This window comes from Arvicanthis niloticus, chromosome 2, assembly GCF_011762505.2.
Source record: "Arvicanthis niloticus isolate mArvNil1 chromosome 2, mArvNil1.pat.X, whole genome shotgun sequence".
Lineage (NCBI taxonomy): Eukaryota > Metazoa > Chordata > Mammalia > Rodentia > Muridae > Arvicanthis > Arvicanthis niloticus.
In genome coordinates this window covers 142,037,734-142,089,042 of record NC_047659.1, presented here as the reverse complement: position 1 = coordinate 142,089,042, position 51,309 = coordinate 142,037,734, and the positions used below count along the sequence as shown (strand labels likewise).

General features: G+C 49.4%; 1 protein-coding gene, 1 long non-coding RNA gene and 1 pseudogene across 5 annotated transcripts; 2 read left to right on the top strand and 1 right to left on the bottom strand.

Moving 5' to 3' along the window:
* Positions 1 to 10,929: 10,929 nt before the first annotated feature.
* On the top strand, positions 10,930 to 11,732 carry LOC117703270 (ubiquitin-ribosomal protein eL40 fusion protein pseudogene; annotated as a pseudogene).
* A 2,540-nt stretch (positions 11,733 to 14,272) lies between these two features.
* On the top strand, positions 14,273 to 33,018 carry Ctcfl (CCCTC-binding factor like). Of its 2 annotated transcripts, XM_076930327.1 has the most exons (10): positions 14,273 to 14,994; positions 15,697 to 15,927; positions 19,212 to 19,371; positions 20,352 to 20,485; positions 24,259 to 24,379; positions 24,693 to 24,842; positions 26,603 to 26,763; positions 27,622 to 27,804; positions 32,191 to 32,311; positions 32,848 to 33,018. In XM_076930327.1, exons 1-10 carry the CDS (start codon positions 14,443 to 14,445, stop codon positions 32,994 to 32,996), a joined length of 1,962 nt encoding a protein of 653 aa, XP_076786442.1. In that variant the 5' UTR covers positions 14,273 to 14,442; the 3' UTR covers positions 32,997 to 33,018. The 2 variants fall into 2 exon arrangements, with proteins under 2 accessions (XP_076786442.1, XP_076786441.1); XM_076930326.1 differs by lacking the exons at positions 24,693 to 24,842; positions 32,191 to 32,311; positions 32,848 to 33,018 and having other exon boundaries at positions 27,622 to 28,301.
* On the bottom strand, positions 19,355 to 40,072 carry LOC143441533 (uncharacterized). Of its 3 annotated transcripts, none has more exons than XR_013109054.1 (6): positions 39,973 to 40,072; positions 35,839 to 35,903; positions 32,963 to 33,019; positions 32,042 to 32,196; positions 21,718 to 21,915; positions 19,355 to 19,537 (listed from the first exon to the last, which is right to left on the bottom strand). It is a non-coding gene; the product is annotated as an uncharacterized LOC143441533 (long non-coding RNA). The 3 variants fall into 3 exon arrangements; XR_013109055.1 differs by having other exon boundaries at positions 21,718 to 21,885; XR_013109056.1 differs by lacking the exon at positions 19,355 to 19,537 and adding an exon at positions 20,501 to 21,187.
* Between the last annotated feature and the right edge of the window lie 11,237 nt (positions 40,073 to 51,309).

The following is a 51,309-nucleotide window of genomic DNA, read 5'->3' as shown; positions in this document are numbered from 1 at the left end:
GCCTTCAGCCATCATCACCTAGAACAGGCATTGGTAGCTATTACATCTTTAAGCCAGGCACCAACAACGCAAACGCAGAAGTGTTCCATCACACGGCGCGATGGCAGTGTGCGCTCGGGGAGTCCTTGGAGCGTGTCCCTGCATCAGTTCTGCTAGCTCAAACGCCACAGCTCGCCCCGTCTGAGCTCCACCCCCCAGCAGGACCACGCTGCTCTGTGCTGTACCCCATTAGCAACAGAAGCCACAAGCTAATTGCTTTCTAAGCCACCAGTCCCTTGCATTTATCCTCAAGAGGCTCCAGCCTGCCACGCTGTGGGCTTGTCTAGGCCCAGACGAAGACTTTGTCCCCCTTTATTTGACAACCACTGTTAATTAGAAAATTACATCTCAATTCATCTTTCAAAAACAACTAAAGTCCAGACTAATTGCTAACGGGGAGTTTAGTCCATAAGCAGCAGGACAGATTGCTGGCAAAAGGCCAGAGAATATTTCTCGGGAGGAAGCAGATCTGATAACAGGTTCCAGAGAAGATCAAAGGTGTGTGAAAATACATGAGCAATGGAGTCCAGAGTCCTCTACCTTCTTCTCTGCCCCACAAAAGTTCTGGGACAGATAGTGTCATAAAGTGGCCCAGCCAATGGCAGGGTTACTTGCACTAGGAAGCTAGACGTCAAGTGTGTTGCTCCGAGGTTGCCAGATGCTGCCTGGAGCCCTTGACATTTGAACTTTTGAGTTTATTCCATGGATAAAAGTCAGTCAGACACCTTTTAAAGCTGGGGGCTTGGGGAGGGGTGAGACAATGACCAGGCCTTGTCCTCTTGACCCCAGGGAAGCTAAGAAGTCAGGACAAGGAAGCTCACAGCCCAGGTGTAGCAGAAATCCTGGGCTGGAAGGCATGGCGATCAGGTGTCCTTGGCCAGACCCTGAGGAAAGGTCGGTTCCAGAAGTGAACCTACGAGTGACATCTTTGAGCAAGGAAAAGAGCCAGAGGACTGTAATGACAAGAAAGAGAACAAGACCCATAAGCTGCAGGACAGGACTGGGTTACACGTGGGAACCAGTGTAAAAGGACACCATGGGAAAGCAGGGCTTGACCTCTGGCCTCCTCACAAGTCAGGGTTTCAAATACAACGTGCAAAGAATGGTTTCCTTCACATCAGCCTTGGCTGTGTCAAACGATGAAGGGCAGCTAGCTTCGAGCTCACTGCACCACCCAGGCTGGCTGCAGTTTCCCTCAACGGTTTTTTAAGAGTATGGGAGTGCACACGTGAGTGCAGGTGTTTGTAGAGTCCAGAAGAGGGTGTTGGGTCTCCTGGTGCAGGAGTTACAGATGGTAACAAGGATCCAACACCCACCCTAGTGTTGGGAATGAGCAAAAGAAACTCATTCTAAGTAACATTCTAAGTATTAAGACTCCATTTAACCACAAGGAGAAACTAAATCTAAGGTCCCAGGCCCGAGGGGAGCTGGGGACTTCCTAGAGCAGAAAAGCTTCTGCTGTAAACAGTTGTCTGAGTTCAAGGACAACTTCTCTGTCTTGCCAACAGAATCAAACACTTTCATGTTTCCAGGCCTAGCTAGCAGCAAACGCCCACCTCACTTCTCCAAACGTTTTCTTACTTGTGTGTTAACTGGTTAAGGATATAGAAATGGCTGATATCTAAACCAAGGGGCATAAGTTGTAAAAATATACCATCAATTGCCTGTTATGCTCCAGTTAGCTACATGCGGCTGAGCTGCTCCTTTGTCCCCTTGTCACCTTGTCACTCTGGAACTAATGTCTAGGAGACTGAATTAAGGACCTTGAAGCCAGGTGCCCAGGATACGGCCCAGTCTCTGACAGGTTCTCCCTGGCTTAATCCATGATGTCAAAATACAACCAGATCACACTGAAGCTCTTCCCAGCTCGCTCTGCGTTCTCATTCCTTAAAAATGTTCTACAATCTCTCACTGCACATCCCGAGCTGGCCTTCTTGCTGAACAGTCAGAAAATAGAGCTTTTGTTTTTAAGTTTCCATATCTGAAGTGAGTTTTCTCAGCCTCCACCCAAACCAAACACAGGATCTTTGCGAGAAAAGTAAATACCCTAACCACTGAGCCATCTCTTCTGCCCAAAGCAGGTTCTAAATACTGCCCTGGCTTTCATTCCTCCAGTGTTCTCCTGCCAAACCCAAGGCCTTTCCTAAGGTCCGTGTCCAGCTTGCAGGAGCTAAGCCTTGTGTCTTCTCCAACCTCCCGCAGGCTCTGAGGATGGGAGAGAGGCAGGGCAGGTCTGCAGCACCCTCGGGTGGCCAGGTGGACATGGGAGGGAGGTTTACAGAGGTTCTTAAAAGGAGTTTTAGAGGCTGATTCATAAAAGGAGAGAGGTGGTTATCCAACAAGTAAAGTTCTCTTCTCCTCACCTGTATGAGTGTGATTGTGTGTGTATATGTGTGTATGAATGTGTGTATGAATGTGTGTGTATGTGTGCATATGTGTGTATATATGTGTGGGTGTGAATATGTGTGGAATGTGTGTGTGTATATATGTGTGTGTATGTGTGTGCGTATGTGTGTATGAATGTGTGTCTATGTGTGCATATGTGTGTATATATATGTGTGGGTGTAAATACGTGTGTGTGTATATGTGTGTGTATGAATGTATGAATATGTGTATATGTGTGTGGGTGTGAACGTGTATGTATGTGTGTGTGAGTGTGTGTGGGTGTGAATGTGTGTGTGTATGTGTGTGTTGTGTGTATATGTGTGCGTGAATGTGTGTATATGTGTGTGGGTGTGAATGTGTGTGTGTGTGTGTGTGCATGTATGTGTTTATGTACTCACATACATACCAATATCTGTCTTTGAGGACTGAGGAAGAACGACTACAATCAGATATGTTAGTGAATTAGAATAGAATATTTCTTATGGGAGGCTGGAAGCTGTCACAGTCAAACCAATGTCTGCCATGCAAGCAGGAAAAACCGAGTTCAAACCCACAGCCACATCTGAAAAGCCAAGCACTGTGGCATCATTGTTGCCTCAGCTCAGGGTAGACAGACAAGTAGATCCCTGGGCTCTGTGATTCCCCTAGCCTACCCCCCCTCCCAAGCCAGTGAGAGTCATATGTGGTGAGTGCTCCTGAGGACATCAGGGTCATGATCTGTCCTATACACACACACACACACACACACACACACACACACACACACACAGACACACCTAAGAACAATACAACCCACCACCTAATACATGGAACTAAAATTGCCAGAGACTGTGTTGCTGTTTCTGTCCCCAAAAGTGTGATTTGTTGGGAGTGGGCAGTTAGTGGAACACAGACCTAGATTCTCCACATCGGGTTGATCAAGGTGAGTAGAAATCACAAGGGCAAACAAACCCTTCCAGAGGACTGGCCTGGAGAGAGCTGGGTGACACCACACACAGCACTGGACCAGCACTAAACTCTGAAGTTACTCTGGGCTGAGTCCAGATAATGCCCTATGCTACCCAGACTCCAGACCTTGACCACAGTATACCCATCCCGTATCCCCAGGGAGACACCAAGGAAGTAGAGCCCAGCATCCCACTGTTGGGCTGCAGAGCACTGGACAATGTTAATCATTAAGGTTTCCAGAACTCGCAGTTGAGGAAAGCAACAATTTAATGAATGACTAAAGGGCTCCCAAGTGTCGCCACCCAGCTTCCTCCAGCTCTTCTTGTTCTGGGACCTACAAAGAAAAAAAAATGAGGGTCAGTGGACAGGTATCCTGAACACAGGTCACCTGCCAGCCGGCTCACACCAGACCTGCTCCACATGTCTCTTTTACTTGGTTGGCAAGAAAACTTGATGATCTTTGAACTTGTTGCCAGTTTTAAACTGGGGTGACTTGACTCGTGCACCCATAAACACTTGAAGAACCCCTCTCCTGCTGCAGTCTATTGGACCCAAGAACAAGTTACCATGAGCAAAACCCTGGCCCTCTCCATCCAAAGGCAGTGACTTGCCTCATCCTTGCAGGGAAGCTACTTTGAGCCTGTATCTTAAATTTAGAAATACATCATTTATCCACCGCACGGGCTTCTTGTGGGGGTCACTCTAACCAAGCAACTGAACACCTAGAGCCCCTCTGCTACTATGAGAGAGATCAGACCAGAGGGGCCCAGGGCTTCTCTATCATGTGAATGGGCTTTTCTATAGACATCCTAGTCTCAAGCCTCAAAATGACACTGCAGACAATGTCTGTCCCCCCCTGCAGAATCTGGGGCCCCAGTGACGTGGAGCAAGAGGACTTTGGAGCAAATATATCCTCAGGATTAAAATCAGCACTGTCTCAGGCAGCTCCAGCATGTGCCAGGGTTATAGTACTGGCTCCCCAGGCCCTCAGATCCTGATAAGACAGGTGCAGGCCTCCCTCATGAGTCTATGGAAACAGCCAGTGTTCCTCCCCAGACCCAGCCAGGTCCCCAGGGGATAAGATCCTGTGTCCTTCACTGGGGTTGAGGAGAAGAAGGAGGTGCAGGGCAGCATGAGGTATGGTTTGGGAGACCCTTCTGCATATGACTGAGAGAACCTTGCACACAAAGGCATGTGTACACGCTCATGCCTCACAGAACTCCCTCAAGTCAGTGTATCAGCAGAGGGCCACTACATCGAAAACCAACCAATACAATGGGTCAGATGTCGTGCAGAGCTGCCTGCCACTCCTTGCCCTGGCCTCGCCCCCCTCATCTGTGTCTGTCTACACACACACACACACACACACACAGAGAGAGAGAGAGAGAGAGAGAGAGAGAGAGAGAGAGAGAGAGAGAGAGAGAGAGAGAGGGAGAGAGAGAGGGAGAGGGAGAGGGAGAGGGAGAGGGAGAGGGAGAGGGAGAGGGAGAGGGAGAGGGAGAGGGAGAGGGAGAGGGAGAGGGAGAGGGAGAGGGAGAGGGAGAGGGAGAGGGAGAGGGAGAGGGAGAGAGAGAGAAGAGACAGACAGACAGACAGACAGACAGAAAGACAGACAGACACAGAGACACAGACAGAGGCAGAGAGAGACAGGGAGGGAGACAGAGAGAGAGTCAGAAAGACTGAGAGACAGACACACACAGACACAGACTAAGACACACAGAAAAATAACCTGATATGTTCCTCTTTCTCCTTTTCTTTTTGAGACAGTGCCTCAAGTAGCCCAGGCTGGCCTGGAACTCACTATGTACCAGAGGATGACCTTGAACTTCAGACCCTCCTGTCTCCACCTCTTTAGTGCTGGGATTAAAACTGTGTCCTACCTACCACATCTTGCTTACACAATGCTAGCGATGGGAGCCAGGGGCTTGTGGAAGCTAAGCAAGCGAAGTAAAGTTTCCTTCCTAACGGAGACCCATCCCCAAGGCCATCTCCTCTCTGATGCACAGTGGCTCAGCTATCCCGAGCCGATCGATCAGGGTCTCCTTCCACCTGCCAGGAGCTCCTCGGGGTACTTTCCTAATCCAGGGCAATCACTTTGCCAAGGAAAGGATTGAGGCAAGCTGAAGTGAGCCACCTCTCTCCTTGAGAGTGTGGCCAAGCTCAGCAGCAGAGCCAGGCTCCATGGCCTCTTCACCTCCCTCCTGCTCTTCCTGTTTCCCCGGCTGCTGTCTGCTTGCTCTTTTTTTTTTTTTCTCCCAACTTCCTGGCAAGCTCTCATAAGAACAAGCCACGTTGTCCCTCAACCCTTTATCCCTAAATGTGCCCTGTGCAAGAGGTGAATTCTCTTCCCCACCTTTTCAGGCATGGCCTTGGGATTCTCCTCTGCTTTGGAACTCATGTCCATAAAAAGCCAAGAGTGTTTTCAGGGACTGTGGAGATAGCCCAGTGGTTAAGAACACTGTCTGTAGCTCCTCTTCCATGAATCCCATGAGCAGGCACACACATGGTTCACAGATATACATGCAGGCAAAACACCAGGGAACAGTTAAAAAAAGTTTTGGTTTTTGGGTTGTTTTGTTTTGTTTTGTTTTAAGCAAAGTGTGCTTTCAGCAAGAGAAGTTGGCCAGCAATTTTCTGGCAGCTTTCCCTGGGAACTGGATTTCACACTGTTTGATTACAGTATGAAGTCTTAGAACTTTTACAAGTCTGGCAGTTAACATTTTAAGATGCATATTACACTCAACTAATACAATACACAGGACTACGAGTGCAGATAAGCCAGACCGCCACACAATTCTCATAAATGCAAAGCCTCGGAACCAGGAAAAGCCAGTGGAGTAGTTCATGGGTAGAGCACTTATCCAGCCACGTTAAAAGTCCTAGGCTTAATCCTTCAGACTGAGCGGGTGGGGGGAAGCCACTCAGAACTAAGCTGAACGATTGCAGATGGCTGCCTCACTGAGCTGGGTACAACCTGTGATCCCAGCCTGGACTACAGAGCAAGCTCCTGTCTCGAGAAATCAAAACGAAACAACAACAACAACAAAAAAGTTAATGTGCGACTCTATCCCTGGTCTTGCTCTGTCAGTAAACATCTGAGGACTGTCTCTGTACTCAGACAGTGACCTAGCACAGGAATGGCACACATGTCACCTGGATGTCACTGCCAGCAGAGTTGGAAAATTCCTCCTTCTTGAGAAATGCCACTTTCCATCTCTGAAGCACTGAGGTCTCCCACAATGGAATGGGAGTTTCAACTTTACTTCAAGGGACTTTGAGAAAGAAGGCCCTGAAGAGGAGACAGGTGGTCAAAGATTTGTAGAAGATAGAAAAGCTCGTCTTGATACTCTGAGGACCAGATTCTTCAATGGTGGAAGGAAAATCAAAAGCAGAGGCCTCCAGGGAACAGCAGATCTGAGGACTTTGGGAGAAACGTGGAGCCATGTGGAAGAGCAGGGCAGACCATGTGTCAATCATGGAGTCTGACTGAAGAAGAGAGGGCGGGCATCAGCTCTCATGAGTCCTGAAGGCTGCTGGGGGCTCTGCCTGGGGCATGACAGAATGTGGAGGTATAGCATGGTACTGGTGAGATCTGGGTTGGGGCTACAGAGACGGGGTTAGGGGCCCAGACTCAGGAGAGATTTGTGAGGTAAGTCCACTTGCTGAAGGAATAGATGCTGTTGTAAAAAGGGAAGATTCTTTACAATGTTTTCCAGAAGCATCTAGAAACACCTATAAGGCTCTTCGTTGAGTACAATAGAAGCCTGAGGAAGGCAAAATTTGGGGTGGGGAATGAAGGATTCTGCTTTGGGCAGGGGGTGAGAAGCCCCCAACAGAAGCCATCCACGTGGTTCACTGAAAGCACCAAGACACTGAGATCCCCAAGGGAGAGGCTGAGGAGACCAATCCAAGGAGCAAACCATGGGCCCTGCCTGGTCCTGGGGGGCTGGCAAGAAAAGCAGGAAGCTGATGGGAGACTGAGATAGCCCCAAAGAGAGAATGTGGGTAGGGGGGCATCAGACATTAAGATGCAAGTTGCACTTGTGTCTTCCTGCTCAGACTGGGTGGCTCTGGGGACACACACATGTCTTCTGGACCTCGGCATTATAGAGTTGGTGAGGAGGGTCCTCTCTCTAGGCTCTGGGGACAGTCCCTTCCTTCACCTTTTGTAAAAAGTTTCTGGAGTCCTCCTCTTTCCTTTCTTCCAGTCCATCTCTCCACTTCCAAAGCCTGGAGCACATTCTGTTGAATCTCTCTCAACATGTCCCTGACTACACCTCCTGACCATAACACCCCTGCCCCACCCCCACAAGGTCCTCCTGAAGACAGCTGGCTAATTCAGGAGACTCCCATCTCAAAACCCTTACAGCAAACCCATTTGCACCAGTCAATGCAAAGGAAAATGGGGACTCCTTCAGCACCCATCATGAGCTACCTTCAGCACCCCAATACTGGAACCCCTTTCTAGGCTGCTTGTCATCAGGGTCTATAGACTGAATGTAACGAAGGCCTCCTTCGCTGACTATCGAACTCTCCAGCTGTCAAACAGGAGAACATGGAGGTTTTCCCAATAAAGTTCTGGAGAGTTCTGGAAACCAAGGACACTTTTATGTAACAGTCTCTCTAATGTACCGCCTCTTTGACTCATGAACTTTCTGGTTTTGAGAATCTTTTGCCTGGTTTGTCCCCAAAGTCTCCATGAACGTTCAAGTCCAAGGCAGTTGTTCATGAAGTCAGAACATTCTCTCCATGTTCAGGTCAAAGTTCAAAGTATAACGTTGGGTATAACAACAGTGCTTGCCCAACAGGCCACTGACACGTGCCAACGCAGCCAGTCCTGGGCCACCTAGGGCTAAAGTCAGAGTGACCTCAGGAACATTTTGGACAAAAGCTATTTGCTTCTTTTGGTACAAATTATCTTCAACACTTAGAAGGACCAAACTTTCCATGCAAGTGTGAATTAATTAATAATCCACACAACCATTGCTCATCCAGTTTCAGGGCAACAAGAAATAAAAATAGAAGCGACTAACCATGCAGAAGAAGATCAGGCTGTTAGATCCCAGTCTCCGTGTGTGACAAAGCAGCAGCCAGTGTGGCAATGCTTCCCGTAGACACCACCGGTGATAGAGGCTGCACACACAGCCTAGGCAGCACAAACCAACCCCAGCCCTGACAGCTGCCTTCTCAATGGTAAAATGGGTACATATTCCAAGTTCATCTTGGGAAATGGCACACACGCATCCAAGCTGGAGGAGCTGCACACCAGAGCTCACCTCATAAAAACCTCTTGGGTACCCACTTTCCAATGATAAAGGTCCTTTAAGCACACCACAGGGTCACTACAACCTTCTAGAGCACGAGCAGACAGCTAGCTGTTGGGCAAAGTCAAAAGCACTGGAAGGTTTCACTGCTCTATGGTAATCAAAGCATACCCACCGTGACATCCTGTAAACTTGTAGGCTATGCAGATTATATGTAAATCGTATGTTCTCTTCATACTTGTTAGCAAGGTGGCAAGAAAGAATCTCAAAGGGCTAGAGGACGGAGTCTAGCGTGAAGCTTCTCCACCAACAGGTGTCAGGACATGTCCAGTAAAAGTAAAAAGATCCCTGCCCACCTAGAGCTTTCCGCCCATCCTACATGGCACAGACGGGGGCCATGCATGCACGCATACACAGGGCTATCACATGCAAATATGTATGTTTGCATATCATATGCAAACACACACTTGAATTGTCACATGCAGAGATACATTCGCATACTCTGTGCAGCTATGTTTGCGTATCATGTGTATATTTTTTTCATGTCTTAATTACAATGTATATTAAAATGAGCATGTTAAATTAAATATAATGTTTGGACATTAAGATATTTGTATATAATATTCCTCACAACAAGAAATGAGTAAATATCAGTCAGTGTTTAAGACAAGGGTGCTGTGGGGGTCTAAGGGAAGTGGTAAGAGGGGACTGGGAGCCGGGCGGTGGTGGCGCATGCCTTCAATCCCAGCACTCAGGAGGCAGAGGCAGGTGGATTTCTGTGAGTTTGAGGCTAGCCTGGTCTACAGAGCAGTTCCTGGACCGTCAGGACTATCCATGGGTGTGAGTGTAAACCAGCGTCAGACCTCACTAAGCTAAACGGCTTGCGTTCTTAGGCCCACCAGCAGGAAAGCCCCACAGCTTTGAGAGGCGTCTCCCTCTGGGTATCATCTCCAGGAACACAGGCAAAGGCAGAGCAGTGAGGGCTTCCCACATCTCCCTCTCTCCAGCTCCTCCTTCCCAGTCCACTGTCTCCTTTTATAGAACTCCCACTCTGCTCCTCCAAGTCTACCTCAGTTTCCTCTCCATGTCCCTCATTTCACTGGCCTGTGTCTCATTCATAAATCTACATCACCTTAGTGTATCTCTATAACACCTTTGTCTATGTCTGTGTCATCTATTCTATGTCTATATCTATGTCTATCTTTATATCTGTAATCTATATCATCTACATCATCTGTCTGTTTATCTCTGTATCATCTATAACCTATATCATCCAAATCTATGTCTGTATATCTATGTTAAGTCTACATACCTATGTCTATCCCTGTCCCTGTCCCTGTCCCTATACTTATACCTACATCTGCACTTGAGCTGGGAATACTGGCACAAGCTGGTAATTTCAGCACTCAAGAAATGGGTACATGGGCCATCCTGGGCTACATGAAAATTTATCTACGAAAAGAGGATGAGATGCAGAACTAGGTCTTCAGATGGAAACATTTGCTGTTGGGGAGGATCTAGGTTCTGTCTTCAGCACCCTCAGGGCAGCTTGCAAGCATCCCTAACTCCAGGACAGGGATTCTGAAGGCTTCTCTGACCTCCTCAGGGACTGGGCACACGCAGGTGTACATATGTACAAGCAGACAAAAGGCACACACAAAATAAAATGAACACAACTTCCTTTTAAGGAAGAAAAAAAAAGCAAGAACTAAAAAAGAACTCTTATGTTTCCACTCTGTAGGTTCTGGGGATCAGACTTCCACAGGCAGGCTTGGCGGCAAGCACCTTTTCCTGCTGGGCCATTTTGCGGCCCCCTGGAGCCATTTAGAAAAATGGACGTCAAGCTAGACCAGGTGGTAAATGCCTGTAATCGTAACACCAGAGAACTGATGCAGAAAGAAAGAGAATTCCAGGCTAGCCTGAACTACATAGCAATCCCAGGACCAGGGAGAGTGAAGTAGGATTTAGCACTTTAGGCCATCCTGGGCTGCATGACACTCTGTCTCAAAACAACAAGCAGACAAAGAGAAAACCCTGAGTGAGCTACAGAAAAAAAGGGTGAGGCCACTGCAGGCCCTTCCCTTTACTAGGAGACCCTGACTCAAAATAAATAAATAAACAAATAAACAAAAAATTTAAACCTTGAGTCTATAGTTTAAAAAAAAAATAGAAAGAATGCAAAGAAAAAAAATAGTGAGTTCCAGGGCTACAATGAGGGGTGGGGGAGGGTGCTGTGGAGTTTTTAATTGTTTTTTGAAATTTTCCAGCACCAGTTGCAAAATTACCCACGAAGACACTGGACAGGTGGTTATTGTTCAAGCAGAAAAAGTCATTTAAGTGATTTTTTTTTTAGTTGTATCTCTTTCTCTTCCTCGACGCGGCTGGTCGGACGCCAACATGCAGAACTTTGCGAAGACCCTGAAGGGCAAGACCATCATTCTTGAGGTAGAACTCAAGTAACTCCATCGAAAATGTCAGGCCCAGAATCCAAGAAGGAAGGCATCCCATCTGACCAGCAGAGGCTGACAGTCACCAGCAAACAGCTGGAGGATGCCGCGCCCTGTCGGACTACAGCATCTAGAAAGAGACCACCTGGCACCTGGTGCTGCGCCTGCGCGGTGGCATCATCAAGCCGTCCCTTCATCACCGTGCCCAGAAGTACAACTGTGACAAGATGATCTGCCGCAAGTGCTACGCACGCCTGCACCCTCATGCAGTCAACTGCCACAAGAAGTGCGGCCACACCAACAACCTGCACTCCAAGAATATGGTCATATAAAGCTGGGGCTGTACCTGGCCCGGGACCCTGGGGCCCTGGGACTCTAGGACCTCGAGACCAAATAAAGTCCCCTTCCGTTGACTGAAGCAAGAAAAAAAGAAAAGAAGGAAAGGAAGTTATTATAGCACTGTTTTCACTGGGACCTCCAAATACTTATCTTCCCAGATCAAGTTTCATCACGAAGATGCACCTGCGCATGCGCATGTGTGCGCGCACAGACACACAAATCTCAGACATGAGAAGACAGTGGCCCAAGACTCTAACTTATGAACAGCATGAGAGTTTTTGTTGAATTTGTTGCACTATTGATTTTTTTTTTAAAATACTATATATACTGTATGCAAATAAGAGACAAATAGCTATGAGAAAGTGCGGGGGAGGGGAGGGGGAATAGGTTAGCAGAAGAAGCACCCGTGTGGACATCGCAAACTTCCCCGGCTACAGATAAGAGGGGGATCCACACCCGGGTGTTAGGGAGCGTGTCTGAATCAAGACACTTAATTCTTTAAAAGTCTGTTCCTCAAACTGTGTGCTGTCTTTTTTTTGACCCAACAAACATGTTTCTTCACAACCAGCAAACAGGATTACACTACATTTTTGAAATGTGTTCAATGTTGAGAGTTATAAGCTATACCTTTAAAGAGGCAAAACAAAAACGGTCCCACTGAGGTCCAGGCCTCCTCTTCCGCCTCTGCCCTGGCTCCCCCATCTGATGGCATCCAGGAGCTGTCTGATAAAGGTAGTTTGAAGATAAACACCAGGTCGAAGACAACACATGTGAAGCCCGCTGATTTTTTTTTTTTAAGGTATGTTTTATAACGTTCCAGTATTCCAAATTTTCGAAGGGGTTTTGTTTCCATCGGTCTCCCTCCAGCCTCCCTTGACCCTTCTGTCTCCCCTCCGCAGCTCCTTTACCTCTCCAGCCCCCACGAGGTTTGTGGCCCTCCAGTTTACATCGCAAGATTCTTCTCAGACCCCATTCCACCATCCAGCACCTCCTCCTCCTCGACTCTTGCAGGACCTTCCTCTCTAGCACTCTTACCCTATCGGTCCTCCCATAGTCTCCAGGTCAGTTCCCCTCCACCTCATCCTTAAGTCACTTCAGCGCCACCCCCCACCCCCCACCCCCACCCTGGACCTTTCCTCGACCTTCCTGTCCATCATCCACCGCCATGCCTCCAGTCTATCCTTCGGGACCACACCTCCGTGCCCATCACCTCCCCTGCAGGACCCCAGCGCCCCCTCAGGACTCCATCTCTTCCTCTCTGTCCATCATCCCCCCCCCCCGACTCCAGCGCCCCCTCAGGACTCCATCTCTTCCTCTCTGTCAATCATCCCCCCGACTCCAGCGCCCCCTCAGGACTCCATCTCTTCCTCTCTGTCAATCATCCCCCCTGGACTCCAGCGCCCCCTCAGAACTCCATCTCTTCCTCTCTGTCAATCATCCCCCCTGGACTCCAGCGCCCCCTCAGAACTCCATCTCTTCCTCTCTGTCAATCATCCCCCCTGGACTCCAGCGCCCCCTCAGGACCCCATCTCTTCCTCTCTGTCAATCATCCCCCCCCCCGACTCCAGCGCCCCCTCAGGACTCCATCTCTTCCTCTCTGTCCATCATCCCCCCTGGACTCCAGCGCCCCCTCAGGACCCCATCTCTTCCTCTCTGTCAATCATCCCCCCCCCCGACTCCAGCGCCCCCTCAGGACCCCATCTCTTCCTCTCTGTCAATCATCCCCCCTGGACTCCAGCGCCCCCTCAGGACCCCATCTCTTCCTCTCTGTCAATCATCCCCCCCCCCCCCGACTCCAGCGCCCCCTCAGGACTCCATCTCTTCCTCTCTGTCCATCATCCCCTCCAGGACTCCAGCGCCCCCTCAGGACCCCATCTCTTCCTCTCTGTCAATCATTTCCTCCAGGACTCCAGCGCCCCCTCAGGACCCCATCTCTTCCTCTCTGTCCATCATCCCCTCCAGGACTCCAGCGCCCCCTCAGGACCCCATCTCTTCCTCTCTGTCAATCATTTCCTCCAGGACTCCAGCGCCCCCTCAGGACCCCATCTCTTCCTCTCTGTCAATCATTTCCTCCAGGACTCCAGCGCCCCCTCAGGACCCCATCTCTTCCTCTCTGTCAATCATTTCCTCCAGGACTCCAGCGCCCCCTCAGGACCCCATCTCTTCCTCTCTGTCAATCATTTCCTCCAGGACTCCAGCGCCCCCTCAGGACCCCATCTCTTCCTCTCTGTCCATCATCCCCTCCATGACTCCACAACTCTGTCCATCATCCTCCAGGACTCCACCCCCTCCCAGGACTTCATCTTTTCTTCTCTGTCCATCATACCTCGCTAGGACTTCAGCGCCCCCTTGGGGTCCTGTGCCCCTTACTCCACTCCTCCATCTCCACTATCTTCCTCTCCTTGGCTCCACCCCTTTCCCGCCAGCACCTGCGCAGGGCTCTCGTAGAAGGAGGTGGTGGCAGCGGCTGCTGCACGAAGAGCAACTTAGCACGAGGTGACAAGGTGGCGGCCACGCGGTCGACAGTCCAGGCCCTGCCTCTGTAGTGAGATCCTGGGGCGCCTCTGCCTCCTGGGGAGCACCAGGGGTCATGGGCATGGGTGGGGTGAGGCTGGGTGGGACAGGACGGGCTGGACGCGAGCTTGGGAGGCAGGCATGGAGGCTGTTGGGCCGTGTGCATATGGTTGCCAAGAGCCACAAGGCCCAAAGAGAGGTTGCTCTGCTCTAAAGACCTCGAGTGTCCCACGGAGTTGGGGGACTGACCCCGGTTTTGCTCAGCCCTGGACCTTGCCAGCACAAACCACCAGCCTTCACGGTCCCGAGCCCAGCCCGGACTTAGAATGTTGGATTATCACCTAAGTTCCGCTGGAGACTTTTGCAGGGTGTGGGAGTGGGGTTGAGACACGGTCTCACTATGGAGTTCAACCAGGCCTGGAATGTCAAAGACCATGTCCATTAGGACCCGGCCCCTTTGCACCCCATAAAGATTTCATGCTCTCTTTCCATCAGGGGACGTCACCATGGCTGCCGCTGAGGTCCCTGTCCCTTCTGGGCACTTCACCCAGATCAAAGAGCAGAAGTTGAAGCCCGGAGACCTAGAGGAGGAAAAAGAGGAGGATGGGCTACAAAGAGTGGAAGCCCAGAAGGGAGCTGTAGAGGAGGCGGAGGCCGAGGACAGCTGCCTGCTTCTAGATGCCAGGCCCCAGGAGCTGCCTTCGAGGGCCCCAGTGGAGAGCGATAGGCGGATCCTGACCCTGCAAACCGTGCACCTGGCGTCCCAGGATGTGCACCTACAGGGGCTGGGATGGCTGAGTGTGCCACACTCCGAGGAGCTGCCAGGGACGGTACCACAGGCGGAAAGCATACTGCAGTTGCCATCCGTGCTGTGGTTCGACCCAGAGCCTCAGCTCAGCCTTCAGCATTGTGTGACCGTCAGCATCCCGGAAGACCTGTACCCACCCGAGGAGCTGGAGCTGATGCGTTTTCACCTGCTGCAGGAGAACCTGCCGGTGGCCGAGGAGGACCAAGAGTTAACGCCAGACTTAGACGAAAGCGCGGCCCCGAAGAAGAAGGTACCGTTCGTTCTTTCACACCGATGCCTTGTGGGATAGAGAAAGCTGAAACTGACTTTTCTTAGATTGAGGCTTTGAGAGATATTATGTATAGACGATATTTTGGAAGTTGGAAAGTAAAATAACAAGACCTTGCCATCTATATAACCGCATATAAATATGCATAGATATGTGTGTTTAAAGACTTTTAAAAAGTTAAAAAGTTACAGGTAATGATGCTGTTGATGTAAGGTACATTATGGTTTTTAAAAAGAAATATTATGCATCAGAGATGTAGCTCAGTTTTGCCTGACATGCACAGAGCCTGGGTTTCATCCCCAGCACCTTATAAACCTGCCTTTGGTGGTACTCTGTGATTTTGGCATTCAGGAAGTGGAGGCAGGAGGATTAAATGTTCAGGTTTATCCTCAGGTACATGGTGAGTTTGAGGCTGGCTCAACTACCTGAGACCCTGCCCCAACTCCCCTAGGGAAAAAAAGCAAAACAAAACAAAAAACAAACAAAAAAACTCAACAACAACAAAGACAGTCCCCACAGAACCCCTGATTCTGAATTACCGATGACTTTCTAGCAAGCGTTAATGCCCCTATGTGGCATTACGTGCTTGCTTTCTCTTCTGTGTTGTGTAGTTTGCCAGAATGAAGAATTTTGTCAGATTGTAACTCCCAGTGTTACCTCTGCCTGCTCATTTTGACTTATTAGCCTGAAGAAGATGAAAAGGACCAGCTCCTGCCCCAGGGAGGGACAGACAAGAAAGAAGAGAGATTCTTCTTTGTGGAAATGAAACCAAAAGAAGGAAAAGACGAAATTGTTCTGACCATTTCCCATGTAAGCCTAGAAGAACAGCAAGATCCACCAGCAGTGAAGCAGACAAGTGAGCCAAAAGCCGCAGCCGCAAAGCCAAAACCTCGAAGGCAGAAGGGTAGGCTGGCCGTCTCTGAGACACACTGGTTTTCTCGTGGGAGGGTGGCAATTATTGAAGTCTGAAGTGGTGACTTCTAAAAGTTTCTTTCAGAACATCAGGAAATGAAAGAAATTTTAAACTGATGTTCTATATTGTAAATCAAATCCCAAAGTGTTTTTTTTTCCATTTCACACTCAGACATAAAAAAAAAAAAAAAAAAAAAAAAAAAAAGCTGTTTTTAAACATTCCAGAAAGCATGACACACATAAATCGCATGCTGGGCCCTGGCCCCTGCTTTCTGGCTTGCAATTCCTTGGGAGTGTTCTTTTCAGGGAGATAATTACAGACCAGGGCAGTGAGCTCTGTAAGAGTCTTGGCTTAAGGAATAAGACCAGAGCGTCCTTCCTGCAGAAGGCTAGAAAAGGGAACCAGCAAACATGAGGGTCAGAAAGACAGACAGAATCAGATTGAAGGCCAGGAAGGAGAGCCAGGCTAGGATCTGGATGGAGGGTCAAGACAGTAAAAAGAGTGACCTTCATGTGTGGCCCAGTCAGGGAATCTCAGTGTTGGGCACTTAGAGGCAGGGAGGGGCCTGTGAGACTCTGGGGAGGCCCCATTCTAATACTGCAATGGGCAGCACCCTAGCAACCCACAGGAAGCGTTTGACTCTCATGGTGGTTCAGTGGGCTGCTCTTTCAGAGTAATTTCTCACTTATTTAAATGGAGGCATTCTGTCTCATTATCTCAATTTCTAGGTGACTTTTAAAAAGTTCCGTCTGGCTGGGAAGTGGTTCAGTGAGTGCCTCAGCACTTTCTCAGCGTGCATGAGACCTGGGTTTCCTTCCCCAGTCCTGACAGAATAATAATTAAAAAAAAATACAAATAAAAACCACCACTAAAAAGCCACCCTCCTCTTCTGGTAGCCAATGGCCAGGGAAGGAGGTGACTCAGTTTACTAGGGAACCAGCCACCATGGCAACATTTCAATTCCCTATATGTGGCCTGAGTCTTCCTGTAGGTTTCCGCCTCTGGGGTAGAGATTTGGTTCTTTGCCTTATGGTAATGATGCATGCAGCCAATCATGAGGTAGAAGCCCCAAATTTTCTGGTTTTTAATATATTTAATTTATTGATATATTTACTATATTTGCAATCCCACACAAACATTAGCACCCTAGCTATCTCTTCTATCTTCGTATTTTCCATCCCTGGCCTCCACGACCCAAGGAATCACCAGTATACATTTTTTTATATGGACATAGGGACTAATATGTTCATAATAATACTTTTAAACCACGTGTCCTCTGAGTCTTCATTCTTTTGCTTAGTATAGTTTCCGGGTTCATCCATACTGTAACATATATTAGCATTTCCTTTTTAACAGCTGCCTAGTATTCTATTGTATGGACATACCACAGTTATTTATCCACTCCCCCTTTGCTGGAGGTTGAGGTTGTTCCTGCTCTTTGACTATATTGTAAATGGTTTTGCTATGGCTGTTTATGTGGTTTACTTTAGGGGAATGCACATACGGAGTGGAATTACTGGATTATATCTTTGTTCCATGTTTAACTCGTGTGTCTGTGTCTGTGTGTGTGTTTGTGTCCCTGTGTGTGTGTGTCTGTGTGTGTCTGTGTGGTGCCTGTGTGTGTGTCTCTGTGTATGTATGGTGTGTGTATGTGTCTGTGTGTGTGTATGGTGTGTGTATGTGTGTGTCAGGTGTGTGCATGCCCATGAATGCATGTGAAGACCCCATAGGAAGAGGCTGTAGGATATTCTGGTGAATCACTCTCTACCTTAGTTACTCTCTTCAGATCAATTCTGTCTAACTAGGCTGGAGGCCAGCAAGCTCCAGGGATCCTTCTGTCTCCAGCTCCTACAGCACTAGAGTTTAAAGGCATGCATGGCCATGCCTAGCTTCTTACATAGGTGCTAGGGATTTGAACTCAGGACCTCACGGTTGCTTAGAAAGATTCTTCTACACTATGTCTCCAGCTCCATGCTTAACTTTCTGAGAAACTTCCAAATGATCTCCACAGCCACCTGCAATGTTGGAGGCTCGTGTCCCCACACCCTGACCAAGTGTCTTCTTCTGTGGGTACCAGGTGTGGAAGAGAATCTTGCTACTTTTATTTACATCTTTCTAATGGGTCTTTCTCCAAGCATATATTGGCCACCTATGTGTCCTCTGTGGAGAAACACCTTTCAGCCTTGGCTGCTTGTGTCAGTCTCCTACGGTTATGGTCAGCAAGTTCAATGTTGCCAAACAGGAGGTGAGATCCCCATAGCGCAGGAAGCTAGAAACTGCCCTCAGCCAGCTCTCAGCCAGCTTTGTCAGGAAGTGCTAGCTGAAGCTGCATCTCTCCTGGCTCTGCCAAGTGGAACATTGCAGGTACAGGAAAGAAATGCTTCCAGGACAGCAGCCACCACCCGTGTGTGGCTGGTGTCACTCAAACGAGGAGTCACATTTGGGTTTTTGTTGTTGTTGTTTTTAGTTATTTCAGATACAAATTTAAATTGTCACATGTGGCTGTGGACTGTGGCTTTGTTCAGCTTCATGCCAGATTCTCAGAGCTCCCCCAGCTTGGGTGGAGGATTCTGAGACGGCATTGGCGGCGGCAGGTGGGGAGGGAGTGTCTTCATTTTATCCAACAGAGTCCATGTTTATGGGAGACTTGCTTCTGGGACTCCCTGCTTTGAGCAGTCACTTAGTCTTCTGTCCTCCACAGTCTGCATCACACTGTAAATAACAGTTTGATAAGACTGATTTTGTTTATTTGTTTGTTTGTTTCTTGCTTTTCAAGACAGGGTTCCTTTCTGTAGCCTTGGCTGTTTTGGAACTCGCTCTGTAGACCAGGCTGACTTCATACTCACAGAGATCTGCCTGACTCTGTTTCCTGGGTGCTGGGATTAGAGGCGTGAGCCACTGCTGCGTGGCTAAGTTGGATTTATTTTTAATTTATGTGTGTGTGTATTTATTTCTGTGCACCACCTGTGTGCAGTTCCCACTGTGGCCAGAAGAGGGCAGAAGATACCCTGAAATTGGAGTTACAGGTGTTTGTGGCCCCCACTGTTGTCCATTGTGAACACCAGGGAGGATGGGTTAGGATGGACCGTCCCGTGGCAGGAAACAGTAGCTGGGTATTTCCTAACAAGATACTCTTTGTCAAGAACGGAGTGTCCTGAGGTTCTGAGACATCTAACACTCCTGAACAGCACGAAGCTAAGGAAGCCATGTTGGCCTCTGAGAAACTACTCAGGGAAGATCTTTCCAGCTGCATCCTGTGTGTCTTCTCTCTGCAGGCAAACCCCAGATCTTCCAGTGCGACACCTGCCCATTCACTTCTTCCAAACTCTCGACTTTCAATCGTCACGTCAAAATTCACAGCGATGAGAGGCCACACATGTGCCACCTGTGCCTGAAGGCTTTCCGGACTGTCACTCTCCTTAGGAACCATGTCAACACCCACACAGGTGAGGTGCCCAGGGTGGCCTTCCATCACAGACGTAACATAAATCTCAGGGAGGTGCAGGGAGAGCCAGCAAGTTCTCTCTTCACCTAAGGCTTTGCTGTCTGCAGAAAATCCCAGAAGCTGAGGGTGGAACTTGCCCAGCAGGGCCCAGGGTCCCATTCTCAGCACTGCAAAAAATACAGGAAAATTGCAGAAGAAGCAACTCAAATATTTAAATAATTTCCCCCTCAGTGCATGATTCAAACAGTTTTTGTTGGTATTCTCTCAGCATCTGCTAAGCTCAGTTTCCTTTGCACTGATGGCTAACCAAGGGGTCTCAAGCGTGCTAGGCAAGTGCCCCACCACTGGCCTGTATCCCCAGCCTTTTCTTTTTCTTTTGAGAGGTCTAAGTTGCCCCAGCTAGCCTTGAACTTGTGATCCTTCAGTCACAACTCCCTGAGCAAATTGGATGATGGGTTTGGGGACAGACCCTGTTCATCCTCCTGTCAGTCTCTTATCATCGCTGGGTTTTTTATGTCAGTTTATTAATTAAACCTTATCATAAGCATCCAGAGGGCATTTGGGCCTTGTTCTCCGATAGGAAGGGGAGTTCCATTGTGCACGCATTTATGTTTAATTTTGCTTTTTTTTTTTTCTTGTTTCGTTTTTGTTTTCAAAATAGGGTTTCTCTTGTAGCTCAGGCTGATCCCTAACCAGCAGTCTCCCTGCCTTAGCCTTCTGAGTGCCGGGGCTACAAGCCTGCGGCACCATCCTCAGCTTGGTTTTGCCCCACTCCACCCCCACCCCCACCGCCTTCTTGAGTTTCAGCTAAAAGCACTGACTGTTACCCACAGTTCTGTCTCCGTACATCTACGATATTTATAGTTCAAAGAACTTCTTAATTGCTGAAGCCTTTCAGACTGCCGTTTCAAAACTAGAAAGTCACTGGAAGTTTCGAAGTTAAGTCTTGTTTGAAAAGTGTAAACCGAGTGATTCTTCCAGGAACCAGGCCCTACAAGTGCGGAGACTGCGACATGGCATTTGTCACCAGCGGAGAGCTCGTCCGGCACAGACGCTACAAACACACTCATGAGAAGCCCTTCAAGTGCTCCCTGTGCACGTATGCCAGCGTTGAGGTGAGCTCCCTTATGGTCAGCCCCATACTGACAGCGAGAAATTGCCACCCTGGGGGACACTCAGTCAGCCCTGTACACCCTGAGGGTCGCTAACCTGTTACCGAACTAATCACCAGAGACACCTATGCTAGAAGCTACAGGTCTTATCATCCAACTAATGCCCAGTATAGTAACCCATAATCCCAGCACTGTGGCAGGAGGATTGCTGTAAGTTCAAGGTCAGCTTGGTCTAGAAGACAATTTGATGGAGTTGGTTCCCTCCTTCATAATTACGCTCAGGCCGTGGTTGGCAGCAGGTGCTTTTCCCAGCCAGGTCGTCCTGCTTCCTCTCCAACAAGATTTATCTATGTTTATTTCTGTTATTTTTAAGTTGGGGGTGGGGAGTGGTATGTCCATGTGAATGCAGATTACTGAGGAGGATAAGAGATGTCAGAGTCTTGGCAGCTGGAGGTACAGCGGTTGGAAGCCATTTGGCAGGAGTGCTGGGAATAGAACCTGCTCTTAGCTGCTGGGGCTGAAGAGACGGTCAGCGGTTATGAGGACTGGATGCTCTCACAGAGGACCTGGGCTTGATTCCCAGTGCCCACTTGGTTGCTGACAACCGGGTATCTGTACCGCCAGTCCCAGTGGGTTCTATTCCCTCTCTGGCCTCCGGGTGGCAGGCATGCATGTGGTACAGACAAACATGCAGGCAGAACATTCCTATGCACAAAATGGAAATGTTGACACTAAGGAGAGAAGTCTCAGACTTGATAAAAAAGCCTTTGCAGTATCTTATGTCACAGTTGGGGCCGCGAATCAGAATGTGGTCCCCCCCCACCCCCCTCCGGCACAGGACTTGGGAATTTGGCCTGAAGCTTTTGAGCTTTGTCCCAGCGCTACCTGGACAGACAGAAGATGTAACCCTGTCCACATACACCGCACTATCAGCGTCTCGGATGGAATTTAGCTGCATGCTCTGCTCGTGGCAAATAGGTGTGGTTTGCATGTACACACTAGTGTGTGTGTGTGTGTGTGTGTGTGTGTGTGTGTGTTTGTGCGCGCGCGCGCACCTGCACACATGTGCGTTCGTGTGGTACTCGGGTTTGGACCCAGGGCCTCGGCTTTACCTCTGAGCTGTGTCCTCAGCTATGTCTTTTATTTTGAGACAGGGTCTCAGTAAGTTGCTCAAGCTGACTTCGAACTCACTCTGCAACCCAAGGAGGCCTTGAACTTGAAATGCTCCTACCTACCTCAGCTTCCTGAGTAGCTTGTGCTGCCCCATCAGTTCCCTCGGAAAAGCAAGGGCTGTGTGTGGCGGGCGTCTCCTGGTCAGGTCTGCTTCCTAGAAGTCTGTACCCAAGGCTCCATATCATGTGAGGAAGCTGGTTGCATCCTGGCGGTGGGCTTGGGATAGGAGGCTGAAGCAGAGATTTCCATCAGGAACTAAGCTGAAAGGGACAGGGAACACTTCAACCCGGCAATGGCGCAAGTGTGTTTCATAAATTGGGGCATTTCACAGATGGGTCAGAAGTCGATTCCAAGAACCTCTTTCTGCTGTGGCTATTTTTAAAAAGAGCTTTCCTATCTGAGGCAAAGGTTGTGGCCACCCTGTGAGGGGACAGAAGGTGTCCAACGAGGAGACACTGAGGCTCTGTGATCCTGCCCAGTGGCAGAGGGCCCATGGCCCATGCAGCCCAGGGATGGCCCGTGGGGCACTGACCACTGTGCTACCACTGCCATTGTGCTTGCTGTGGTTAACATTGAAATAGGATGATGAGCTATCCCCTTCCTGCCCTACCCTTGACTCAGGAGCAAGGAGGGGGTTAGACACAACAGGTTCTCATGCTTCTGCACTCTCTTGAGCCCCCTTGGAGGAAAGTTCAAGGCCTGCCAGGACTATATCATCGTGAGCTTAAAACCAGGCTGGAGGTGTGGCTCAGTGGTAGAGCACTTGCTTACCTCAAGAAGCCGGGTAGGGATGGCCTATGTTGTCACCTCTGACCTCCCATCAAGTGCCTCACTGAACCCTGAACCTCCCACACTGCAGTGCTCATTCTTTTTCCTTCCTATAATTCCTGTATTATTATTTCTCTTCTTCCCTTTTTTTGTTTGTTTGTTTGGTTGGTTGGTTGGTTGGTTTTGGTTTTGGTTTGGGGGATTTGTTTGTTTGTTTGTTTGTTTGTTTGTTTTTGTTTGTTCAGTTTGGTTTGGGCTTTTGGGTTGGGCTTTTGGGTTTTGTTTTGTTTGAGACAGGGTTTCTCTGTGAAGCTCTGACTGACCTAGAAGTCCCTTTGTAGATCAGGCTGGCCTTGAACTCATAGAGATTTGCTTGCCCCGAGTGCTGGGATTAAAGACAAACACCACAACAGCCTGGCTTCCATATTTCTCCTTAAAAAAAAAAATCCAAACTGAGTCGTTCATCTTGAATCCTGAGTTTTACTGGGAACCTTCTTCCGTTCCTGGACAGTCTTCTGGCCTGGGTATGCCTCCTACATTTCAGGGAAGTGGCTCCATGCACTCCTTCTGAGTGTAAGCAGGGTTGATGTTGATTCCTGAGCCTCCAGCCCAGTGTGGCAGAGGGCTCTGCTCCCCAGGAAACCCCAGGAAGGGTTTGCAGTGAGGGTGTGGTGTCAGAATGCTCCAGAAGACAGGGAAGCCAGCTGCAGTGGTGAATAAGAAGGTCCCTGCTGTCTCCTACTTCATGGCCTCCAAAGCCTGATAGAGTCCATTCTCCTCCGCTTAAAACTTTCCTCTTTGTTACTTTTGTGTTTGAGGCAGCGTCTCACGATGTGGCCCTGGCTGCTCCAGTACTCACACTGTAGTGTGGCCCAGGATTTGCTATGTAGACCACACTAACCTCAGATTCACAGCTGCCCTTGCCCGTGCCTCCCCAATGAGAAAAGCAAGACCAGCACACAGGAGGCTAAGGCAGCAGGATTGCTCGCTGCCCGTCTGAGGCCAGCCTCAACCACAAAGGGAGTCCTGTCCCCAAAACATTTTAAAAGCAGGCAGTAGCACACAGGACCACACTTTGTGGCAAGGGGTCCGTCTGTCTAGAACCCAGTTAGCAGAGAACCGGCAAGGACTCTGAACTCTGGCACTTCAGGGAGACTCTCCATTTAGCTCATGGTTCAGGTTTCCACTTCAGAAGGTGTTTCCGGCTTGAATGTTTACCCGTGGTTTATACTTTACTGCTTCGAGCGGACCAGGCCTTGGATATAAAGACAGAAACATACACAGAACTGGCTGAGCAGAGAGCCCTGCTTCTGTTTGTAAAAGTGATACTTAGCAAGGAAGTGTTTCAACCATTGTTCATTAACCCCAAAGGACCCTGTGCACAAAGCTAACGTGCAGCAGAGTGGGCAGTTGTTCCATGGGACACCCTGATAGATACTGAGGTCTGGTTATCTTACGTCGTTCCTTTTGCTTTTTGGAGATAGGGTCTCCATACTCCAGGTTAGCCTTGGGATCACTATATGGCCCAGGGTGTTCTCAAACTTGCCGCAATCCTCCTGCCTTAACTTTCCCAAAGTTGGAACTGCAGGCATGTACTGTCACACCTAGGTTTCCTTTCTGGGTATTTTGGGGGTGTCTGAGACAAGGTCTCTTGATGTAGCCTTAAATGGGGCCTGGACTATAGCAATCCTCCTGCCTCGGCTTCCTGAGCGCTGTGGTTGCAGCCATAAGCTGCCAGGCAAGCCTCTCGTCTCTCATCTCTCATGACACTCATTAGCTGAAGCCCTGACCACTCTCGGGTTCCCATCACCACGACCCTCTTCCACACGTCCTAGGCAAGCAAGCTGAAGCGCCACATCCGCTCACACACGGGTGAGCGCCCCTTCCAGTGCTGCCAGTGTGATTATGCCAGCAAGGACACCTACAAGCTGAAGCGCCATATGCGGACACACTCAGGTGAGAGCCATGCACCTGCTCTGTTGGCTTGTTATCCAAAGACCGTGCATGAACAGTCCCCTCTCTACACACACCCTCATGCACCCACTCAGAGCTGGTGAGAGGCCGCCAGTGTCAGGGAATTCCATGTCTGGGGCCCTGGGACCCTGCCATCCTGCTTGCCTTCTGGGTCCTATGTCATTGAGGCTAAAACCTACAGAAAAGCATTGCCTGGGAAAGAAGCCCCAGAGCAAGCATCCCTGGGACTGGCTGAGGCTCATGGGGAAGCCATACTTACTCCAGAGAGTCATTTGCGGTTCTGTTCATGTCACAGGTGAGAAGCCGTATGAATGCCCCACCTGTCACACCCGGTTCACCCAGAGCGGGACCATGAAAATCCATATGGCGCAGAAGCATGGCGAGAATGTGCCCAAACACGAGTGTCCCCACTGTGCCACCGTCATTGCGAGGAAGAGTGACCTGCGTGAGTGTCTCCTCTAACCATGTCCCCTCAGTCTGAAACCCTGCAGAGCCTGCAGACACCTGAAGCCCTCGCTAGGCCTGCAAAACTTTTCTTGAGATGTTTTTACAGAGGTCCTGTACCACCCTCTGGTGGCTGATCTTAGCAAGTGCGGCTCAGAAGCTGGCCAGCCTAGTCCTGCCATGGGCAGGACCACAGAAGGTATGATCAAATCCATGGGTTTTGTTCTATCTCATGTTGAACTTGCTCTTACAGGTAAGGACACTGATACTGAGAGACGTGGAGGTTTTTTTTTCTGCTAGGGACAACGGTCCTGATGACCTGAGTGTCATTGTTCTAGTTCAGCTCCGTCCCTGTCCCCTCTGCAGCCTGCCCTTTGTACACCCTGCTGGGAGCTGAGGGTATAGAGAAGAAACTGAGAAAGGGTTGTCCTTGATAAACTTGCTTCAGTAAGAGACAGTGTGTGACACAAAGTCTACCTTCTCTTGTGGGGAGCCCTTGTGACACAGGACACCCTGGACAGACCTGAAGAAGAGACTTTGCTTGCATTTGGGAGCCTGCAGTGAGGGGAGGGCAGCCTTTGACATAGAAGGAGGGAGTCAGTGCACACTAGGAGTGTAGAGGGTGGGGAGCTATGGGAGGCTGAATTTATTTAGGACAAGGAGCTATCAAGGGCAGAGAGTTGGCAAGGGAGCCGTTTGGTCTCTGTGGCCTCCCGACTCGCTTGTTCTCTCTCTCTCTCTCTCTCTCTCTCTCTCTCTCTCTCTCTCTCTCTCTCTCTCTCTCCTTCCCTCCCTCCCTCCTTCCCTCTTTCTCTTCCTCTCTCTCCCCCATTCCTTCTCTCTCTCTCTCTCTCTCTCTCTCTCTCTCTCGCTCTCTCTCTCTCAAAATTATGTTACAAGAGAGACAGTAAAAAGTGTTAGCAAAAGGCTGGGCAGTGGTAGTGCACACCTTTAATCCCAGCACTTGAGAGGCAGAGGCAGGCGGATTTCTGAGATCGAGGCCAGCCTGGTCTACAGAGTGAGTTCCAGGACAGCCAGGACTACACAGGAAAACCCTGTCTCAAAAAAACAAACAACAAAAAAAAAAGTGTTAGCAAAAATAAAGGTCCAGCCAGTTGCCTTGGAAAATTCCAGAGATTTTGGAAATATTCCTGCAGGGTATAAAGGTATTTGACCAATCTTGTCTATCATCTGGAATATTCTGTCAATACCTCTGTGGTACCCGAGGTACCACAAAGCACTGACCAATGGGGTCTGTTAGGACCAAAGGACTGCTAGCCAGTTGCCAAGTACAGCCTGTTTGTCACAGGCCAGAGGCAACCTCTGTAGCCCCTGTTTCCTGTTAGGATGCTGTGGAGATCCTGGCTCTTTGTATCCCTGTAGGAATAAGGTGGTCTGCCATCAGGAGTCATCAGTCAGGAGGTACAGGCTGTTCCTCCATCATACACATCCCACACAGTGCCACGTGCACACCAGGCCTGAGGGTTAGCTGCGTATAGATTCTCCTAGACAGTGCACACAGTATTACTCAGGTCATGAGATAAGGAGGCTTAGACTCCCAGCAGGACAATAGTCATGGACATTCATGCCATTGGGGGACATTCACCGGGATATGGAGGCAGTCTGCCATCTCTGAGGGAGATGTGGTGGGGGAGCCCTGAGGTGCTGAAGACAGTCTGTACTGCCCAGACTGCACCGAAGAAGTCCCATGCTACCACATGGTACCACAGGTCAGCGCGGTGTCTCCTGTGGCTCTCACAGGTGTCCATCTGCGCAACATGCACGGCCACAGCCCCGTGGAGCTCAAATGCCGATACTGTCCCGCTGGCTTCCATGAGCGCTATGCCCTCATTCAGCACCAGAGGACTCACAAGAACGAGAAGAGGTTCAAGTGCAAGCAGTGTGATTACGCGAGCAAGCAGGTACTGTGTCACTGTGACTACTCACACACGCAGGTGAGCGTGGGAGTGGATGGGGGCCCAGGAAGCAGTCATCCTTATGAAAGAGGCTAGGAGCTGCAGAGATGGCTCAGCTCTCAAGAGCAGTTGTTGTGCTCACAAAGGACCTGAGTTTGACTCCCAGAACCCATGTGGTGGTTTACAACTCCCCACAATTTGAGGTAACCCCAGTTCCAGGGGATCTGATGCCCTCGTCTGACTTCCTTGGGCACCAGGTACACACGTGGCGCATGTACAGGCAAGCAAGCAAAACGCTCATACATAGTAAAGTAAAATATAAGTAAGTGAATTTTAAAAAGAATGAAAGGAAGGAAGCTAGAGGCGGGAGCTGGCACAGGAGTTAACAATGATTGCTAGTCCATCCACGACAGGGGCTGAAGTTTGAATACCAGCACCCATGTTGGGTGGCAGTCAGCCATCTTTAACTCCAGCTCCAGGGGATCCAATGTATCTTCAGAGCTCTGTGAGCTTACACACACACACACACACACACATGCACGCACGCACACATACATGCACACACACACACACACACACACACACTAATACAAATTAATTGGTTAATTAGAAAATAAAATAAATCTTCAAAGTGTGGGCCATAGAGAATTTTTGTTTGCTTTGCTTTTGGTTTCCTGAGCGGGTCTCCTAAGCCAGGCTGGCTTTGAACTGCACGTGTAGGGAAGGATGACCCAGACACTGTAGCATGCAGCTGGCGCTGGCTCTGATGAGGGCCACAGCACTCTTGAGGGGAATGCATGAAAATGACAGATGTAAGGAATTCTTACAGCCTGTGTCGTGTCAGCTATGTCCGCTTTCCCTCAGGAGCGATGCTTGACCGTGCACATGCGCATCCACACGGGAGAGAAGCCTTTCTCCTGCCTGGCCTGCAACAAACACTTCCGACAGAAGCAGCTACTTACCGTGCACCTGAGGAAGTACCATGACCCAAGCTTCACCCCCAATGCTCACCTATGCCTCAAGTGTGGTAAAGGTTTTTCCCGCTGGGTAAGCATCCATCGGCCTCAAAGGCTGCCAGGGCTGTAAGAATGACCACCTCCTCTGAGAAAGATTTCCACTAATCTTTCGATTCAGGAAAATTCACATGTTGTATAAATACACACTCTCCCTCCAAGAGCCAAAGGGAACCCCATACACACAGACTTTGGGGGATGGAACCCGAGCCAGGTGTGTACCAGGAGAGCACTGCACTGGCCCCCCTGTCTTTTACTTTGAAACCAGTTCTAGCTAAATTGTCCATTCTGGTCTTAAACTTGTGCTCCTCCTGGATTCGTCTCCTGAGGAGCAGGGATGACAGGACTGGGCCACCAGGCCAGGCTCACATGGTTTGTTAGTCATGTTCTTTGGGGCGGCTATGAAATTACCACATGCTTACTTATTCGTGTTCTTTCTGTTTCTAATCTCTTTCATTTTGGTAAAACTCCTTTTACATCAGGTCCAGCCCTGAAAGACTCTGGGACAGATTGTCCACATGTGCTGAAAACAGTTCAGGGAGTTCTCTGACTCCTGAAGGAACCGAGTTCTTTGCTTTCTTTCTTTCTTTCTTTCTTTCTTTCTTTCTTTCTTTCTTTCTTTCTTTCTTTCTTTCTTTTTAGTAGGAACTCACGATCCTGGCTAGCTTCTATGTAGACCAGGCTGGCTTCAAACCCATAGAGATCCACCTGCTTCTGCCTGTGTGTAGGGATTAAAGGTCTGTGTGCCACAGGCTGGGCACAGCCCAGCTTTTAAAGTATGATAGCTGACAACTGTCTATGAGCGAAACGCAGCCGTCCTCACTGAGCGATTCCATTCTCAGGCATTTCCAGGGTGTGAAATCAGCCTGTGGATTCACATTCATTTGAGGTTCTGTCAGTTGGTGTATTCAATTTTTTCCATTTCTGCATAACAAATTGCTTCCCAATGTCGGGGCTTAACAAACGCGTATCACATCACGGCTTGTGTGAGACTGGAATGGCGGAGCAGGGCGGCTGACTGGTTCTGGCTGTTAAAATGTAAAGTGCAGCTGGGAACTTGAATCAGGTTTATCTTTTAGGTTAAGAGAAAAGTCTCAGGTGTGTACCTCAAGGGCGATGCAGGAACGGCTTTTGGATAAAAAGTTCTGGTAAAAAGAGTCATCACTACCATGGACAGACAGCCAGCATCATGACCCGGATCTGATGAGGAAGAACGGGGCCCTTTATAGGTGTCACAGCAGGAGCCTGTAGTCAGGTTTTTCTAATGTAGAGAGGAAGGGGCATGTCTATTTGGTGTCCCACATGCACACACTGGTGGCCCTTTGGTGTCAGGCTCTCTGTAGGGTGTCTGTCTCTGTGGCTGCAGGGAGTTTCAGGATCAACTAAGACTGTAGATGGACAACTTAAGCCACTGCCTGATCTTTTCTAGAGTCCTGGTACCAGGAGCCTGTTACAGATGTACACACTCGCTCTCTGTCAGGATACTGGTCAGGGGCGGGAGGGAGACTGTGGGCAAGTGTGCACTGATTTGTCCCAAGCTTCAGCTAAGCATATTCACAAGTATCTGCTCATTAACACACTCATCAGTTTGTCTCTGTATCTGAATGTCACCAGCCAGCTGCATGACTCACCTTCCAGTGGTTGGCCCTAATGCTGACCCAGGTGACATCTCTGATGCTCCTTCTATCCCAGCTCAGAGATTTGTCACATGCCACTGTCTCTGTGTCCTGAAGAGTCACACTTAAAATGCCACACTTAGCATCCTTGGCGTGATACTTTTGGAGGCTGACAGGTCTGTATTTGTGTACATTAACTCAGCATATATACCAGGGGCTCCCAGCCCTAATCTTTATTCTCGGCAGGCATGTTAGTTGCTGCTTCCTCCACTGCTCGGGGGAGCAGCTGCTCGGAGGAGCCCTGACCACGTACTAAAAACAAGCTTTACTTTATACACAACTATGCAAAACTGGGAACTGCACATGGTCTCCGTAAATAACATAAATGCTCACAGCTTCTCAGGCAGCGTCTGCTACAGATTCATAGCACACATGGGTAGGCCACTGTTGGGGAAAGAATGCCCTCAGTGTCCCCCGAGAGGAACATCCTGGCCAAGCTCCCCAAGTTGCTTTTGGTCATGTTATTTATGACAGCAGTAGAAACCCTAAGACAGATGCCAAGTTGGGACAGCATGGCTTTAGGGAGAGCCTGTACATGTGGCCCCGGCATTGGAGGGAAAAAAGCAATTAAACAAAGAAGGCATTCCATGCTCTCACAGTAAGAAACGGGATTCTGTATGTCTTGGCGCAAACTAAATGGATGCTAGCCTTGGGCCTTGATTTAATCTCCCTCCAGCTCCTAGACACAAGCTGGTGCTGGAGAAAGGAGCTCATGAAAAAGTGGATCGAACAGACCAAGACATGTGACCCCGAGCCCTTAGGTGACGCTGTGATCCTGGGAGCACATGGGGACACTGGGAAAGAGAAGTGACCTTGGCGTGAGCTGGATCATGTGACTATAGAACAACCGGAGGCACCTCTGGGGGACGCGCGTCCTTAGTGCCTTATTTAACCTAATTGTTTCCTGCCCTGGATTCCTGAGTTTCAGCCCCACATATAGAGGCTCCTTGCATCTCAGCCTCTGGTGATGGACGTCCTTGTAGTCTGCGTTAGGTTTCTTCTTCAGCGGACACACACACGCACACGCACACGCACACGCACACGCACATGCACACACGCACACGCACGCGCGCACACACACACACACAGGGCAGCACCTTGTTGACGATTCTTTTAACAGTCAGAATCCACAGGGACACATGTGGAGCTGTGAATCCAGCTTTTCCTTTCACACCAGGTCAACAATGTGTCTCATTCACTCTCTTACTCAATCCCAAGGGCCACCCATCCCAGCCACCAAGCCACCAAGGAGCACTTCAGCACTTCGACACTCTGCCATTCCTACCCGGGTCTTGGGAACAAGAATTTCCTGGTCACCATGGTATTTTTTCCTGCCCTCCATCTGTTTCTGAGAAACTTTATGTCCTGAGATCATTAACTGAAAGAGTGTTGTTCACCTGAGTCCCTGGGTGTTATCACAGTGAGAGTGGGGTGCGCCTTCCCCCAAGGCGGGGGAATTGAGACACCCTCCTGGGTAGATTTGAAGTCCTAGATGAGCCATCAAATTGTTCTCTGTGCCATGCAGAGGAACTGAAAGTAGCTTGGTGGGACAAGTTCTTTTGTACAAAGCACAAACCGGAACCCAAGCTGGGCTAGCAAGTACACTCAGCCAAAATGGGCTCTGCTTTTATACCTGAGTGTCTTAGCTCTGGCTCCTCCTCAGCTGGGATTACAGACAGGATCCGTCATCACACCCAGCCTGCCTTTCTGAGTCCTGGTGTTGTTCGAACACGGTTCCTGAGTCCTGCACTCAGGTTTCAGGAGAGCAGCTGGGGAGAGAGGCCTCCTCCAATGGCCGAGAAATCTACAGTGCATTGAGTCTCCAGTTTACTGTTAGGCCTCTCACTTTACTGAGAATAAGCATTATGGAAAGATAAATTCTGTCTTCTCCTTGACAGCTCTTATTTTAAAATTTAAAATGAGCTAGCGTTTGGCTAGACTTAATTATAAGCGGGAGGATACCCTTTAAAAAAAATCACTATGGGGAGAATGGCTCAGTGGTTAAGAGCACTGACTATTCTTTCAGAGGACCTGAGTTCAATTCCCAGCACCCACATGGCAGCTCACACCTGACTGTAGCTCCAATTCCAGGGGAATCTGGCACTTTCACAGACAAACATGCAGGCAAAACACCAGTGCACACACAAAAAAATTAAGTTTTTTTTTTTTTTTAAAGTCATTTTGGGGGCCTGGAGAGACAGCTCAGCTGTGAAGAACATGTGTTACTTTGTAAAGGACCTAACTTTGGTTCTCAATCCCCACTTCAGATGGCTCACTGCCCTATGCTACTCCAGCTCCAGGGAATCTGATGGCCACATCTGGCCTCCAGAGACACCTTCACCCAGGTGCAGATATGCACACACACACACACACACACACTGTAAAGGTCATTTTGTTTGGGTTTTTTTGTTGTTGTTGTTTTGTTTTGTTATTTTTTTTTGTTTGTTTGGGGCCCAAAATCTAAAAGGTGCACATTGCCTGCTATCTTTCTGAAGGCCTCCTTTTAAAACATAACGTAATTATTGATGTATCTTGTGACATATTAGAGGGTGCAGCATGCCACAGCACACATGCAGAGCTCAGAGCAGGACTTACAGGAGTGAGCTCTCTCCTTCCATCATGTGGGTCCCCAGGCACCAACTAGGGCCAGCAGACAAGTACTTCTCTCTACCTGTTGAGTTGCCTCGTGCCAACTGCACATGGGAACACTGAGGCTCACCAGGGGCCCGTGTCATCTTCCACAGAGTAACCTGCAGAGACACAGAAAGAAGTGTGACCCGGAGCATGAGAAGCTATCCTCCTCCAAGAATGGAAGACCAGTGACAAGGACACAGGCCTCGGAGGGAGGAGCAGGACTTGACGAAGGTATGTCTTTTTGGACCACTTTGCTTTAATCTGGCAGTGTTCCATCCCCTCCACCTTCCACCCCGCTGTTAACCCCAGCCAGAGACTCTGTGAGAATGGGGAGGAGGTCACGGGGGGGGGGGGGGGGGGTTGGCAGCCTTATTCAAAGTGGCTTCATGACAGTTACATCTCTGCACACACCCCTCAAACTCAGATCAAGTTCTTGCCTGCTGAGCCACTTCCTGGGTCACGTCTGGTGATATTTTTGCTTGCCACATCTGAAGAGAAGTGAGCCACAGGCATCTCATGAATGAAGCTGCTGCTCTTTAGTACCTGAGGTGCCCCCACAAAGGAGCCCTGCCCCAATTGCCAGGGTTGAGGAGCCCTACCTAAAAGCAGGGACACTTGACGGCCAGTGTTTGAGAATCGGGTTGTTTCTGGCGCCTGCAGCTGGGCTCAAACAGCAGCGACTGTGTTCAATACATACTCTCTGGTTTCTCAATCTGCATGTCTTGGCTTTCTCTCACATTTCCTCTCTCTGTCCCTTTCCCCACAAGATGTTGCGGCCCAGGAGAGCGCCACCTCGGGAGAGGCTCAGTATCCTGAGGACCAGGCTCTGGACCTCCAAGGAGAACGCGCAGAGAGGAGCCAGAGTCCACTCCGAGGCCTTACCTGCGAGATGATCTTTAACATGATGGAGAACTGAGCCAGTGCACCATGCTGCGACCTCTGCCGGAAGAAACAAGTCAGAGATAAGTTCCCAGCCACAGCTGTTCTGTGGTGGCGTGTTCCCAGAGTTTGAGGTAGTGTGTAGAAATGTTAGAAAAGAAAAGAAGAGAAGAGAAAACCCTGCAGCTTTTTCCTAAACACTAGAGCCAGAGTCTGGAGTGAAGGCACTGGCAGGTGGCCCGGCCTGAGCCAGGGACAGATTCTAGGTCACACTTACTTCCACAGGAGCTCAGACCAGTCAACACCTTGGTGGTCAGGGCAGAAAATCTTTTGAGTTGTCGTACCCGCCCTTGATATTTCTGATACTATGATTTTAAGCACTAAAATGAATTATATGTCTTTTTTTTTTTTATGCCGATGAATTCTCCATGACATTTAAAGCTACCACGACGCTTTTAACGAATTCTAAATTCAACCCAAGGATCTTAAAGCTTCGGAGAGATAGAGTAGTAGAAACAAAGAATCCCTCATTTAACCAGGGAAAAAATATATCATAGCTCTTAGTTTAGCATAGAGCAAGGCTCAACTTTAGTCCCCCCCCACACACACACACACATACACACACTTTTGTGGGCCTGTGGGTTAAACCCAGGGCTTGGCACAAGTTAGACTAGTGCCCCACCACCGGGCTATGCCCCCGGCCCCCACACAACTTTAAAAAAAATTAAATTGTCCAGGATGGATTTGAACTCATTTTGTAGCCCAGCTGCACTTTGAACTATCCATCCTCCTGCCTCAGTCTTGCAGGTAGCTGGAATGACTAGCCTTTGCCACCAGGCTGGGCTTCTCTTTAAGTATAGTCTTTGACAGCTACAAGATTGCCCTGGCATTGTCACTGGCATGGCTTTGTTCCTTAGCTGGGTGTGATGTAGTTTACACCTCTCTTCCCAGAACTCAGGAGGTAGAGATGGCAGGGGGAGGGGTTCAAGGTCATCCTCAGCTATGTAGCAAACTCCAGGCCAGCCTGAGCTACATGAGATTGTCTCTCAAAAAAAAAAAAAAATATGCCTTTATGGTTTCTCAGTATTTCAGTTTCTGATCCTTTTGTTTTGCTAAGAGTATTTTATTTACATTTTTAAAAATGATTGGCTCTGAGAGGAAACCTGGAAATCTGATAATGAAATGTGTATTTGAAGAATTTGAGGTGTTTTTTTTTTAATTCTCACCCATTAGAATATCTTTTTTCAGCCCTTGAGCTGGCATTCAGTGCCCGAGGTGTCTCTATACAGCTGAGATTAGCTAGGGCCTGTCACAGGAACCAGAGTCCCTATCTTTACGTAGTGCACTTCTGCCGTGGGCCCTACTCCACCATGTCCCTGAATCCCCCATGGGCTCCAAGCTCAAATTCTTAAAATGTTTATCTGAGCCAGGCAGTGGTGGTGAATGCCTTTAATCCCAGCACTTGGGAGGCAGAGGCAGGCAGATTTCTGAGTTCGAGGCCAGCCTGGTCTGCAGAGTGAGTTCCAGGACAGCCAGGGCTACACAGAGAAATCCTGTCTTGAAAAACAAACAAACAAAAAAATGTTGATTTGTTCAAAACACCCACAAGTGAAGCCACTGTGGTGCCGACACAGAAGCAGCCCCCAGCAGACAGGCTACTGTGTTCTCTCCAGCTACAAGTGAATTCCACTGACATGTGAAACGAAACAGGGTTACTCTACGGTCTGTCATCTGTTGTCATTGTGACTTGATTTTTATATTTTCTTATTTTTGACTGTTGGAAGAACGTTTGCATATTTCAATAAAATGAAATGGTTTTTAAAACCTGTCTTTGTGAGGTGCAAATGGTAGTCTTTCTTCATTCTTGTTATCCTAGAGACTAAACACAGGGCCTCAGGCATGCTAGGCAGGGCGCCACCACCCAGGACACCACAGCCATCCTTACACTTTCTGTCTTGAGAACATTCTCTAGGCCTCACTCTATGTAGGCCAGGCAGATCTGGAATTCAGTCCTAAGCCCCTGAGTAACTGCGGTTACACCTGCACCAGAAACCAGCTAATAATCGTCTTTAAATTGGGGGGTGGGGTGGGGAGACGGCTCAGCAGTTAGAGTTCACACCACTCTTGCAGAGGACCGGAATTAGGGCCCCAGCACATATGCTGGGCAGGTCACAACCAGCTCAAACTCTAGGAGTCTGACACCCTCCTCTGGCTTCAGGCACCACACTGCATTATGAATCCACTACACAGACATACACATAAATAAAGTTTAATTTATCATTGCTGCTGGTATACATTATCACCATTGTTTTTAAGGCAGGATTTCTCTGGGTAGCCCTGGCTGTCTCCTGCAACTCACTCTGTACACCAGGCTGGTCTCAAACTCAAGAGATCCACCTGCCTCTGCTTTCCCAGTGCTGAGATTAAAGGGGTGTGCTCTCCTGACCAGCTAGTTTAAAAAACAAAAGCAAAAACAAACAAACAAAACCCTTCGTTTTTAATGCCTCATGGGGCCAGTAAGATGGCTCAGTGAGAAAAGGCACCTGCTGCCAAGCCTGATGACGTGAGTTCAACCCCCAGGACCCACATCGTGGAAGAAAAGAATGAACGTCTGATAAGTTGTCCTTTAACTTGCACATGGTAGTGTCACACACATACACTCACACTCATACACACCACACACATGCACTCACACACACATTCGTACACTCCACACACTTGTACACACACAAACACAATTTTTTTTTGAAAACTTTACTATCTTGAGGGAGGAGGGTGGGGTGGCTCCATAAAGTGTCTGCTGCACACGCATGAGGGGACCTTGACTCCCCGGGCCCAAGTGGAAGGCAAAATGCAGCAGCAGGCATCTTAATCTGTACCTCAGGGCAGAGAGAGTTGGATCTGACGTAGCTGCATCTGTGGGTTCCAGGTTCAGTACTAGATCCTGTATTGAAAGTATAAGGTATAGAGAGGCTGGGTCAGGCACTCAGTGTCGACCTCTGACCTCCACACCCCCCACATGCAGAGGCATGCACACACAAGGTATCATCACTGGGTAGTGAGGATCTGGAGCATTCTGAGGTGTCCTGTGTTCTGTGGGTGGACACACAAGCCTATGTCTTGTGAAGACAACGAGCATTTCCCCGGAACATTGACTGAAATTCCAATGCGGTTCCACAGCTCACTGCTAGGCTCCCAACCAAATGAACTGGGACTGGGGTTTCTGACAGAGACGTGTACGCCCACATGGAAGCAAGACCCCGTCAGTGGGTGAAGAGAAAAACAGAATGTGGTCCATACGTGCAATGGCTCACTATGCAGTCCTTAAAGGGCAAGTACGCTCCAACCTAGGTGAACACTGAGCTCTGCTGAGTGGTGTGATGAGAGCTCCCAAGGAAGTCGGCATCCTAGGGAGGGACAGAAGAATGGTGGGCAGCAGGGGCGGGAGGGACAGGAGAGCGGTGGGCAGCAGGGGCGGGAGGGACAGGAGAGCGGTGGGCAGCAGGGGCGGGAGGGACAGGAGAGCGGTGGGCAGCAGAGGCGGAAGCATAGAGAAACTGTATTTAATGAGGATATTGGAAAACCCATTGAACAGTATTTCAGTACGAAGACTTTTAGAAAGTTCGTGAAGGCTACCCAACAGTGTGAACATCTCTGAACATCTCTGAACTGTATATTTAGCCATCGTGGGCCACCAAGATGGTTCAGCAGGTAAAGGTACTCGCCACCAAGCCTTAATGACTTGAGTTCAGTCCCCAGGAGAGAACTGAAGCCATCTTGCAAGTTGTCCTCTGAGCGCCATGTGCGTACCTTGACACACATGAATGTGTGTATGTGCATACAAATCACTGTAACTTTAAAGAAGTACCATGGGAGCTGGAGAGATGGCTCAGAGGTTAAGAACACTGGTTTCTCTTCTAGAGGTCCTGAGTTCAATTCCCAGCAACCACATGGTGGCTCACAACCATCTGTAATGGGATCTGATGCCCTCTTCTGGTGTGTCTGAAGACAACAACAGTGTACTCGTATACATTAAATAAATGTTTTTTTTAAAAAGAAGAAGAACTCTTCTATGCACTTCACAGGAGTTTCATGTTCTTAGTTTAAGAACAGGTAAAGCAGGCTGGTGAGATGGCTTAGTGGTTAAGAGCACTGACTGCTCTTTTGGAGGTCATGAGTTCAAATCCCAGAAGCCACATGGTGGCTCACAACCATCCATAATGAGATCTGATACCCTCTTATGGGGTGTCTGAAGACAGCTACAGTGTACTTACATATGATAAATAAATAAGGCTGGGGTGAGTGGGGCCAGAGCAAGAAGGAGAAGGGAAGGGGAAAATTTTTAGAAAAGAAAAGAAAGGAAAGAAAAGAAAAGAGAAAAGCAAAGAAAGAGATAAGGCTGGAGAGATGGCTTGGTGGTTATAGAGCACTGTCTGCTCATACAGAGGACCCAGGTCCAGTTCCCAGCAGGCACCCGGCAGCTCAAACTGTTAGTAACTCCAGTTCCAGGGGATCTGACACCCCTCTTCTTGCCTCCAGGGATGCTGTACACAGACATACATGCAGGCAAAACACTCACACATAGAATAGAAATAAACCCTTAGACAAAGAACATGTTCTTAAGGTGCTAGCCTACGGGGCTGGGATGAGGCTGTCTCTCTGTCAGTAGAGCGGTTGTCTACCATGAAGCCCTGAGTTTGATCCCAGCACAGAAAAACTGGACGAAGTGGTACAGGGTTTGTAACCCCAGCACTGGGGAGACAAGAGGCTTGGGAGTTCAGTCATCCTTAGCTACATAGTACAAAGCCAAGTTGGACTATATGAAACTTTGCCTTAAAAAATAAAATAAAGGCCGGGCAGTGATGGCGCACGCCTTTACTCCCAGCACCTGGGAGGCAGAGACAGGCAGATTTCTAAGCTCAAGGCCAGCCTGGTCTACAGAGTGAGTTCCAGGACAACCAGGACTACACAGAGAAACCCTGTCTTGAAAAACCAAAACAAAAAACAAAAATAATAAAAAAAAAATAAAATAAAATAAAAAAAACAAGCCTCGTAGGTCTCTAAACAGCAGTCTGATTCTCCTTATAAACAGACTTTTGGATCAGACAGCAAAGTTCAGCTGGAATGTTGACTCTGTTCTATGCCAAATCCCATCCTGGAGGAGCGATCACAGAGCCAGCCAAGTGAAGTGTGGAGGCTTGCAGCCCGCTGGGCTCTAAGATAGCTTAGAGCTGCTGTGCACCCAGTGCCCACCAGAGGGCAGGCGTCTCCTTTGCAAACGCTGGTACCGGTGATCGAGGTGCTTCAACAAGCGCTCAAAGTCCTGACTCAATCTTGGCAGTTTACCTTGTGCCATACCCAAAGAGAGAGCAAGAGAGAGATGGGAATGTGACTGCTAAGTTAAGGGCGTTTGGAGAACTTGCTGGTGAAGGTGGTAGGGAGGCGAGCTGCCTGGGAAGGACTTCTCAAGACAGTTTAGAGACTCGGACACTCAGCAGGCTGACTGGAGCGCACCTCGGCCCCAGTTCGAGCCTATTTTGCCAGGAGACAGTACTTAAATTGCAATTTAGGTTGATGGCAGCTCTCTCCTACAAAGACAGAGAGAGAGAGAGAGAGAGAGAGAGAGAGAGAGAGAGAGAGAGAGAGCTGTTGGAATTCACTCCATGGTGGCTCACTTTTGGAAAGTGGCAAGAACAGCTGTTTTTCTAGGTCTTGTCTCCAAGGCAAACGTTTGGCTCTTCTAACACCCATGACAGGCCTCAGGGCTGGCCCTAACAGTGGTCCTGTTGTCATCTCTAAGGCCACTGTTACTGCTAGTGAAACATACCGACAGCCAATGGCTCGGAATGTGGGGCACATCTCGGCTCACACTCCCTCTCCCCAGCCTTTGGTAGAAGTTGATTTGTAGCCGAGTGGCCGGTGTGAGATCCTTGCACCAGCTGCCACATCATTACCAGGGTGTGGCTGTCATAAACATGGTCACCGCCAAGCATCTCTGAAATCCTGCACATTGTTAAGAGCAATGGCTGTTCTCCCACAGGACCCAGGTTCAATTCCCAGCACCCACATAGCAGCTCACAACTGCCTGTAACTCCAGTTCCAAGGGTTCTGGGGCCCTCCACGGACACCAGGCACACGCATAGTGGACAGACATCCAGGTGAGCAAAATACACACCTAAAATAAAAATAAATCTCAAAAAAAAAAATTTTTAAATAGTTCTCTTAGTGGCAACTGAGCTTAGAGGGTAACCCACCATGCTTATCATTTCTGGTTGATGGCTGTAAGCACACAGAGCAATCCAAACGTGATTGAGATGTCTCAGTGATTATATTCTAAGGCCTGAACTATGAAAAGCAGAAGCATGGAGCTGGAGTGTGGGTAGCTCAGAGGTAGGGAGTGTGCCTGCTTAGCTTAGCTTATGCTGTGCCCATCCCCAGCACCAGTGACAATAAGAACCAGAGGCAGTAAACAGTGAGAGGAGCCTAGGCCGTCCCTGGGGGCTCCTTGACCCATGAACCTCTCCCTGGGTAGAAAGCCCCTTCCCTAACTGGGGACTGTGTCGTTCAATATTCAGCAAGTCTGTGAATATTGACAATGTGGAGATTAAAGGTATCTACCAGATGGGAAAGAATTATGTAGTCAGATAATCTGTCTATTATCTGTCGAAGGGGGAAGGGAGGGAAAGAGAGAGAGAGAGAGAGGGTCTTGGAGTATTTAAACTTTTTCTTTCTCCAGTTTCAGATGAAATACTAACTTTGGCAAGCGAACATAAATGTGGCATGTGTGCCCGTCCTCCCCACACTGCCCTGCAGCCTGGACCTCACCCCATCCCTGTCCGGTCACCTCCCAGATCTCTCCTGCCAGGCTCTGGTGCGCACACGTACTGTGTTATCTTTGCTGTCCCTGAGGCTGGCTGGAGCACAGGGGTGACAATGTCCTGATTCCCTCTGCCTGCTCACATCTCCAGACTTCCCCACCATCAGCAGAGTCCTGTCAACAGCAGCTCACTCACCAGCGCCTGTTCATTCATCGCGCCTTCCAGCTGAGACTCTTGAGATTTCTAAATTTGGTCAGTGTTCAGGGCTGTGCAGGGTGCCTCGCTGCGGGCTAAAAATACCAGCCAGGTCTGGGGTGGAAGCTTCACACAGTACGGGTGGAGGACGGTGAGGGGATCTCAGGGATGCTGACAAAGTGTCCTGTTCTCTTTCACAGCCTGGTCTACATGGCATCTACACTGTGGAGTGACCAGCCATGGCCGTCCTAAGCGGCGAGATGCAGGTTACAGAACCTGCCTTCCCAGATGATCAGGTACTCCAGTTAATTCCCAGATCTTGACTGCACTCTGGGGTCAGGCTCTGAGTATTACCTTCAATTCATTTCTTAAAATGAAAAAACAAAAAAAATCAAAAGCATCTATCGAAGCCCAGGAGGCAAATGCTGAAGAAGATGAGGCAGGAGAATCATGAGTTTGAGGGCAGCCTGAGCTAAACATTAGAAAGCTGACAGAGTACTTGCCTAGCACAAAGCCCCAGTTCTACTCCCATCATGAGCCAAGTGTTGTGGCCTGGCCTGTAATCTCAGAAGGTGGAGGCAGGGGTTCAAGGTCATCCTCAACCACATAGTAAGTTCAAAGCCAGCCTAGGCAAAAACCAGAAAGAAGGGCTGGAGAGATGCCTCAGTGGTTAAGAACACTGACTGCTCTTCCAGAGGTCCTGAATTCAATTCCCAGCAACCACATGGTGGCTCACAACCATCTGTGATGGGATTCAATGCCCTCTTCTGGTGTGTCTGAAGACAGTGACAGTGTACTTAAATAAGTTAGAGAGAGAGAGAGAGAGAGAGAGAGAGAGAGAGAGAGAGAGAGAGGACTGTGAAAGGACAGCATGGTTTCTGGTCGAGCACTGGTTAGAAATTGCTGGAGACCCCAAGTGACCTAAGGGACAGTATGCATTTTGCCACACTCCCAGACTCCAGGCTCCTGACACAAGGTCAAAGACCTCCCCATAGAGTGGGGTCCTCCAGTCACGTAGGACAATGTTCCCACTAGCTCCTCCACAGGTAGAGGGTGTGACTACAGGCCACAGAGTCTCAAGACAGACCTCCATATTAATGAGATACCTAAAGGCCAGAGGGTGTAGTCAATTAACCATTCCTTCCCAGACCCTCCTCCTTGTAAAAGGTATTTAACCTCAAGCCTGCCCTGAGAAACCGGGGTACAGTTCTCATCCATTTTCTGCCATGACAATAAATATCTTTTGTTTTGTCTTGTTTTATTGAAACAGGGTTTCTCTGTGTAGCCCTGGCTGTACTGGAACTCACTCTGTAGACCAGGCTGGCCTCAAACTCAGAAATCCGCCTGCCTCTGCCTCCCAAGTGCTGGGAGTAAAGGCGTGCGCCACCACCGCCCGGCAACAATGAATATCTTAAGACCATGGACTATCTCTCTTCCTTGGGACCCACCATGCAGAACCATGGAGAAGGTTTCCGACTACTGAGCCTCGGCCTAATCTCCCGCAGATGACCTCTCTACGTTCTCAGCCACAGAGACCACCAAGCAAGCTAAGCCAGCCACCCAAGCTGAGCAAGTCGCACGACCAAGAACTCTCCTCCCCGATTCTGCTGCAGGCAAATCAAGCCCGTATGACCCCACTTTGGTCTCAACTCTTCCGTGGCCCCTCAGAGGCACCTGGGAGCCCAAGGTCCTGAGAACCAGCCAGTTCCCAGCCACCTTTTAGCCTGGGGACCCCCTCCCCCAAGCCAAGAATTCTGGCTCTCCGCTGGACCTCAGACTTTGCTCCCCACCCATGGCGGAGTCCCGAGGCTTCACATAGCCCAGTGTCAACCCGGAGCCAGTGTGAAGTGAACACAGTCGAATTCCTGGACCTCTGTCCCCACGACAGAGGCAGGACCGATGCCTCAACCCAACAGGTCCCAAGTGCATACTACAACCCAACACCCCCCCCACACACACACACGTATTATATGTGTTTATTATATACATCTTTATATGTTATAAATATGTTTAATGGCACAACCAAAGACTGCTTGGGAAGAGGAGAGCCAGTGTGACCTGACTGCAGGGACAGTGGCTGAGCAGATGATGCACAACAGACTAGTCACCGCTGTCATGGTTGGTGGCGACTGACAGGCCTGAGCAGCAACACCCCAGTGTCCTGCACCAGCCCACGAATGAGACACAACAGTGTCCCTGACTTCTGGGAGCTTTGTCACCCCCTTACTTTGCCTGGGTGTCTGTGGGTGCACGTGGAGGAGGCCAGGAGCCAACCTCATGGGTCTCCTCATGTGCTGGGTTTGTTTGTTTGTTTGTTTTTTTGAGACAGCGTTTCTCTGTGTAGCCCTGGCTGTCCTGGAACTCACTGTGTAGACCACGCTCGCCTTGAACTCAAAAATCCGCCTGCCTCTGCCTCCCAAGTGCTGGGATTAGAGGCATGTGCCACCACTGCCTGGCTGGTTGGTCCTTTTTAAACTGTTCACAAACTGTGTTATTTTTAAAGATTGTTTTTAAAACTGTTCACAAATTGTGTTGTTGTCATTTATAGCCAGGCAGCAGCAGTGCGCACCTTTAATCCCAACACACCCAGGAAGACAGAGGCAGGTGGATCTCTGTGAGTTCAAGGTCAGCCTGGTCTGCAGAGTGAGTTCCAGGACAGCCAGGGCTATACCAAGAAACTTTTTGTCTTTTTCGACCACACACACACACACACACACAGAGTATATGCTGGGAATTGAACCTGGGACCTCGGCAAGAATGGCCTCCAGGGTAATGGATTACAAGCTTTTTACATTAGTCCCACGGGTCAAATTCAGGTTTTCATGCTTGCAAGGCAATCATGTTACTACTGACTGAGCCATCGCTCCAAGCTCCTGTGAGTCTTCTGACAGCAGAGGCTCAGGATGTGGTGAGGTAGGGCCCACCCACTCCTCGTGGGGTGTGCCTAGGGAAAGCCCCCACCCCCACCCCAGGTGACTCAGTCTGAACTGGCTTCCTGTGTTTCCCTCATTCATTTGATCATTCCAGTCTTTGCACTATATTACACAAACATTAATTAATCTCGTTATTGTGTAAACTGGCTTTCATCTTTAGTAGGAAAATTGGGGCCGGGAATGTGGGCAACTTGGTAGAGTGCTTGTCCATTATTCAGGACACACTGGGTTTGACCCCCAACAAACACCTCGTAAAATCGGGTGTGGTAATGCACACAGCTCCGGGGAGGATCACAAATTCTACGTCATCATCAGCTACACAGTGAGTTTGAGGCCAGCCTGAGCCATATAAGACCCTGTCCTCCCTGTCTCCCAGGAAAACAGGAGAAAGGGGAGAGGGTCCACATCCCTTCAAGGGCACATTCATATTTAAGACAGGGTCCCACCGAGTAGCTCTAGCTGGCCTAGAACTTGCTATGTAGACTAGGCTGGCCTTGAACTCTCAGAGATCATCCTGGCTCCGCCTCCAAAGTGCTAAAGGTATGAGCCACCACGGGCAGACAAGGACCCCACCTTTTAAAGGTTCTACCATCTACCACTAACTTCACAGGCCTTTTGAAGGAGATCTAAGATTCAATCTAGCATTCCCATCACAGTGCTCAATCCATACCTATGAGGCCTACCGATCGACGGGTCTGTAGCCATTACTGTATCCGTCTCATTGAGGAGGGCAGGGACAGATGCTTTGCCCTCAGCGTGGGGGACAATGTTGGTGCAACTGAGCACTTGTTAGAGCAGTATATAAAGGAATAGGGAGGAAGACAGCAAATTCAGGGCTTGAGTACAGCCTGGGCTACCTGCAGAGCTGGGGATGGGTGGGGGTTGGGAGGAGGGGTTTCCCTAGGCATGCCAGGACTGGACAGGTGAGCCTCATCTTGGCCATATCCTCTTGAGCCTATGTTGTCACATGACAAGACTCACCCGGACCTGGAGAGATAGCTCAGTCAGTATGTAGTTGCCTTTCAAACATGAGGCAGAGACTGACCACAGCACACATATGAAAAGCCAAGCTTGCTGGTTGGTGCTTGTGCTCTCAGGACTGACAGGCAGATCCCTGGGGCTGGATGGCCAGCTGCTCTAGCCTACTCAGTAAATTACAGGTCCCAGTTAGAGACTCAGTCTCATAACTAAGGTAGACAGTAACTGAAGGGCACCCGAGATTGACATTTCTATGGAAACTAAGCAGTAACCGGTGGGAGTGGGAGTGTCTGCCTTTAATCCCAGCGCTTACGAAGGCAGGGGCCAAGCCTGGTCTACATAAAGAGTTTCAGGTCAGCCAGGACTACATAGTCAGACCCTGTTTTTAAAGGGGGGAAGGGTGGAAAATTATATAAATACCAAAAGAATTGCCTTGAAATAAATGTCTTTATGATTTATTATCAGTAAATGTTTATTTGTATACCTATTTATATATTTACATAATCCCAATCGTATAAAAAATTTTCATGTCTTGAGAGCCAGAGAGATGGCCCCAGGGTTGAAGAACTCTTCCAGAGGACCCACGTTCAATTCCCAGCACCCACATGGCCGCTCGCATCTGTCTATAACTCTAGTTCGGAGGACTCTGACATCCTCACACAGACACACACACGCACCCACACACATGCACCCACACACATGCACACACACACACACACAGGCAAAACACAAATGCACATTTTAAAAAAATGTCTTGAGTGGAAAAAAAAAAGATTAAGAAATCCCGCTGTAGAGAGAACAAGGCACAGTCACCGCCAGGTGACCTGAGGGCTGTGTGGAGGGAGCATGGCTGTCTGCCATGACATCTTTCACGGAGCCCCATACATGACTGTTCTGGAAGGTGATTCTCTGCCTACACAGGATCTATTGTGGGCATCAGACAATCGCTCTGAGGGAGCTGCCAACTGGCTCAGTTCCTTTTCTGTTGCCATGGCAGAATACCACGACCAAAGCAATGTTTAAAAGACAGAGCATTTAATCAGGGGCTCCCAAGGTTGACAGCCCTAACCATCTTTGCAGAGCTCACATGCAGGGTGGGGCTGAAGCTAAGAGCTTACACTCTTTTTTTCTAAAAATGTGCATCGGTGTTTTGCCTGCATGTATGTCTGTGTTGGAGCTTGGAGTTACAGGTGTGCCATGTGGGTGCTGGGAATTGAACCCTGGTCCTCTGGAAGAGCAAGCAGTGCTCTTAACCACTGAGCCAGCCCCAAGGTTGCATTCTTATCTATAAGAGGAGAAGGGTGGGGAGAGCACTGTGGGCTTTTGAAACTTCAAATTCCACTCCTACCCCCAACCCCCACCACCTCCACCACCACCATCCCGGGACACACTTCCTCCTACAAGGCCACACCCACTCCAACAAAGGCCACACCTCTTAATCCTTAAACAGCTCTAACAACTGGGGACCAAATACTCGAACGAGCCTGGCAGGGGATGGGGGGCAGTCTCATTTACAGAATGAATGGATCCAGACCAATGGATCCTGTACACAGCAGACAGTGTACAGAGTCAGAGGAGCTGGGGAATGGGAAAAAGCAACCCCACTTCAGAAGGGCTCCCCAGTTCTGCACAGCCCCCTCTGTTTCTCTCTCACTCTGTTCTCTTACTCTGTCCTTCCTGGCCCCTGGGAGGGAGCTCCCAGCCAGTCAAAGCTGCCTGATAAAGGGTTTCTGATTATGGCAGCATCTATAATCCACAGCAATCTGCAAGCTTGGCTAGGTGTTAGAATTCCCCAGGGAAGATTAAAGAAAAATTTTGTGGGAATGCTTTTTTCCCTTCAGCCCTGGCTGTCCTGGAACTCACTGTGTAGTCCAGGCTGGCCTCAAAATCACAGGGCTTCACCTTCCTCTGGCTCCTCTGCACTAGGATTAAAGGTATGTGCCTCTGTGCCTGGCTTGGGCTCTCTTATTGCATCACATGGGTCCCAGGTAGAGAACTCAGGTCATCAGTCTTGGTACCAAAAGCCTTTACGTACTGAAACATTTTGCCAGCCCATGGTTTTGGTTTTCTGAAAACCAAAACCATGTCATTCATGCGGAAATCAAACTTCCTTTGTAGCCAAGCTATCCTTGAACTCCTGAGTGCTACAATTACAGGTGTGCACCACTCAGGGACCTTTGAAGAATCCTAGTGTCCAGTTGCTTCTAGAACATGGGATGGGACCTGGCTCAGGGCTACCAGAACTCCCAAGTACAGTGGGAAAAGGGAAAGAGGAGGAAAGAGGCAGGGAACAACAGAAGGGAGAGGAGAAAGAGACTGAGAGAGAGAGAGGCACACCAGGCTGTGAGACCACCTCCCCTCCACAGAGGAACAGGCAAACCCAGACATTGCAAAACTATCAACGACACTCATTGGTGACAGCTTGAACACCCGCTTCCTGCAGTGGGTGGCTGAAGCCTGCTAGACGCCCCCTCCCCCAGAAGCTCTCAGAACACAGGCCATTCTGTTCAGTAACAAGCAAGGGCTTCCTCAGCTGCTGTGGGGAGCCCACAGCACCCTGCTCTCTGTAGACTGTCACAGAGCAAAGGAACACACATGAGACCCACTGTGGCTCCAACTGACCTCATTCCTTTTTGCCCTTTGAATGTTCTAGAACTTACAATTAGGTTCCATTGTTAGCAGTAAGCAATAAGCCATGCAGCCAGTGACTGTGCATGGATTCAACGGAAGCAGGTGCTTGTGGGTAGTGCCTCAGTCAGGGTTTCTATTCCTGTGACGAAACACCATGGCCAGAAAGCAACTTGGGGAGGAAAGGGTTTGTTCAGCTTACACCTCCACAGCACTGTCTATCACTGGGGGAAGTCAGGACAGGAACTCAAACAGGGCAGGAACCTGGAGGCAGGAGCTGATGCTGAGGCCATGGAGAGCTGCCGCTGACTGGCTTGCTTCCCCTGCCCTGCAGTTAACGGCAGGTAGATGGCGCCAGAGAGAAGGAGAGAGAAGGATGGAAGGAGGGATCCAAGAAAGGAGGGAGGGAGGAACAGGAAGAGTGGGGGTGAGGGGGCGGGGAGGTGGTGGCGGTTACAGGGCTCTCACCGTTACAAAGCAATATTTAAGAGGACCTACTAAGTGCGTATCTTAGAGTTGGGCATGTGTGTCACCAGTTGAGTGCTTGCCTGGCATGCACAGGCCTGGGGTGTAGCCTCAACACAGCACTAATGCATATGGTGGGCACAGGAGGAGGATGGGGAGGGAGTTCAAGGTCATCCCTGGCTACACAGGGAGTTCTAGGCCAGCCTGGGACACGAGAGAGCCTGTTCTACTCTGTTTTGTTTTTTAAAGTGAGCTGTTTGGAAGGGAAGATATGAAGAGGGGAAAGGGGCGGGGCATCCCCCAGAACGAATTCTGCCTCACCCTTCACAGTGCCTTCTAAGGGAACCTGCACAACCACCTGGGAAGGAGGCCGCCATCCTGGTCCACAGATGGTGAAACTGAGGCTCAAGGACAGGAGAAGGGCCATGATCCAGCATGCAGTCCTCCCCAGTCAGCAAAGCCAAAGAGCAGTACGGATCAGGTGTGTGCAGCTGTCATGTGCAGCTCGGACCTGTGCCCGTCATGACACTGGAAGAGCCTGGGCAACCCAGGGCAGTGAGCATGCTGTTATGTGAGAATGTACCCTCTCCCTTAAAGATGGAGAACAAGGCTGAGCCTGCGTCATGTCCAAACTTCATCCCAAATCATCCCAAACTTCATCACAAACTTCATTTGTGAGACGTCTGCCCGCTCTTCTATCAGGAGTGTTGACGTGGAATCCTGTTACCAGGGACGCCGTGTTTGCCGGAAGCCCTTTCTATATCTGCCGTTTGCCTCAGTCTCTCATTCTGGACCGGCTGCTCTGGGTCCTCTCTTCACCTTCAGGACAGCCTGTCTCCCTGTGACTGAGATGCCAGGCAGCCAGGAGCTGTCTATTCTTGTAGGGTTGACAGTAAGGTTTGAAGAGCCAGAACATCCCTGGAATCCTTCAGTACCTGGCCCGGAGCCCTGGAGAGAGGGACTGGAGGCTTTTGAAACGCCCCAGGAATGTCCTTCCTGGCAGCTGCCTAGGAGCCATCAGGGTAGCCTGGGCAACTATAAATAGCACATCCCTTGCAGGTGATGGGCAGGGCAGGCAGTCCTCGGGGAGGAAGCAACCCCTCCAGCCCTCCCCCAACAATGGCTTGGTCCTCACGTTCAGAGCCTATTTCCCTAACATTTGCCTGACTGCTGCTGAAGTCTCAGCCAAAGCACATGCAAAGACAAGTCGTGTATCTAGGACCAGTGCTTGATAACATGGCCATAAAGAGTCCCGCTGAGGACAGCAGGAAGGAGCTGCTGTCCTCTCCTCTCAGGTGCCTATGAATCGCCTACTGTCTACAGACAATGTTCAGGGCAGGATGACTAGGTGGCAGAACTATGGTCATTTTGGTAGCCTGGCTATCCTAGAACTCACTCTGTAGACCAGGCTGGCCTCATCTGCTTGCCTGTGCCTCCCGAGTGACAGGACTAAAAGCGTACGTTACCACCACCCCATTTAGAACCTAGATCTTATATCTGCTTCAGTGCCCGGCCAATATTAAAACACGTAGGTGTGTGTCCACGGTGACAGAACAGCATCAAGTGCTGGAATAATGGTTAGAGGATTGTTCCAGAATATTCTTACTAGTATACTTGGCAAAGCCTCGGTCAAATGTTCACTAGCAGGGTCTGCATGAGAACCAATGAGCAGGGAGACTAGAAGGACTGGGACTTCATAGTCTGCATGACCATAGAATGTTCCGTGATGATCCCTCCGCACATGGGCATCTGAAGTCAATGTAGGAGTTTGAAAGGAGGTCCATGGTTGCCGTTGAGTGGATGGTGAGGAATAGCAGGGCGTGACGTCTTCCGGGTCACAGTTTGTCTCTGTTTTTCAATCTGGGCCCTGGATACCTGGGCACACTCACTTTGTGGAAACTCCTCCAAGTATTACCCACTTTTCTATATGTCTGTTTTACACTTCAGTAGACTAGGCAGAAAGCCATAAGGCTCACTGGGTGAGGGTGCTTGCTGCCAAGCCTAGTGACCTGGGTTCGATCCTCAGGACACACATGGTGGGAGGGGAGAACAGAACTCCCCAAGTTGTTCTCTGACTTCCACACATGTGCACTGTAGCATGCACGTGCCCACACACGTGCACCCAAATACACACATACACACACATACATATGTATATATGTGTGTGTGTGTATAAGAACCATAGATAGATAGATAGATAGATAGATAGATAGATAGATAGATAGATAGATGATGGATAGACAGATAGATGGATGATGGATGGAGAGAGAGGGGGGATGGAGGAAGGGATGGAGGGAGAGAGGAAGAACAGAGGGAGGAGAGAAAGAGAATAAATGTAACAAAAATAATTTTAAAGCAATAATGCTGGAGACAGAGAGAGAGGAATGTGTGCAAGAAGCAGGTTATAGGTTGTAAGTAACATAGCGGCCTCTCAGTTAAACTTGAGTTAAACAAAACAACAAGCGATTGAGCCAGGCATGTGGTTCAGCTGGCAGAGTGCTTGCCCAGCATACACAAAGCCTTGGGACTAATCACAAGCCCTACATAAAGCCAAGAGTGGTGGCATCCCAGCTCTCTGGATCAGGAGTTCAAGGCTATCTTCAGCTACATACTGAGTTTAAGGCAATCCTGGGTTAAAACACTAGACCTTGTTTCAGTGGGAAAAAGAAAAAATTGTGTTTCGTATAAATATTGAACACTTAGTGGAAGCATGTCCCAAATATTGCTGGTGCCACCAAGTGTCCCCGGGGGAAAAAAGCAGCCCCTGACAGCCACCACGAGCTTGCTGAAAGCCTCGCATGGATTCTGTGTGAGCCTGAAACCTGGCAGCTGTGGATGAGTACCTCGGGCTCTCACGGGGAACCTGCTGACTAGTGACTTGGGGTGTGGGAGCCTATCTCAGACGTGTTGCTCCAGAGAACTTCAGGCAACACAGTATGTGAGATTTGTCATGTAGGCCAAGGAATGATGGCTGTGGTACTCCCCTTGCTGCGGTGCTCCCACTGTGGTACTTCCTTGCATTCAGTGGTGCTCTCCTTGCTGTAGTGCTCTCCTTGCGTGTTGTGGTGCTCCCCTTGCTCTGATGCTCCCCTTGCTGTGGTGTGTCCACTGTGGTACTTCCCTACGTGCAGTGGTGCTCTCCTTGCTGTGGTGCTCCCCTTGCTGAGGTGCTCCCACTGTGGTACTCCCTTGTGTGCTGTGTTGCTCCCCTTGCTGTGGTACTCCCCTTGCTCTGATGCTCTCCTTGTGTGCCGTGATGTTCCCCTTGCATGCTGTGGTGCTCCGCTGGAATGCTGAACTCCACTGACAGGTGTGTGTTGTCCTTGTCTGTCAGCTTTCCTGCACACCTGGGGTCGGGGAGAGCAGCATGCGCCTTGGATTTGAAAGTCAAATAACTGAATTTCTAGCCCAGGGCAGCCATTTGCTCTGATAAACAGCTTTCTGTGGGAGCCAAGCTGGGGACAGGGAGGGAATCGGGCCACGCTGACCAGCATGCACTGTGGGCTGTCTTTTAACATCTGCTGGTTTGTGCACAGAACTTTTGAAAATTTCATGTCAGGATTTTATTTCTTTGCTTTGGTTTGGTTTGGCTTAGCTTTCGGAGACAAGACCTTACCAAGCAGTCCAGGTTGACCTTGAACTCACAGCAATCCTACCATCTCAGCCGAAGTGCATGAGCCTACAGCACCAGACTCTACTGGTTAACTTTTTTTTTTTTTTTTAATGTATCATGAGGTATGAAAGATAGCTTCTCGGCCTTTTAATTCAAATAGTATTTATCTTGAGCTACAGCAGCTAAGGGAACGGCCTCACCTTCTCCCAACTCCTCCTGAGAGCTCAAGAAAGGCTGTGGACCTGACATAACAAACCCTGACTCAGAAAGACACCATAAGACATCAAAGCCCCATTTCTGGGCTGGGGACATCACTTGCTTGGTAGAGTGCTTGCTTGCCTAGGACACATTAAAGCCTAGGTTTGCTCTCCAGCACCACAGGATCCAGCTACGGGAGCACAAGCTCTCGGAGGTTAGGCAGGAGGAGTTGAAATTCAAAGATCATTTTCAGTTACTTGCTTGTTTAAGGCCAGCCTGAGATATATAAGGCCTTATCTGAATTGTGGGGGATGACCCGATCATGATGCCACGTGCTGGTGGGATGTGCTTGAAGAGACAGAAGCAGGAGACCACCAGCCCAGGACGTCCTTAGTACTCAATCGCAAGTGAGACACTGTATCACCTCCCCATCCCTGCAAGGCTCAAGGGACACCCAGAGAAAGGAGATGAAACGATCAGAGCCAGCGACCAAGAAGGACAGGGAGGACACTATCTATGAAA

Excerpts from the sequence above, each read along its gene's own strand:
- Ctcfl (XM_076930327.1), top strand. The coding sequence starts at position 14,443 with ATGGCTGCCGCTGAGGTCCCTGTCCCTTCTGGGCACTTCACCCAGATC. Across the intron at positions 24,843-26,602 it reads TGCGAGGAAGAGTGACCTGC|GTGTCCATCTGCGCAACATG; the intron begins GTGAGTGTCTCC and ends TGGCTCTCACAG. Across the intron at positions 27,805-32,190 it reads GTAAAGGTTTTTCCCGCTGG|AGTAACCTGCAGAGACACAG; the intron begins GTAAGCATCCAT and ends CATCTTCCACAG.